This window comes from Chaetodon trifascialis, chromosome 1, assembly GCF_039877785.1.
Source record: "Chaetodon trifascialis isolate fChaTrf1 chromosome 1, fChaTrf1.hap1, whole genome shotgun sequence".
NCBI classification, from domain to species: Eukaryota; Metazoa; Chordata; class Actinopteri; order Chaetodontiformes; family Chaetodontidae; genus Chaetodon; species Chaetodon trifascialis.
Genome location: NC_092056.1, coordinates 4,431,023 through 4,502,831, shown reverse-complemented (window position 1 = coordinate 4,502,831; position 71,809 = coordinate 4,431,023). Strand labels below are relative to the sequence as shown.

General features: G+C 43.6%; 2 protein-coding genes and 1 pseudogene across 7 annotated transcripts; all 3 read left to right on the top strand.

Annotated features, from left to right (window-relative positions):
- Nucleotides 1–5,391: 5,391 nt before the first annotated feature.
- On the top strand, nucleotides 5,392–10,905 carry LOC139330298 (malignant fibrous histiocytoma-amplified sequence 1 homolog). Of its 2 annotated transcripts, XM_070961141.1 has the most exons (9): nucleotides 5,392–5,521; nucleotides 6,466–7,330; nucleotides 8,070–8,367; nucleotides 8,664–8,850; nucleotides 8,957–9,150; nucleotides 9,304–9,803; nucleotides 10,053–10,210; nucleotides 10,288–10,462; nucleotides 10,727–10,905. In XM_070961141.1, exons 1-9 carry the CDS (start codon nucleotides 5,506–5,508, stop codon nucleotides 10,800–10,802), a joined length of 2,469 nt encoding a protein of 822 aa, XP_070817242.1. In that variant the 5' UTR covers nucleotides 5,392–5,505; the 3' UTR covers nucleotides 10,803–10,905. The 2 variants fall into 2 exon arrangements, 1 of the variants encoding a protein (XP_070817242.1); XR_011602130.1 differs by lacking the exon at nucleotides 10,727–10,905 and having other exon boundaries at nucleotides 10,084–10,210; nucleotides 10,288–10,416.
- A 2,203-nt stretch (nucleotides 10,906–13,108) lies between these two features.
- mapk8ip1b (mitogen-activated protein kinase 8 interacting protein 1b) lies at nucleotides 13,109–65,388 on the top strand. Of its 5 annotated transcripts, none has more exons than XM_070985298.1 (12): nucleotides 13,109–14,256; nucleotides 30,460–30,571; nucleotides 43,746–44,003; nucleotides 50,091–50,172; nucleotides 51,975–53,117; nucleotides 56,166–56,241; nucleotides 58,504–58,676; nucleotides 60,414–60,520; nucleotides 60,608–60,724; nucleotides 61,361–61,431; nucleotides 61,729–61,827; nucleotides 62,469–65,388. In XM_070985298.1, exons 2-12 carry the CDS (start codon nucleotides 30,539–30,541, stop codon nucleotides 62,539–62,541), a joined length of 2,232 nt encoding a protein of 743 aa, XP_070841399.1. In that variant the 5' UTR covers nucleotides 13,109–14,256; nucleotides 30,460–30,538; the 3' UTR covers nucleotides 62,542–65,388. The 5 variants fall into 5 exon arrangements, with proteins under 5 accessions (XP_070841399.1, XP_070841313.1, XP_070841234.1 ...); XM_070985212.1 differs by having other exon boundaries at nucleotides 14,101–14,279; nucleotides 60,417–60,520; XM_070985133.1 differs by having other exon boundaries at nucleotides 14,101–14,279.
- A 4,423-nt stretch (nucleotides 65,389–69,811) lies between these two features.
- Nucleotides 69,812–70,292, top strand: LOC139331000 (alpha-1,3-galactosyltransferase 2-like; annotated as a pseudogene).
- Nucleotides 70,293–71,809: the final 1,517 nt, after the last annotated feature.

Here is a 71,809-nt window from a genome sequence, read left to right as displayed (position 1 = left end):
GTTTTAGGTATACAAGTTAATTAAATCAGAATCCACTGGATTAGTAACCAGACAACCATAACAGCTGCAGAACAATTTACCTGCAGAGATTTAATTTATACTGGACATACTTTATACCGACACATAGAAAAGGGCTGTGGTCATGATTCTAATTATCATGTTAGTAATAGTGTGCTCGCAACCTTTGGTCACTAAAGGTACAAGATAGGTCCAGGTAAGTACACAATAATGACCCCGGGTCACGAAAGGTTCAAGATGGGATCAAGCATGTGGATTACTGTTTTAGCTCAGCCTGCCAAAGACTTTGGCTGAAAATAAGCCTCTTCGTTAAGGTCACATGAATCAGTTATTACTTTGGACTCAGTTCAAGACGCTTGAGCTGTTGAAGAGCAGTCAGTGTCAGCCAAGAAATGGACACTGAATTACTCATCCGAGGCAGTCCTGAGAATATTACTTTTGTAAAGCACCTGTATTTATTTATTTCTCATATAAAATAAGTTCAGTTTTTGCAGGGCAGTGGTAGGATTTGGATTTTAGCATGGGGCAGAATCAGCAAATACAGACACATGAAGAAGAACTAGAGTTAGCCAGCATCCAGGACCTCTACAAGTCATTCATCATGGAGTGCCCGAGTGGATCTTTGTACCTGCACGAGTTCAAGAGGATGTTTGGAGTACAGAACGGGACACCTGAAGCACAGTACATGGATAGCATCTTCAGAGCATTTGACATGAATCATGTGAGTTACAAAGCTGCTTTGAAGTAAAATGTTTCACTCTTCATATCAAAGTCCAAGCAGTAATGTGTTCACTGATTTGTGTTCTTTTAAATATTATCGTTTTCATAATTATAGCCACGAATGTCTTGCAGCCAAGCACGCTGTCTTTGTAGGAGTTGCAATAATAATGTTTCTGTGTTTTCAGGACAACACAATGGATTTTATAGAGTACGTGGCTGCAATTAACCTTGTTCTGCGTGGAAAACTTGAAGATAAACTGCGGTGGTCTTTCAAAGTGTTTGACAGCGACAGCAACGGCCGTCTAGACAAAGATGAACTACGGAAGATTGTTACGGTAAAAAGTGTTGATTTCATAAAATCACAATGTCATAAATTGAATATGATCTTAAAATGTATACAGGTGTTTTTAATGCAAGCCGTTTGGCTAGGCGTACAGCTGTTTATGACAACCAATGGACACAAATACATATCTCATTCGACTCTTGGATATTTCTTGCGTTGAACTGAAGTTCTAGTCCAGTGTAAATGCATAAAAACTGTATTTTTTTATGGATGTCAGATGAGCACCGACACCCACCATCGTTTGTTCGGGAGGGGGACAAGCTGAGGGTTAGCCCCTCAAACCCTGATCTGGCCTCACTGAATGCAGCCAGGGACTGGCAGATGCGAGTCGACCTAGATCAGAGGCTCATTTTCCCTTCGGAGATCGCAACAACCACCCTGCGACCAGACCTCGTCCTCTGGTCAAAGTCCTGCCAGCTCGCTTATATCATAGAACTGACGGTTCCCTGGGAGGACGCCATCAAAGAAGCGTATGAGCGTAAGAAGCTGCGCTACTCCAACCTAGCAGCCGAGGCAGAGGACAGAGGCTGGAAGATTAGGGTGAACCCAGTGGAGGTGGGGTGTAGGGGCTTTGTAGCCAGCACAACAGCGAAGCTCCTTAGGGAGGTCGGAGTCAGGGGACAGATTCACAGACAAGCCATCAAAGAGCTGGCCAACATCGCCGAGAGGACAAGCCATTGGCTGTGGCTGAAGAGGAGTGACACCACCTGGGCTGCTAAGGCAAACAACTAAGCGTGGGACACACAACCAGGCTTGATCAACCTGTGGTGGGCCTGCCTCAGCAGAGGGTGTATTGTGATAAATGGCCAAAACACTCTGTGATGCTGAGGTACACAACTGACGATGTCTGGCTGGTAAAGCCTTATAGCAGCCATCTGCCAAGAACTCCCGAATTAAAAGTGGTGCAAACACTCGGGATTGGAACTTCTAGTCCTTTCAATGAACCTTGAACAATTTCAGCAATGTGGGCCAAGCAGATCTACATAACTACAAAATGTCAAGAAAGGAAATACTCTTGGACCAATTTTCCCTGTTAAACATAGAAAACTGAAAGCTAAACCTTCTGACTTCACGTTTCTCTCTTTTACCGAACTAAGACCCTCAGATCTTCAGAAGCAGGATTTTGGATTGAATCACGTTAAATTGTTCCTCCTTCAGAGGGGCTAACGTCAGCATGCTAACATGTTCACAATTAGAATGCTAAACTGCTGCTCTTTAGCAGATACAATGTTTACCATGTTCATCGTTTTAGTTTAGCATTTTAGTGCAATAACAAAGTACCTGACCATGAATGTCCATCCATCCATTGTCTATTCCCGACTATCCCTTTCGGGGTTGCAGGGGGGCTGGGGCCTATCCCAGCTGTCATTGGGCGAAAGGCGGGGTCCACCCTGAACCAGTCGCCAGCCGATTGCAGGGCAACATATACAGACAAACAACCACTCACACCTAAGGACAATTTAGAGTCACCAATTAACCTGATGAGCATGTTTTTGGTCTGTGGGAGGAAGCCGGAGTGCCTGGAGAGAGCCCACGCATGCACAGGAAGAACATACAAACTTCACACAGAGAGGCCCTGCCCGACCTGGGGATTGAACCGGCAACCTTCTTGCTGTGAGGCACGCGCACTACCTGCTGCTCCACCATGCCGCCACCATGAATATCTGAGCAAAATTTATTGGTAATCCATCCAATAGCTGTTGACAATACCATGAAAGTGGTGGACCGACACACCAACTGGCCAACTTACAGACTATCAGACCTACACTGCCATGCCTAGAATGACGTCACCAGCATGACTAAAAACCACAGTATTATCAGTCTGACATAAGATACAGTCTAATTGCTGGATTTATCTTTCAGATAATCTACAAGATAAAGAAAGGTTCCGTGTCTGCTGAAATGGGAACAGAAAACCTCACTGCTCAACAGGTGTGTGAGCGCATCTTTGAAGTGGTCGATGTGAACAGTGATGGTATGTTGACTGCACACTCAACTCCTCAAGAATATCCCTCATCCAAATATATTTCATTCATAGATAATCTCTCTGTGCTGCAGGTCATATTACACTGGATGAGTTCATCGAGGGGGCTCAGAAGAGTGAATGGCTACAGAGCTTCCTGCGACTTGATATCAATCCCAGCAGATGGGTCCATAGGTACCTGTGTGACAGGAAACTCATGAGTCCCAAAGATTCCTGAGGGGATTCAATATATTCAGACTCGCCTGCCAAATGGAAAAGAACCTGGCTGTGAACTTATGGGAAAAACAAATATTTCCACCAGCAGTGTGTGAGAAGACTCTTGCCTTCATTGTAGTGCAGTGGAAAGCCAGCACTGCAGTGACTCTTGTTTTATAAGATATGTGGTTTTAGCCGAAATTTGACATTATGTTTAGACAAAATCACATCATCTGTGGCCTCATGTTGTTTGTTTGTATGAATTATTTTATAAATAATTAAAAATCAAAAATATGTGTGAAAATATATGAGTTTTTTTATATAAGTAGTCCATGCAACTGGCTTCTTGTAGTAAATTGAAAAAAGTAAACTGATATAACAGAAGCTGAGACATCCTAAGTTTTGGACTAGATCTTCAAAATCTTAAAAAACCCTCAATCATGCTCTTCTCATAATCGCGCCCAATACAGTTCTTAGTTAGACCGTCTCTGACTGGTAAACAGTCATGTCTTTTAAACTCTTTTAAACCCATGTTTGTGATGCAAAGCTGAAGCCCAGGTCAACCTGATGACATCATCAGGGTCATTTTCTCAATTTTCTCACCATGATTTTTACTCTGGGATTTATTTTTACATTGTAGAATATCTTTTAATTAACCTCTGCTTCCATTGAATTATGGTGCAAACTGTACTTCCTGTGCAGTATCATGTTTATAATGCCACTGATTAATGTGATACAGTATTAAAGTGATCTATTTAATTATTTATCCCTTGCCTTCATTTTCATAGTAGTAATGCAGTAATGCAGTTCTACATTGATAGTGCGATTGTGCACATTACAGTAAGAGTGGACACTTGTTCTCATCCCTAGAGAAGTGATACAAGTTACCAACTTAAGTGACTCCACTATGTTATGCAGCATTTGAGGAATACACAATTCTAAGGCAGCATTCCAACTGTGGTGGGAATCTCATATAACCTCTCTGGACCAGTGTCATGCTAATGACGGCTTTCAATGCAATATGTAAGTCTGCTACTTTAAATAGTAACAAACGTGAAAGGATAATTAAACAAGGACAGAAATTGGCTCAGACAGTTATTTTTGATAAAATTTACAATCTTGTATTCACATCAAACCCTCATCTAAGGACCTCACATCATAGGTGGCCTGAATTATTGATTTCTTTTTTTTTTTTCTTCACTCAATGAAAACCAGCCTTTGCCTGTCAAACATAATAAGCCTGTGTGTGTGATTAAATTATGACTGTTATGACCAACAGCATAAAAGACAGATTAAGGAAATAAGTCACAAAGAGAATGACTATGGTGATATTAAAAGCTGTGACATGTAGGACTTAGAATTCCTTTGGCACCATCTAGTGGCCAGATCAGGAATGACACTGCAGCAGGAGGTTGGATTCCTGGGTTGGGCCTTTCTGTGTGAAGTTTGCACGTTCTTCCCGTGCATGCGTGGGTTCTCCCCGGGTACTCCGGCTTCCTCCCACAGACCAAAAACATGCTCATTAGGTTGATTGGTAACTCTAAATTGCCCCTAGGTGTGAGTGTGAGTGTGAATGGTTGTGTGCATGTGCCCTGCGATCGGCCGGCGACTGGTCCAGGGTGTACCCCGCCTCCCGCCCGTTGACAGCCAAGATAGGCTCCGGCCCCCCGCAACCCCGAAAGGGATAAGCTGCATAGAAAATGGATGGATGGATGGATGGATGAATGAGTACAGAGACTGCAGTATTTTTATTTTATGTGAGTGGAAACAAGCCCACACAGACATGAGGTGGACATTCAGGATTCATGCAGACAACTTTTTTATCAAGTTGACTGACAGCTGGACCCTAGACCTTTTTCCTGTGAAGCAACAGTGCTGACACTGGAGCCAACAGGGTGTCATGCAACGCACAATACTTAGTAGTACATTTAAAAAAAATAAAAAAGGGTTTTTTTCATTTAGTCATTTGGAAAAGTACTACTCTTATGTTGTAATAATGGAATTGAAATTCTGATTTGCTGTATTTGTCTTATTATGTACTGGAGTCATCGGTTGAATCTCTGAGATGGGAAGTATTCAGAGTTTCTTCATTTCACTTCCCTATCTCTCTGGTGTGTAGGGGGTTTGCAACACATTTTGAGCTTAACAGTTGAGTAGGCAGCCCTCGCTGCTCACACTCTCTCACTGCCTGAGAAGAGTGAGCAAGGACACTATCCACAAACATCTAGGCAAATATTTGGAGAAAATGGCCTCTGGACATGGTAAGCAACCTAATATGTACTTTAAATACTGTTAGAGATCTGTAATTATCGATGGGATGTTGACATATCTTTCTGTGGTACAGGAATATATAACATATGCAGTGTTTTTTATTGCTTGCATAACATCATACTCAAGGTAAGGAACTAGCAGTGGGGTATTGTGCCTTGAAAAAGGTTATCATATGTCCATCCATGAAATCATGGACTGATATGGACTATGTGGTTCCATAATTCCTCTTTCTAAGATAACTGATTGCATCACCAGTCATAACTCTGTGACATTACTGCACTGATTCTTCTGTTCCATTGTCAGTTCAGTGTGTTGCTCGTTCACACAGGACTTTCCAGTTCCACACAAAACCACTACAATTGGTTCTTCTGAGAGTACTTCATTGAGTTTTTAACCAAGAAGTAACAGCGCTTCTTTCCGTTGCTAGTGAGGGCTCATGTTTTGTCCGTAGCCTCAACATGTAGTTACAGTTCCATTTTACAATCCACCTTATTGTTCATTAATTGTCCAGTTAATGACCAAGAGTGCAAGTAGCCACCACATCACAAAGGTTCTAGCACTGATTTTTTACAAGAACATGCAAATGACTTTTGCATTTGAATTTTGCACTTTATGGTGTGACCGAGCAATAGCTGTGACAGTGATCAGAAAGTTGGATCAAATGTACCACAATATCATTCAGACTAATCCAACTGCCACATCCTGGTCTCTCAAAGATGGGATAAGTGCGAACAAAAGGATATTCTGGAAACACAAAGGTCTGTTCAAAGTTGGAGTTATTTAGATAACTTTACTCAGTTAAACTCAGACCCCTTGAAACTGGAGCACGGACTAAAGTGTGGTTTCGTTTTGCAAGGTTTGACAGACAGCTCTGTAAACTCTGCTTTTTGCCCAGATCTTACACATACTGTAAACCTATTCATTCATAACACAGGAAACATTTGGGAGGAGTGGGACCTGTCAGGACAGAAATTGAAGTCCCTTCCTCAGGATGTTCTGACACATGCTACAAGTGTGGATTTACAGAGGAACAAACTGAAACGGGTCACTGGTATCTCCCGATTCACCCACCTCAAGGAACTTAATCTCTCAAGGAACAAGATAATGGAGTTTTCTCAGGAAATGCACAACCTGCACACACTACAGACACTCTACATTAACCAGAACAACATCAGATCCATTCCAGAGGGAATCTTCCCACATCTTAGGAGGTTAAAATTGTTAAATATCAGTGCCAATCGCTTGGCCAAGCTTCCTTCAGATATAAACCAGTGCACCAGTATCACTCACTTGGACCTTTCCAAGAACTGCCTGCAAAACATTCAACCATTAGTTGGTCTCCCAAATTTGAAAGAGCTGTTTGTTGAGAAGAATCAGCTGACTGAGCTCCCGTCCCAGCTGTTCCAGAATGGCAGCTGTGAGCTCACAGTGTGCAAGGCGATGGGGAACCCGCTGAGGTGCCCACCAGAGGAGGTCTGTGCTGGAGGGGTCATGGACATCCTCAGCTACTTCCACCAAATGGAGGTGAACCCAAACACATGCAGTGCCTGGACAGTGAAGACCATGTTCCTGGGCTGCTCCATGGCAGGGAAGTCCACACTCTGTCGCAGCCTGAGGGAAGGGAAACCTGTGGCAGTGGCAGTGGAGGACCGGACTGAGGGAATTGAAATCAGTCAACTCTATGCACAGGAAGTCCGTTTCCTTTTTTGGGACTTTGCAGGGCAGGAGGAGTACTACCTGACACACCATGTCTTCATCACACCACGAGCCCTTGTCATCCTTACCATTGATTTATCCAGGTGAGATGATGTGACAATCCAAATGAATCATCTTTTAAAGCAGTGGTTTCCCTTAATGCTAGGATCATAGTACATGATTTTTGTGTCTTTCCAGATGGTTACTATGTCAAATTACATTACCAAGGTGTCTCAGTTCCTGCCATGACTTGGCCAAGAGACATGCCAAACAAACCTGACAATTTGTAACTGCCCTTCTTGATATGTAAAGCTCATTGGGTAGGAGATCCAGAGGAAGACTGTCAATAAACATGGCGTTGGAGCATTTCGTAACAGTTGTCAAACTAAGCAAGAGAAGATAAAAAAATTTCCGACCCTCGTAATCACTTTCCATCAGGTACCATCATCAGGCCAAACATTTTATTTGTTCAACATTTTGGTTTATGACCAAATATCTACTCAACTAACGCCATTAGCCTCATCTGTACTTTGTGTTTAGATGTTACCACACAAAAATGCTAAACTAATATGATGAAGATGGCAAACAAATGCTTAACATCAGCATGTTTGTGCTGCCTTCAGCCTTGTACCTTTCAGCACACGAGCATTCATATGTTAGGATTTAGCTCAAGGTGCCACTGTGCCTAACTACAGCGTCGCAGAGTCACTGCCATGGCTCTTAGTCTTGTTTCATACATTTGCACAAGTAATAAACACAAACACGATTGTGCACACTGGATTATCTTTTCAGGATTTTGAAATGAGTCTGTGATAACATTATTTGATTGTGCTTTTCAATCAGCTACAGCATTGTAGACCCACATTCTTTCAAAGACCAACTGTTCTTCTGGATAAACAACATACAGCTGCGTGTGCCAGACTCTGTGGTCCTGTTGGTGGGAACACACTGCGACCAGTGCAGAGACCAGGAGGAGGTGATGGAGAAGAAGAGAGACATAGAGGAAAAGGTCAAAACCATGTTGGCAAACAGGAGGATGATTTTACAACACCAGAAGAAAAATCTGGAAGAAAACAAAGACCTCTTTCTCTTTACAGACCAGCTGGATGAGCTGGACTCTCTTCTGGAATACAATTTGAAGGTACTGATTAACTGATGTCTGTAACACATAAAAGGTTAGGTATTATTTTACCTCTAAAAATTTGCTTTTTGATCATTTGTTTCTATGTGTGTATTGGGTTCTTGAACAACTTTCTCCTACAAATGCAATATTCCTGTGTAAATAAATGTTGTTAAATTCATTTGGAGTTTAATTCTTAAAATATCTTATTTCAAGAAAAGCACTATGAACCTTCCCTAGTGTAGGAACTGTACCACTGTATAAATGATCTTTTCTTACCTTGAGCTTTTCATATCTGCCCTTAACCTTCATTTCAGGTTCTGGATCTCATAACCATTGACTGCACACGGACAGAGGATATTGCAAAACTCAAGAGTCATATTTTGACATGCATTCAGTCAGACAGAGTGTTTCTTTGTTCGGAGAGCATCTTACCCAAAAGTTATGAAGAAGTTGAGCAAGCCATTTATACACTTGTTGCACTAGAAGAAGTTCCCCAACATGGTAAGCCAATTTTTAACCCCAACAATAGGATACCCTATTGAAAGGATTGTTGTTCTTAATGTTGGCTTTACGCCTTAATTGAAATGTGTTCTGTTTTCTGTATCAGGTATTATTCTACTTGATGAACTGAATGATTTAATTCTAAACCATGTTAAACTGAGCAAAGAGAGTCTCCACTCCATCTTGCGGTTCCTCTTACGATACCTGCATCGAATTGGTGTGATCATTTGGTACGAAGATATCAGTACACTCAGTGACAGAGTGTTTACCCAGCCTTCATTCCTCATCTCAATGTTCAAGGTCAGCAGCTGTTTTTTTTATTTCTATTAGAGAAAATATACCCATATACAGCAATTACAGAATCATAAAAGCATCTAAACTCTTTTTAGCCCTTAAAATGCATTTTTTTATGATTCACAAACCATATCTTCCCACCTTTTTCTGTAAATGCAGACCATTGTGAGACATGACCTGGTGCAGCAGCTGGAGGGGATCTCCAGAGACCTTCTCATGCAGGAGGGGGCTCTGGTGAAACAGAAGTTCACCTGGGTGGATGATTTGAGATGCAAAGGTATCCTACACAACGCAGCAATGCGCATTTTGGTGCGCAGAGAGTTGGAGAAAGTGGTCGAGGATGATGATGACTTGGTCAGAGAGGTGGTGGGAACCAAAAGGGAGGAAGGCATAATCCTCACCCTGTTGCAGCATTTTGAGGTCTGCCTCCCAGCTCTTGTCAGAAATCCACTGAACCCGCAAGCACCAGAGTTCATCCCTGGCGAGAAACAGTGGGAGTCAGCTGGGAAAACCAAAAGAGATCCGGATGGAGCCTGCCTCTTCCCCATCTACCTGAAGGACGACCTCATAGTGTGCCACAAGTGGGGTGAGGACAAACAAGATGACCTCAGTGTTCATGTGTACTTCCTCCCCGAGATTCCTCATGGCTTCTTCCACAGGTAGCGTAGGTTGGAACACTGACATTGTCAATATTGTCTATATTTTCATGCACAATTACAATTACAGCTGAAATTCATTATGCTTTTCATCAGGATACTACCCATCAGTCTGGTGGCTTGTGATAAAAAATGACATAACAGCATACCAATCTTTGTGCTTTGAAAAACATGATTTTAAGATGTTTTTCAATATTCTCGTCACCAACAAACTTCCATAAACTGCCTGTATCCACTGAATGTAACCAACAGAGTGATCATTGCGACATGCTCCTTATACCAGACGCACTGGGTGGGGAGACAGCAGTGTCTCCTCTGCTGTGGGAACAGACTGGCTCTGGTAAGACAGAGGAACAAAGATGGAGATCCATTCATAGAGATACGCTGCAGGAGACCTGAGAAGGACGAGGGTAAAAAATCTAGAATCGCTCTTTCGTGATGAGACCAAAAGCACTGCACGTCTACATCTACTGTTCTCGTCCCTTAGAGTTCCGCCAGTTGTGGGATCTGATCTTGGCGGTAATGTCCAAGTTGTTTGTGCTGTCCAGGCAGTGGCCCGGCCTGACTCAGCAGGTGCACACACCCTGTCCAGAGAGAGGCTGTCCACATTACTTCACCTGGAGGGACTTGCAGGAGCTCAACAACACTGACTTCTACAACCTGTAAGTGCTGCAACAGTTTGGTCATTCAAAGAACTTAAATGACACCACTGGGTTGAAGGTTTTTCCAGAATCCTATTAAACACTTCTTCCCATCTGCATCACAAAATATCACAACTGTGGAGAGAAAAACAACATATATATTTGACCCATTTCCATATAGTTGCAATCCATTCCTAATCCAAAAAAAAAGACTGCCTTGTGTATCAAACAAAGATGAGATGATCACACCCTTCATACTTTGTCTTTTTTCATCTGTTTTAACAGCGTGAAGGAAGATAAATTAGTTTGCCAGGGAGGCCATACACGACGGACAGAGCTGATTTTTCCAAAAGCCAAATGAGTGCCTGCGTCAATATGGACATGTAAGTGAAAGGGGAAAATACAAAAATGACGTGTGGTTTAAATTTATTGAATTGATGGGATTATCATTAAAATGTCTTATGAAAACAATTCACTCTCGTATCCTATTCCCTTTTCTTCTTATGTTGCCTTCAAGTGCTGTCAAAGATATCATTATTCTGAGTAGACCCCACATCAACACAACAACTGATGGAAATGCCACTTTTAAGGGTCTCATTTCCTCAGATTCTCCCACTTTGCCTCTCCTTGTACCTCAAAGGGGACCGACTAAGACATGCATGAGAAACATCTGGCACCTCTTAAGGAAGTCGTGGAACTGGATCAAATGGAACCAAGCAACCAAACATAAATTCCCCTTCCTCAGCTGGCACTAGATGAAAAGTCATTTGGAAGCACATTGATGTTCTTCACATGAAATATTATATTTGCAGCAACACTTCAGTGATGGACCTGAGGGGGGCGCTGAACATGTGAGCAGCATTGTAACTTCACAGTGTTTTCAATGAGAATAAAAGTGAGTGATCTGATCTTAGATGCCTGGACTGATCAAGGTTGACAGTTTACATGTTGCTGAATTCATGTGGAGGCAAATGTTTTTTTCAGTCATGTGATGCTTTCAGGGTTCTTTTTTAATAACTGGGGCTTTGCTCTGGTGTTTGGTGTCAGTGAATCTACTGTATCAGAAAGAAAGAGAAGACAAACAGGGTGAAATAATGGAAAAAGATGACAGGTCAATGGGATGTGGAATGGGGGCACAAAGAGACCTTTTTTCCTTTTTCTGTTTGTACACTGTGAGTGTAATCCCTGCTCACAGACAACCAGTATCTCTAAACACTGAACGCAACTTTCTGTGCACAGTGTTGCCCTCTGCTGGCGTGTCTCTGATATGTCCTCTCAAGGATCTCAGTTCATGTTAAAAAAAAATGTCTCCAGCCTGGTTGTTTCTATTTGTTTGTGTGCTTTGGAGTGAAAGAGCAAATCGAAGTGCCGCGTTCACAACGCTGTCAGGGATTTTCCTTCTGGATTAATAAACTGCTGTGATGAAGATGAGGATCTTCAGGAGACATTACACCTGTGATGTCACACATTTGTTAAATCTATTGGGTTAGATATTTGAAATTTGTCCAATCTGATACTGACTACTGACATCCATTTGCTTGGTGTTTTTTTTTTGTTGTTTTTTTTTTGGGGGGGGGGGGGGGGGGGGTTTGGTAGTGTTTTTCATCCAGCTCTCAGCCTTCTCCTCTCTATGGGAGCTCCTGCTGCCTTCAGGGTCTCCTCGTAAACTCCTCTCCTCCTCGCAGTGTGTTATGTTTTAGGAGGAAATGATTAATTATTAATTAGACACAGTACCAAAACAGTTTCCAAGGTCAAGGATGGTTTATTGCTGCCCTGTAAAAACCACATATCTCCAAAATGTGAGCTTGCCATCAAGTATGAAAAACAGCTTTGTTGTTTGTTTGTTTTTTTGAGGTCATATTATGGGTTTTATTAAGGATTAAATGCTTCTTAACAGAACTTCAGTTTGACTTAAACTTAAAAATCACCATATTGGGAGATGCAGTACATGTCTGTGGTTTTCACTGGACATGAAATGAAGAGAGGTGGTGTGAGAGTTAAAACTAAGGACTATTCCTTTGTGCTCCAACAAGGACAATGTGAGTGTCTCGTTCGAAAGATATTTAGAATATTTTCCAGGCATCGGAAACTTTGGTGGCAGTATCACCATGTGCTCAGCAGCACACTTCCTGAATGAAACTGTCCACATGGATGGCCTGTCTCTCTGAATCGCGCTTTATTAAATTAAATTGATTAAAAGCATCAATAAAAATACAGCATATTGAACATTAACATTAAATTTAGGTGCTGTGCTCTGCAAATCTAATCAAAACTGTTAGTTAGGCTGAGAAACAGGTCAGCTATGGTAATTTACACCTGGATGCCCCATTCAGGCACTTACAAAGACAGCATGGTCTGGTGGGCGGGTCCTTTTGGCAGACCAGGAAGTGCTACAATGGTAAGAAGCATGGACGTATTACAATCCTGATTCAATAAAAAAGTCGAGTTTCTGTGTGTAATGTAAATAAAAACAGATTCAATCACGTGCAGACAAGCTGTTTACCAAGAGCAGTTTTAGATTTAGAAGTGTTCCTGAGCCCATGTAGTAATTTCCTTTATACAATCATGTGTTCACAAAGGGGTGAACCTCGCTCCATCCTCGCTTGTGAACATCTGAGCCTTTCCATGATGCCCCTTTCAAACCCAATCATGATACTATCACCTGTTACCAATGAACCTTTTTTACCTGTGGAATGATCCAAACAGGTGTTTTTGGAGCGTTCCACATCTTTCCCAGTCTTTAGTTGCTCCTGTCCTAACTTGATTGAAACATGTTGGTATCAAATTCAGAATAAGCAAATATTTACACATTTTTCCAGAAGTAACCCGGAAGGTAGAAACTTTTTTGACGTAGACTTTCTCGGCAGATTCCTAATAGGCCCACTAGCTACATGGTTAGCTAAGCTAACTAGCTAACAGCAGCTAGTAGCTACAGCCAAAGCTAGCTAGCAGTGAACTGCTGTTAGCATTCACTTCATTGAAGTGCTGCCCCCTATTTGTTTGAAATAAACTTCTACAGGGGGCCAATTTTTACACATTGTTCCTTTAATGCAGCCTTTTGAAACATTGCATTTGGGTAATATTTCACTCAGTTTAGCATCATAGTTAAAATCATGCTTTGCAGCTGAACTTTGTTCAAACACTCAAAACTTTTTTTTTTTTCTTTTATTGGAGATTGGAGAGTCATTATTACATCTTAGGTTTGAATATTTTATTTGGGGTAAACATGACAACTTTAATTATGATCTGGAATAAGCTTTCACAGGACATATAATGTCCTGTAAAAGCTTGTCCCTCTTCAACCCTAAATTTCACATTTTTGATCCTGCCAGAAACAACATACACATAACATCTTATTCCGGTGTGTTATGAATTAAACCATGTCATACAGTAGGATTACAAAAAAGAAAAAGTGAATATAACTTGTGGTCTTGTCAGCCCAATCCTGATGGCGACAGAGGCTGTCCCTGCTACATTACAGTTAGTTGAAATATTGGCAATTGAAAGATGTATGTGATTAACTTTTTCTTTTTTTGTAAACGATTGTGCTATTAGGCAACAAATTTAATGCATGGGGACATATTTTCCAAATGCTGCAAAGTTAAAACATCACGAAATCGTTCTTGAACGCTTCTGTTTGTAGTTTTCACTTTCCCCACAGTCCGTGAAGGCAACACCGTATCGCAGCATCGCCGGACCTCAGGTGTCTGCTTGTTGGGCGGCCGCGCGGCGGAGCCGATGGAGGAAATATAAGCGGCGGCATGGCGGACAGAGAGAAGAGGAAAGCCAGCCCACCGTCTGGCCGCAGCATTCAGGTGAAATCCCCGACCAGCCTCAGGTAGGAGCCCCGGCGGAGGGAGCCTAAAGAGGGGGGCCGAGCCGCCCCCCCTGGAGGCTGAGCCAGCGCGGCTCCCTGAAGGTGCTGATGCTGGCTCCTGAAGCCGCCGCAGCTGCGCTCAGCTCTGCGGATTGAAGTCGCGATGTGTTGTTGAGTCGCATGTTTTGTGTTTGGGCGTGTCTGCTCCCGGAGGACCGAGACGGGCTGTGTGTTCATGCAGCGACCATAACCATGCATTTTTTAATATGTCGCATAGTTTGGGGGAATCTGCTCCAACCAACCCCTCTGAAATAACTGCACGAGTTCCAGCTTCGAATAATGACTTTAATTTTTTTATGTATGGCCTTATTGGCAGCTTTATTGTATTTTTCAGTACATCAGTATTACTGACCGATAGTTCTCCTCTACTGTAGCTTCATTATCAGCTTGATTTGCCACGAAAATATTGTTTACTGCTGTGATCACTGATGTTACTCCAATCAGTGACTTAATGTGTCTGTGTTGCATATTAATCTCCTATCACTGTAGCAGACAATTAGAGAAAGTTATTGTGTGTGCAGGACTTATCAGAGCTATAGCAGTGCCTCATCACTATTTCATTTTTTCTGATAAAGGCTGTTTTTGGTCTTTTTTGGCTGAACTTTAAAGTTTAAAACAAGCATTGTAAATAATATTTTTATGCTCGACCCAACACAAGCCTGTGGGTTTGGAAAGAAACAAACATCTCTGCTCCTGCCTCATAGCTTCATGTTTATTTGCATGTGTATTTGCATAAGAAATGAATGTGCATGTTAGTGGTGATTCAGCTCATAGTCAGTGTCTGCCACTGAATGAGTTCATGGCAATTTTCACATACAGCTGCTTTGAGGTCATTTATGCTGGTGCTGCTTATAAATGAGTATTTTCTGCTTTTTCCTGTTTCATATCGGGCTTGGACTGTTGTCCACACTGAAGAATCTTTTTGAGCAGTGGGAATTTGCAATGGACTTTTTATTGTATAGAATGAATCAATAATCAGCAGCATAAAAACATAATTGATAGGCTAGTCAATAATGAAGATAGTATTGCAGAGTTGAAGTGTAGATGACCCAGAGTTCAACACGTCGGTGATCAGTCAGAGCTAATTCAACCTACAGAGCAGCTCAACCTGTTAGAGAGCTGAGCAGGGTGAGGGATTAGCTGCAAGCATTAACACGTATGCACACGCACACGCGCATGCACACACACACGTGCATGCACACACACAGAGGTTCTTACAGCGTTGCATGAGGAGAAGCTGTGATTTTTCAGTGGTATTAATGGGTGGATGGAGGCTTGTGATCAATATTCCCCAGTGAGACTGCAATACACACACACACACACACACACACACACACACACACACACACACACACACACACACACACACACACACACACGCAGAAGCACACACCCTCAGGCTCAGTCTGTCCCTGTCTCATTAGCTGAGCTGCAAACAGGCAGATCCACAACCGTCTTTCTTCAGATTTTCATCACAGCGACTTCTGAGCCGTCCCAGCAGTGTTTGATTTGTCTGACCTAAAAACATGGAAAATAAAATAACTCAAATTTACACCGAACAAAAATCAAACCATGAGGGGAAAACAAGCAAAATAGCAGCAGTGCGGCGAATTTAAGAAGCGTCTCTGGTCCAAGTGTAAACTAAAGCGTTGTATAATCACCAAAATTCAAACACTAAGACCCAAAACAGTACAGCTGGGCTACTGAAGCAGAGCCATTAATGCTGTTAAAGATTAGCTGTAAGTCATATTTATTTATGGATGTACTTTTAGCAGACACACGGTAAAAATAAAATACAGTTTATCATAAAACTTAATAAGAAATTCTGTCAGCTGTTTAAAAAAAGTTGAAAAGACAATTAAGGAAATATAAACTCCTCACTTTAATTCATTATGGCTTAAAACTTCAACATGTTTTTTGTTTCCCGTCGCGTTATCGGAGGCTGAACTACATTGATTGATATTTCAGAGTTGTAGTTGACTCGAGAGGGAAGCCAGATAATCCACAAGCTGAGGTTTGGCTCGGTCCCAGAGCAGCCATATGTTGCCGTGTTTTCCTCCATCACCCTCCCTGCCTCCGCACACTGTGGTCGAATCCTCCGTCTCTCCCCGACCTGCTGCTGCGACGGATCAGACCGGCGATCTGCCGCCGTCTGTGCAGCTCTTTATGTGGAGCTATTCAGCGAGCGAGATACAGGAGCAGCTCGCCTTCACATCCGGAGTCAGTGCATGGTTTCCTCAGCTTTTCAGACCCCATTCTGAGGGCCTTAAAATGACACAGTGGCACTAACAGTTAGACAGCAGCAAGCGCTTGCAGGTAACGATATTCACACTGATGACAGAGAAGTAAAAAAAATATACTGTTTTAATGACATTTCTCGCGTTCATCGCACCTGCAAAGTGCTGCTGTTGGCTGAAAACTGCATTTGAAGTAGACTCACACATTCAGTATCAAAGGACTGAGATCAGAATTTGGCTCCAAAACTAAATCAGGACGTCTCTGCTGTCTGCTTTTCTGCGTGAGTGTTATAGTTCAGTACTTTCTAAGACCTAGGCTATGTTTTTGGTGTTTCTGCTGCTGTCACTGGAGCTGGGCTTGACCAATGAGTGACTTCATATTTCATATCAACTATTTAGGCGAACTGTGCCTTTAAATTCTCCCACGCTGCATTGATCATCTGTAGCACAAGAGGGCATCACAGGAGATTCTTTCACACTATTAGCACAGTGTTTATATCCGTGTGTGTGTGTGTGTGTGTGTGTGTGTGTGTGTGTGTGTGTGCGTGTACGCGTACATGTGTGTGCAATGCAGCATGTAAGGAGCAGCAGGAGCGTGTCGGATTGCAGTCCATTTTGTGGTGGATTAAGGGCATAGTCGGAACTGGGAACTCATGTTGGTATCTGTGACAGATCAGACCAGACCTAACCCGCCAGAGATGAAACTAATCCTTCTCACGTGCAGTTCAATATTCACCTCATCTTAAATGACAACATGCTCGTCTCCCTAAACAGTCAGAAACGTGAGCAGCAGTGAATGACTTCATGGAAACTTAGATTTTGTTGTCTCTGTTTCTGTGGGTTGGATGAGTGATTTCATTGCTGTGTGTTGAGACATCTTGTTGACATCAGCTGGCTGTTGGGAGCGATTGTTGGTGGTATGAAATCGCTTTAAACTGGATTCCAGATGCTTGGACCGTCTTGTTCAGTCTTTTCAATTTTTCTAGCTGTCTGTGATCTGACGTCTTCTTCGTCGTAACGCACTCTGGCACCTACAGATTTCATTTATGTCCAACTATCTCGCAGCAGCAGATACATTTTGGAGGAAGGAACAATGACCAACGAATGAGAACGTGTTGGAAGGAACATAATGAAGAGATTTTGTTAATTTCCATATCTGGAAAATTGCAAAAAAGTTCCCAATCTTGCTCTTCAATATTCACTGTTAGTGATTACAGCATTGTTAAACCCTGCACGTTGTCACAGCGCTTGGTTAAGGTTAGGACAGATCACAGTTTGATGTACTTGGATTTAACTGTCTTTGAATAGTGTCTAAATAGCCCGCTGGCAAAAACTGATGACTACCTTTTGAATTATTCAGTTTTCCTGCATTGTCATGTAGGAGAGGAGTGTACTCAGATGTATTTCGAAGATAATCTGCATTTAGCTTGAATTTTACAATTGCAGGATATTCAGGAAATCATGAAAATGCTTGTAATGCGTTTTAAAATGCGCAGATCACTGAATGATCAAACTGAATGCGCGGACGTGTCCATGATTTCCTCCCTCGCTCATTCATTTGCATACGCTCTTTCCTTTCTTTCATCTTTTCACTGCAGCCTCCACACTTGACATGACTGTGCTGACGAGATCTGCTCAGGCAGATGGATTCACGGGGTGTGGGATGTGAGAGGGAAGGGAGATGAGGGAGGTTAGGCGGGTTTTGAAGAGTCGCTTTCGCTGATTCGCTGCATCCGTATTTCACTTTGATGTTTTCTTCTAAAAAAAAAAACAAAACCAAACAAAACAACATCTGATTTCAGGGTTTTTCACAGGGATTAGCTTGTAGTTTTCCTTGCTGTCTTTTCTCCACACAGAGAATTTAAATTGAGTTGATCTGAATTTCACCCACAGCAGAAGCTGACAGAGTGGACAGTTATTGCTCTGTTTGCAGTTCCCCCCACGCTGATTATTTACTGCTGTCGCTCAATTCTGCTGACACGGCACGTTCCATCTAATGGCACTTCCCCTCTGCTTATACAGTGCTTCTCTCTCTCTCTCTCTCTCTCTCTCTCTCTCTCCTCTCCTCCTCCTCCTTAACCCAAAACCGGAGCAATCATAAATTCCCTAGCCTTTACAGAATTTACATTCATTCTCTAATATTGGTGTCTTTTATTAGAGCCAGGCTTATATTAGATACTCTTATTCCTATTTTTATTGCTTTTCAAAGTATTTTTAATACTAAATATTGCATTTTAGTAAGACACTCTGCTTTCATTTTAATTTGCCGAGCATGCTCTCCTCAGATTTTGTTTAAGCACCGATCGGCCACAACATTAAAACCACTGACTAGTGAAGTGAAAGACATTGGTCATCATTGGGTCCCGGCATTCACCAATCACTTAACATCGTTGCAGACCAAAAACACCCCCAAGGCAACGGCTCTCCCCGACAGCAGCGGCCACCCCCAGCAGGACAGTGTGCCCCGCCACACTGCAAAAACTGCTCAGTGTGGCTTAAAGAACACGACAAAGAGCCCGAGGCACTGACCCGGCCTCGGCCTGCCAGCGTCCTGGTGCCAGACACCACAGGACCCTCCCAGAGGTCCTGTCAGGGCCCTGACAGGTCAAAGCTGTTTTGGCAGCACCAGGGGGACCTACACTAAGCTAGGCAGGTGGTTTTAATGCTGCGGCTGAGCGGTGTATGAATCATCGTATGAATCACATAAGCATATTTTTCTATTTTTCAAAACAGAGTGAAAAACCTTTTTTTTTCCACCTATCTGTCACATGATGTCGCCTGTGTGGGTGTTTGAAGCTCTTCTGGAGCGTGCATGTGTGCGTGCATGCGTGCGTGCGTGCGTGCGAGCTCCATAGGCTCTGGCCGTTTGCCGAGGACGTGCTGTATAGCCGTATGTCTGAGCGTTGGTAGCTCACAGTGTTGTAAATCAAGGATTTAGTGTCTTTGACCTTTCTGAGGGAATGTTTAAAGGGATGTTAAAAGCATCTGGTTTTCCAAAGCTTTTACTTTTGCCTGTGCAGCTTCATGTGTTAAGCTGCCAAATCAATGTTTCAAATATGAACATGTGGACAAATGAAATGAGTGTTTTTGTCAGCTGGAGCCACATTTTTCGATTTCTTCACAACAGCGCAAAGACACACGTTGACAAACAGCTGATACATTAGTGCGTCATAAAGTTCTTCTAGCTTTGGTAGTGTCGTTAATTACCTGTTATATGTCCAGCAGGCACAGAGCAGCGTAATTAAGACGTGAATAATATTCGGCCCTTTAGCTGCATAGCGTTCCCCTTTTTTCACCAGCTTGTCGCTCAACTCAGTTGCCATGTTGACATTATATGTTTCTGCATATCGCAGATATGTTGAAACATTTCTTTATGTTTCAGTTTTATGTTGTGACAGTGCTGTGGTTAAGGTCTGGCTTTAGGTACAAAAACTACTTTGTTAGGGTGAGGATGCCCAGCTTTGTCACTGCAAACATGGCTGAGAAATCTCATTAAAAAAGCACAAACTATTGTGGAAATGTGGATATAATACATCTAAAATGTGCTGATTTGACGTACCTGTGGCTTGCAGACAAGTTCCATGCCAGTATTTTATTCTGGCGACTGAGCCGATTCACTAACTTTTCACAGTAGACATTGTTATTGTATTAGTATTATAGAAAAATATTGGTCAGTGTCGCTTCAACAGTCTGTATTTGTGTAATAAGCATATTCTCCTTAGCCACATTAGCAAACTGAGACGCACGTCCTTGCATAATGTATTTATTGATGCCTTCAGTGGCTAAAATTAGCACGATGCTCCCGTGTACAGTGTTATTGCTAACATACAGTACATTTGCTTTGGCCTGTGCTTTGCTGGCAGGAGCTTCTAAGGTCTGCAGGGTTGACCGGGTTAATGGACTGAACAGTTCACTTCATGTGGGCGTGCACAACACTCCACACACAGACATTGATTTTCAGAGGAAGCTTAACCACCTGCCTAAACTAACAAAGACCAGCACAGGTTAAAGGATGATTCTGCTTTGTTGTAAGTTTACCTTATTTTCATAGGTTTGGATTTTATCTCTGTCAGCAAGAATCGTGTATTCATCAAGCTGATGGCTGAAATCTGTGGTTTTACAAAGAGTGCCCAGATGATGAAGCAGGTTTTACTCTGAACCATATGAGCAAAAGCAAACAGGGAAATTATTACCAGTTCGCTACATCCATCACAGTTTATAGACTGACTTCTTGGTTCGATACACTACAGTTATCTTAGCTGTGCAACTTCAATTTTCCTGCATAATGAGGCATTATTACATTTTAGGTTGTTTTCAGTTCTACCGTAAAATAAATGGAGATGCAATAAAGATAAAAAGAACATAAATTTAAATCTGGATAAACTGCTGGCTTGTTTACAACCTCTCTGGTCTTGTGTTTTATCCCCAGTCAGTCATCTTTTTTCAGTTTCGCTGTGTTGTACCTCTGGAGTGTGTAATGCTATCATAACTCCTCAAGATGAACAGAAGTACAAGAATAAACCCATGTTGTAACAACCTGGTATTTTCCTTTAAGAGGATGAATGGAGAGAAAGACAGAAGGGAAAATTAGTGGTGAGTCTTACGATCAATGAGCCTCGTGAATAATTGAGCACCACGGCGTTTTGCAGAGAGACAGGCAGGCAGAGAGGAGGAGAGAGGAGTGTCCTCGTGTGCTGATGTTTCTTCTGTTTGGGCTCGCCGTGGCGTTGGATGTTCTGCTAACAGCAGCACTTTCCTGCAGTGGCGTAGTAAATCTGATGCACACAGGACAGAGTAAACATCAGATACAGAGAGAGAGAGAGAGAGAGAGAGAGGGAGGAGGAGATTATATAACACTACTCCTCTGTGGCATATTCAGCTCCTTTGCTTTAAATAATTCCCCCCTCTATCTCGCTCTCCTTCGGATGAGCGGCAGCAGCAGCGGGGCTCTGAATCGGACGCCTCTCCCATCGACCCGGACAAGCTGCACCCCTCCTCCCTCTCCTCCGGCTCTCTTCCTGCTTGCCCCTCCCTCTCTCCCACCCTCCCTCCTTCACTTTCTAACCCTCTTGCTCCTTCTCCTCCTCCTCCTCCTCCTCTCCTCTCAGCTGTGGATGCCCTCCTCACTTACAGTATGGACTCGGGAGGGGAAGGAGAAGAGGGTTGGATGGAGGACCAGTGGGAGAAATGGTAGGGCATCTCTCTCGTTTCTTCTGTGGTGTTGTTTTACTGGCATGCAGCAACATGGCTGTGTGTGACCTTGTGAGTGTGTAAATGCTAACATGCCTGTTTCTTGCTGTATGTCGTCTCCTTGCATCTTACAGCTCAGTGCAGGCATGCCCTTGAAGGGGAGTGGATGCATATGGCTGTGTGTATGTTTGTGTCTAAAGAGGAGACGTAGAGCATGCAGCAGAGGTGGCTGGTTCATGCTGACCAAAAATAGGACCAGGGAAGCCACAGAGGAGAACACAAATCCCTCTTTATGTTGGTGTGTGTGCATTATGGCAGCACGCTGATGGAGGTGAATGTGTGTTTCAAATTCATTCGCGCAATGTGAGATTTGTATCTGCAGAGTTTGTTTTCATACAGCGGATGATGGAGGTGGAGGTTGTTTTATCTGGATGTGGTGAATTTGACAGGACGGTCCTGATCCTGATCCTGATCCTCGTCCTGGTCCCGTCCTTGCAGGAGGACGATGCTGATGAATGACAGACAGCATGCAGCCTTGTAATCTCTCAGTGGGAGCGTGAACGTGTGACTTATTGGGGCGAGATGGTGGGAAAAAAAAGACATGGCGAGGGTTTACATGCATCTGCTGTGACGACTCAATGCTGGTCTTAATGTGTATGAGAGTGACTGATAGCAGGTGCTGGTCCTGTGAGGCTGGAACATGACAAGTGTAAACTACCTCTAGTTGTGTGGGTAACATGACTGTCCTGCTTCCACTGATGCGTTAGCAAATATTGCAATAAATAAAGTAGAATGATATAATTATTTAGGAGGAGACTGGATTCAGCTTTTCACATATTGGTGGGTATTGGTCCATTATTTGAGGCTCATTTGCATTTTATCTACGCTATACAGTCCATACTATAAACTGCATAAACGTGTCATTTTGGGAATATAACTTGTGTGCCTGTGGGAACAGAAAATCCTGTCATCAAATCAGGGTAAACTTAAAAAAAACCTGTTAAAACAAAAACTGATGACCCTTATTGATATCTGACCACTCATGCTACACTTACACAAAAACTGCAGTCAGCATTTACCACCAAGCAGTAAGTAAATACAGTGCTGTTTGTATCAGGGTCATAGCTGGATTCAGATAAAGACTAATGAGCTGGCCGGGCCCATCATGGCCTGAGCGCGAGGTCATGCTGTCCTTCATTAGCACAGGCAGAGAGGCAAGCCGAGGAGGCTCAAACATGGCAGTAGGCTGCCCTGTCACCCCCCGCCGTCAGAATAATGCAGGAGTTTTTCCCAAATCCTTAGCAAAACAAACTGGAACATCCGTCCTGCAGTGTTATTGCCCCCGATGTCATTTTACAACACAAACTGTAGACATAGTGTCTGTGATTTCACGACTCTGAGGGGACAGCTTGGAACCTGGACTTTATCCACCAGCTGTTATTTTGTCAGTTATGTGGGATCCAGAATATCTGAATTTTGGAAGCAGATTGTTGCTGAGGAATGACCACAGAGCAACAGCTGAGTCAGTCAAGGCAAACAATCAGCAATTTAAGCCTTTAAACCAGTAAACACAGTGCAGGTCAGTGATGCACCTTAAAACACAGGGTGTCATCATCAGGGGATCACAGAAGCCAATTAAAAATCAAAGTTACTGTTCTTAACACTGCGGCAGTGGGAGAAAGATCATGCATGCTGAGAATGGGTCATCATTGAATAGCGCATAAAATATTAAAATCACCCCTGGAGACATGAACTCAAGGCTTAAGACACATTAGAAGTAAAATTAGCCGAGTCTCCGACACCTTGTGGGAAAGAACTTATATTTTCAGAGATGTTTGGCATCGTCTGAGTTAGATTTGGTACCGCACCTGCAATCGCTTCAAGCTTGTAGACTTTTATACACATACATGCTGCTCTGAACGTCACTGAGGATGTTCTCTGCCAAAACAATTCTACAGCTATAAGCTGTATTTGCAGGTTGTTTATTTTCTGTATGTGTGCTTTTAACACTTTCAGAAGTAGAAAGTGAAGCGTTGGAGCCACGCACGAGACAACAAGCATGTAGCGTCACAAGTGCTGCCCTCATAAGATGAAGCATGATTCATACTTTTATGGCCCAAGCGTCCTCTGCAGTGAATACAAGGTAGACAACAACTGGATTTCCAACAGATTTCGCAATTGACTCCACTTGTCCAGCAGAGGCGCATACTGCTGTATATCAGGATGCTGATATGACACCTAGTGAGGGTCCTGTGAGGTAACAGTGTCACGGTGATGATGTTGGGGTTGTTACTACGGTCCGACTGATTTGCTGCGTCTCAGTTTCGGAGACGATGTGTCACAGGGACGTCTGACCTGGAGAGCTCAGCTGCTGAGTCAGCCTGCATTGATCACGGAGGCTGTTGTGAGGTGATGGGTTTGCACTGTACAACAATACAATCCCAGAGGAGACTAATGAGGAAAGTTAGGGTTCTGTGTTTTCTAGGGTGCTGTTGGGTCCATTTAATGATCGTTCAGGAAAAAAGTTCCTAAGCATCCTCTGTGGGTGAGTTTCATATAGGTGCAATGACCTGAGTGTTAGGGGGACACAGTGGTAAAATCTCAACTGCATCTATTGGCTCTTAGAGGCCAACCCAGCTCTCTTCCTGGACTCATCACATTGCTCGCCGTGGTGTTCAGTCCAGATGGTCTGATGGGTGGTCAAACCCACGGGAAGTGATCATCTCGAGGTCCGCTGCACTTGATGAAGTCGCTGCTTCTCTTCCAACACTGAGGACTGGATTTCTGTTCTAGGCTGCCAGGGCTGTCCAGGCTCCCTGGCCCAATTAAACCCCTGATCCTGCCCCAGTATCATCCATAGCCACCAACTAAAATACAAAAATTAAAATTCTTTGGAGAAAAATCTCATACTTCTTCCATTTCACTGGCTAACGGGCTATTCACTGCAAAACTTTGACTGGGAAAACATAAATATAGGCTCTTCCAATCTTCGCGTTTCAAAGTGTTTCTTGTGTTTCGTGGGGAATCGAACCCACTGACAGGAATAAAATTTGTAAACGGGTAAGATACAGACAGAATTTTAGTTTAAAATGCTCAACAAATGAACTTAGATTATCAACAACAAGTGAAGACACTAACAGTGTTGACTGATGTGTTGCAGAGATATCCACTGTGGCTAGCATGCTAACCAGCTAGCTGTCCTGTCCCATCATATCACTTTATACCTCAAGACACCACAGTATGCTCCCCCAGCTGGGAGATGTGTGCGAGTTTGTAACACTTTGCATGCTCTCATAGCTTTTTTAGTCTAATAAGTAAATCCAAAAAATCTAAAGAAAGAAAGTGTTCTTACACCTGTTGTCCTTATTAAACTGAAAAATAGAGCCGTGCGCCTTCTGAATTTAAGTTGACCTCTTTTACCAAATTAAGACGAGCTTAATTGCCAAGGTAATTCATCGCAAAACACACTTCATTCAAACTCGACACGGCTCTCTGACCCAGCCTGCTGTGTCTTCATCATCCCAGGAGTCAGAGTCCTGTTTGGAGCCGCTGTAAATCATCGTTTTCCCCGTCGTCTAACTGGCCTCCCTCGGTCCTGGAGGCTGCGTTCGGTCCTGATGTGGCTTGTGTTCACATTATACGTTTAAGGATATCTGTATAGAAACAGCCAGTCCTCTCGCTGATGATCTCATTTGCTTATATAGCTCATATAGAAGCCCTAGCATTAAATTCAGTCTTTCATAACCAGTCACTGTCAGCAATTCCATTTTCCAATGTTGTGAGATCTGAAGAAAAACAAAAAACGTATTTTTTTTTGCTGCAATAAACCAACCAGATCCGACCAACAAAAGGAACCTTGTAATTGTTCATATAAATGAAGAAAACTTGTCATTGGAGGTTTTCACGCTGCAGCCGTGACGCGCTCTGTTTGACGTGATCGTGCTTGACATTGTCCGCCCTGCATGCTACCCTGTAATGTCTGATCCTTGATGTGTGACAACGTAATTTGCTCTGTATTATACACTCTGTTGGTTTTCCTCTGGTGTCTGCGTCCCTCCTTACCCACAATTCACTGCAGCAAAGGGGTCACCCTGTCCTGTCCAGGTGGTTTATCTCCCGGCACTTAATTTTCGTCCCCCCCCCCCCCCCCGCATTCATTTTTGTCCCGGTGACTCTCTCCGTCGTCTCGCTGTCCGCTGCCTCTGTTTGCTCTTTCCTCTGGGTTTGATCTCAGCGCTTGTTGACCACTCTTTAGACTCCTCTCCTCTTTTGTCTTTGTAAAGCCCCAATTATACAGTTCAGAGTGACATCGGACATGCGGCTGATCGGCTCTGATTGGCATTTACGCATCATGTTTGCAGTCTTTCATTTCATCCTTTCATTTCCTTTACTCTCCTGCCCTCCACCGAACTCCTCCTTCCTGTAAGTGATGCTGATAACAGAGGGACACTCAGGAGTATATTGATTTTGTTCCTTTCCCAGGCCTCTGTCTGTATTGTAATAGATTGCATTTGTAGTGAACTGATAAGCTTACAGTTTTTGTTTTTCAAAAGCAAAGCAGTGTGTCTCTGCTAAAGCCTGTCAAATGTGATTAGGACAAGAAAAGGTTCAGGTGGCGCCTCAAGTCACATGCTGTTGCTCAGTGCTGGTCGTGTCCAGTGGGGAAAGACAAGAAGAGCTGGAGACATGTTGGCAGAACTGATTTACTTGAATGATAACCTTGCTTTCAGTCAATGTGAGGCATTTGGGTGCTGCTGGAAAAATGGGACACGACTGTTTTCAGTAATATTTTCACTTAATCTTTTAAAGAAAGAGTCCCAGTGACTCTGTCTGTGAATGCTTCATCCATCCATCCATCCATTATCTATACCGCCTATCCCTTTCGGGGTTGCGGGGGGCTGGAGCCTATCCCAGCTACAATGGGCGAGAGGCGGGGTACACCCTGAACCGGTCGCCAGCCGATTGCAGGGCCACATGAAAGGACAAACAAACATGTGAATGCTTCACTTAATTATATTTATATTGAGGTAACAGCATTTGTGTGCAGTTATTTCAAGTAATCTACAGTTTTTAAAGTACTTAAATATACATCAAGTGATAATTTGAGACGAAATCAGAGAATTAACACCACCAACCCTGCCGCTCCACACAGCTTTAAGCCTCTTGTGGCTAACTGTCTTGGTTCTGCAGTCGCAAAAAAAAAATCTCATTGCAGCTTAAAATGAAAGCAAATTTAAAGAATTAAGTGTAATGCTTTTGTCACTCCATATTTTCACTGTCCACAAATCCTGTAAAAGGGCTGAAACCAACAATGCATTAGTCCATCAAGTACTGCTGGAGTTTTGACCCCAACAAACTTTATCCAAAACATACAATTTTCTAAAACTCCACTCTGGTTTTCAGGAGTAGAGAGTCATTTGTTGGGAACGATTTTCAATCGTGAAAGAATACACATCAGCAGCAGCATGGTGTACCGTATGCAGGATTCTCCCAAATACACGGTAGTTGTATTCATGGAAATGAAGTGCAAAAGTGTCGCTCACTGATGTGCTTTAGTGGATTTTTTGGTCAACAAAAGTGGTTTAATGTCCAAGAGAATTAAGCTGTAACAGGCTTTGGTGACACACATAATACTTGTTAGTAGGATCACTTTATTGGTTTTGGTTTTTCCACTTTTTAATTCTAGTAGCAGTAATAATTGATCTGATTGCTGCTGCTACACAACTTTACATTAAGGTGGCATTTTAGAAAATCAACCCTGGGTGACAAATACAAAGACACCAAAAATTTTATTGTTGCTTCCAGTTGGACGATTGTTCAGTGAAGGTACCTGGTGATTTCTTAATCTCTCTTTCTTTGTCTCAGTCAGGTGTCCATATATTCCCATCTGAGGCCCTTTACTCCCTAACAATAGATCCACATCCTCTCTGGTCTTCTTCTCTGTCTTTCTCGTGCTCCCCTTCCATCCTTCAGCCCTTCTGTCCTGCCTCCTTCGGGGCCTCATTATAGAGGTAAACAGATGCTTCTACCCACGCTGTTTAACTCCCACACCCATCATCTGACACGTGATGGCTAAAGACGGCCGCAGCTGTGCGTACTTTTTCAAGAGCAGACAGCTGCAGTATCGATGGAGCCAGAAATGACATTAGCATCATGCAGCAACAGGGGGATCGTAGCTCTCCGAACTCACCAGGTCTGTCTGACAGCTTGCTGTTATGCTCCTTGTGATCGCTGTCATCTTCTCTTTCCTCCCTCTAATAACATTTTCCTGCTGTATGTTACGCCCAGGAGGCTGCTGGGTAAAGAGATAAAAGGCGGACATAATTACAGATGGGGAAAACTGAGGCATTGTTTACTGAAAGCTAATTGAATCCTGCCGCAGACAGCAGGACAGTTCATTTCCCTGCCTGACACAGGAGTGATGTCCAGGGTTGCTGCAAGAGCAATCAAGACCTTATGTTCCTCCCTGCAAAATATCAATAGTTTCTTCCTTGGACAGCCAGAAGCACACTGTGTCGTCGGACACTGATTCAGAGAATCTTGTTGTTTGTAGTGAAAGCATTGTTCAGCTTTTATAGAGCAGTGTTTCCTCTACATTCATTTAGGAGTGACGGGCCACCATTCCTAAATCCTAGCCGCTGCTCCTTCAAATTTCTTTTTGTTTTTCCTTTTCTTGGAAAATAGGGCAGCGACTTACCGGAGAAAAGGTAGACTTATTAGCTTAGGATAACTCATAATAGAATTTACAAGTTAAATAGACATTTGCAAAATATTGAGGGCCAGCTAACGTTACGTAACATATCGGCAGCTTAAGTTAATTGGGCCCGGTGCCAACTCAGTGTCGCTAACGTGAGTAAACTAATTGATAGCATTATGCTAATATCTACACGCCATGATGTAACTGCTGACTGCATTTTCAGATGAGCTTCTTCAAATATTTCTCTAAGAAGAGAAAGACAGCTGATGAAGATGACGCCAGTCAGTAGTGATGTGTCGGTCGCGAACGAAATGGCCCTTAGAGCCGCTCTTTGAGGTGATCGATCGGAGCCGGAGCGCAGACGTTTTGTTTTTTTGTTGGGTTTTTTTTTTCCAACTTTTTTCTCGTTCAAGCCGCACGTGATTGGTCAACTACATGATGTGCGGTGGCTTCAGGCTGTACACACTGAGCAGGAGGGGGAGGAGCGGGGGTTACAGACACAGCGCACACACACGCTCATGCACGCACACACAGACACATTCGGCCTTTAAAAAGCAATTTTCAACTGGCCATTCAATAAATAAGTTGTAAAAGTAAAATCTGCAGTCAAGTGTCATTTGTTTATGCCGCCTCGGCTCCCTGGAGAGCCTGCCCCCCGCTGCTGAAAAAAATCCTAGAGGAAACACTGTAGAGGTTGGCACACTACTGAGTACCTTGTAGTTATGAGATCAGCTGTTCTGTTGACTTGGAAGTTGTTCCAGCCTGGTCAGATGCATCAACAGCAGTAGGCCAGACTGCCACTCCTGGCCCCCAGATGATAAATCCTAATATGTTTGGTCACCTTGGCTGATTGGCCAGCACCCCTTGCCATGTCAACATATTTCCACTTGCTCCCCAGAGGATTGACCTCTTTGATTGTGGACGCAATTTCTTATTACCCACAAGATACTGTACTTCTTGGCATGTTGCTACAAAGACTGACTGATACACTGAAGCTCCATTATATTTTTGGTCCCATCATGCCGTGCTCCAACAGCTGCAAGAGAAACTGTATTTTCACTGATTCATTCCATGCCTTGTATTCTGAATGGCCTCTACGGCTTCTAGTCTTGTTTTTCTGTTGTGTATTTGTAACAACATAGAAATTGTATCTCTGGGAAAGTAACTTAGTCCAGCCTTCTCTCAAGTCTCAAGTGTTGATTTTAGTTACAGCGTGCCCATAGACTGAGCCGCCATCTGTGATGATGCATTTCCCTTCCACTCCGCTACCGCTATGATTCAGTCTTCTCATCACTGGGTGGCTTTATCCAGGCTGCTAATGCTTAATCAGCAGCCAGATAAACACTCAGCTTCCCACTACATTACCCCCACCAGTCATATACTGTGTCTGTTGTTGTCATTGACTGGGAATATAAGACCGCTTCCTGCTTGTGCTGGCAAGCCTCTGCAGACGTAGTAGATGGAGAAATGTCCAAAAAGTTTCTTGACTGTATTTCCAGTATAAGAGCACATTATTCTTTAAAGGAGTAAGCTTTAGTGGAGTAGTAATCTTATCACTTTACTTTAACCACGGCCCACTAGTCGGCATGTATAATACTATATAAACATGCAGTTAATGGCGTTTAACAGACCATAATGGAGTTTGTATTCATTATTAAACAGTTCAGCTTACAACTACATTATCAGTGTAGTAAACCGTTGATTAACTGTGCATGTACTGGTAATTCCATCCCATTTATTTTCATGAATATTAACCTTATAAAACAAGCTATATACCGGTATGTTCTTTACAGTTTTATGTTGAGCAGTTATGACCAGAGCTTGTGGCCCATGTTCACGTGTGTCATGTGTCACTGGGTTTGGATTTTGGCCCAGTCAGAGAGATAATTCGGTCAAAAAGAGATTTTGAGATGTACTGCAGCTACAGATGAGTACTGAAGGATTACTTTTTTCCCCCCTCTCATCTTTCCCTCTTCCCCTTTTCTTCCTACTTTCCCTAATCTTCCCCTTCAACCAGGTTGACCCATGACATCAGTCTGGATGAGTTTGAAGATGACGACCTGTCGGAGATTACAGAGATCACAGACGAGTGCGGGATGAGCCTCAACTGCAATGGCCCGGATATAAAGGTAAGCTCCTTCCACAAAGAGCAGATTTCATGAAATAAGCTTTCAGTCGACTTGAAAAGTCTTCCACTTTTCAAGAAGTTTTGTGTTACAGTAGCTAATGACCCGGTGTGCATCAGTGAGGGTTCTTTCAATCAGCAGTTCTGCAGACGTAGATTCAGTGGTGGACTTCTTTCCCAGCGACGAGTAGAGAAAAATCATTTCAAATCAGCAGCTTCTCAAAATTACCTGCTGCTCTGATTGGGAGCCATACTAGAGAGGTCGCTTAGAGCTGACAGCATAAACTGAGAGCAGATACTTTCCCTTATCGGGAAAGGGCTGTGTCCTTAGAGCTGTGGAGGTATCTGAACACGGTGGCTCCATACACACAGGTGTAGTGACGGCTGCATCATCGAAACGTGCCATTGTTAGCAGTCTGTTCTGCTGACTTCCAAACATGCTGCAGTCTTTCTGTCAGGATTGTGGCATGATTGTGAGGTGGTGCTGTGCAGTTTTGTGAGTTGCATTCAGGTAATCTGTGCACCTGGGCAATAGCCTGTGCAATATTTTCGGTACATTTTCTTAGGATGATGTTGTTTCTCTTTGTCTTTCTATTATGCCCTTTGTATATACGGTGTTAATTGCACGCACTTGTTGTCTTTTTGAATATTCTATTCACTTATTGATGCTGCTGTGAAATTTGGAATTTCCCCTCGAGGGATGAATAAAGGAATATTGAATTGAATTGAATTGAATTGAATTGAATTGAATTGAATTGAATTGAATTGAATTGAATTGAATTGAATTGAATTGAATTGAATTGAATTGAATTGAATCACCGACGAGTGCAGCAGTGAGGTGCAAAACCCAAGAGATGCAGAGCAACCCAGTTTGTGCTGCAGCTCCATAGGAAAACAAAGTTTCACGGCATAGCTGCCGCTGGTCTTGACTGTCACTCACACATTCATTTTTTAGGATTATTTTGGGGGGATTTCTGCCTATATTGTAGTATAGTTGAGGGAGCAAGAGAGATAAGAAGGAGAGGGAATGAGGTGCAGCAAAGGGCTCCAGTTTGGTCTCAGCCTTAGTGCAGCTGTATGTGCTCTACCAGGTGAACTAGCAGGGCAGCCCAGTGAAGCACAATTTAAGTCCATCGTGTTTTCACGTATTTTCTCAGTAGGATATTACTACGTTAGTTGTATAGTAGTTGTTTTTCAGCTGCAAGTGGTTCCTGTTCACTGCAGAAAATGCTTTCAGTGACAGAAAGTAAGAGGACAGAAAAAACAAAGAGCTGCTGATTATGTGTCGCCATAAGTATTTAAAAGCTGCTGCAGAAGGTATTTCTACAGCCATCACTGATATTTGATTTTCTAATCCTGTGTCATCCCATTTGTTAATAGTTAAAATACACAACTAATTCCCAGATTTAAAAACTAAGCATATATATAACAAGGTGTATGCATATCTGCGTTCTTAATGCTCATGCGCAGTTGATCAAGTTGGACTGCGTGGCTGGCGCTCAGTTTCACTCTGCAGTTTGAGCTCGGCGAGGGTTGGACTCTCCTTTCGGTGGCATTTTGTCTTGAACAGCTGCTACATTCAGCTTCCTGCCAGCAGAGGAAACAGGCCAGAGGCAGAGAGGCCTGACAGAGAGCGACAGCGACGCTCTGTAAAAACCTTGAGCCTGATCACGTATGATTGCCCCGCTGTTTCCTGCTTACCTAAATAATTCACTCTGAGCTGTTTACTGTTTGTTCAAGTCCTCGGAAACTTCGCTGAAGTGGAGACTTGTTTTTGTGGACCCACCGGTCCCCTGATGTCTGTCCATCCATCAGTCAGTCAGTCCAATTCTCATGAACGCGATATCTCAAGAACACCTTGAGGGAATTTCTTCAAAGGACGAACTGATTAGACTTTGGCCGTTAAAGGACAAGGTCACTGCTACCTCACAACAAATACACTTACATTTACATACATACATTTCATTAAATTCCTTGAAAGTCTTGCATCATGTGAGTCTGGACAGACATGGATGTAAACTGGGAACTGACCGGTTGGCAGACGTACACAACCGTGAGGTGGTGAGTCTAGCTGGCTTTGAAATGAGTGCATCACATGAAAACTGGAGCGATGAAGTGCTGCTACTAGAGAGAGAGTGAGAGCGATGTGGAGGGGTAACCAGAGGTAAATTTATTATTCTGTCAGATCTCTCCGGCTACAATCCCAGTGAAACCACCATCGCCTCCTCCTCCATTCAGCTCCTGTAACCAAGGCAACAGGAGGGTCGAGGGGCGTCTTTCAGCGTAGTTCATACGAGCAGATGAGATATTCGTTTCTTCTGTGACTCGTATTTGATTATTTTAGTGAGCCGCTGACCTGACGGATGAAAAAATCGCTCCGATATTGTGGAGTGCCTGGAATATTTTTAGGCTGAAAAGCCCTCTCCCTCTGCTTTTTCTTGTCTTCCTATCCGGGGAGCTAATTATAGCCCAGATTATTGAATGTGAGTGCTCTCTGCAGGAGGTGTGCGTGCGTGCGTGCGTGCGTGCGTGCGTGCGTGCGTGCGTGCGTGTGTGTGTTTGGACACTGATGACTCATCCCCTTGCAGAGGCCTCACGGAGATCAGAATCCAAAATGGCTGCTTGACTGGCAAACATGAAACGGTTCTGACAGCGGCAACAACAACAAACCGCACGTGTCATTGAGTGCTGTCACTCTCAGGACATGAAACGAACTGAGTATGAGAACATTTCAGTCAAGAGTTTTTCGGAGCATCGCTTGTAGAGGAAGAGCAGACTCTGCTGGTTGGTCTCAATAATGTGTTTTCTCTCCGTCTCTCAGTCTCATGTCATTTTGCTGTTTGTTGATTGGGGATTGTCTCCCTCTAGATAAAGAGGATAAGAAAGAAAGAAAGAAAGAAAGAAAGAAAGAAAGAAAGAAAGAAAGAAAGAAAGAAAGAAAGAAAGAAAGAAAGAAAGAAAGATATTTTGTATAAACATACTTTTTATTATCACACATAGTTAATCACACTACATGCACACACGCCATGCTTCCGTGAAATTATTTTCTTCGCCTTTAACCCATCCTTGGTCCGTCCTCTGCGGCAGACCAGGAGCGGTGGGCTGCCAGCCGACTGCACCCAGGGACCCAGTTCCTTTTGTCACCATTGGTCAGGTGGTGATCTTCTTGCATGTTTTTAGTGGGGGTATATTTTATGGAGGAACATGGGGAGAACATGCAAACTCCACACAGACAGGCCTCTTTCCTCAAGCAGCAGGCACCAAAGGCATGGTGGAGGACACGCCCCCGGTGCCCACAGCGAGAATCGAACCTGGGACCTTCTGGCTGTGAGGCGACAATGTTACCATCTGTTCCATCATGCCACCAAAAAGCAGCCTGCCATGAACAAGAGCTGGACCAAAGGTATCATCAACTATTACCGTAACAAAAACGCAGGATTCACAAAAGTGGATAACTGTTTAAAGCAGTTTCATCTTGTTTAAATTGGATTGCATTGCCCCACAAATATCAAGTCCCCACAGGTAGTGTAACCCCTGCAATTCACCCACAACGCATATGACGGAGCTGATCATTGCCATTCTGGTCAATAGCTGCACTTCCACTGGGTGCGTAGCATCTCCTTGTGAGAAGCGTCCCAGAAGTGTATCTACACTCTGATCCGCGGAGAATACAACCCAAATCCATTTTTGACGGAGAGCACGTCTCCTGCAGGGTATTATTCATCAGTAATGAAGATACCAGGGTCTCCCTGGGGCTGACGACTGATTATTCTGACAGGGACAGATAATAAAGCAGGACCACCGTGTAAATAAAACTGCCAACTCAAGCTCCCTCCTGCAAATGGGCGTGCTAGCTTGCTTCATCGTCACATTTAAGTTAAGTTAAGTTAAGTTAAGGGACACTTTTCTGGCACCCTGCCCTGGACCGTCCCACCTCGCTTACAACTTTCCATATACCCCTTACATTTAAACAAAGCTACACACAGTGAATCCAGTGAACGCCATCATACAACCACTTTAAAATATCAGACAAGGATTGGAGTTAACTTGTTCCTACATTAAGTAAAAAATCTCCAGGAAGATCCTGAAGGTCACAGTGATGAGGAGGGAGGTGATGGGTGCCTCAGTGGACAGAAAGATAAAACGAAGGACTGAAATTTAAAGGGCAGCATCCAGAAACCCATTGGCTCAAGGAGAGACGCAGGCAGAGAGATGATTGGCCAGATAAAGGGCTTGGGGATTCTGACGGTTTGGGAAAGCTGAAGTGACAGAGGAGATAAGAGTGGGGAGAAGTGACGGACATTGACCAACAGAAGAATGAAGGAGGAAGGAGGGAGAAAGGACCTTGCTGAACTTCCATCAGTGCTGCATTTAGACTCTGTAAACAGGGTCTGTAGGTGGAAACCGGTGGGTTTTGAAAAGATTTTCTTTGGAGGGCGTGTAGAAAGCCTTTGTGTTTTTGTACTTGTACTGCAGTGATGAGGTTCTTTAATAGTGTCTGGACTGAGAGCTTCTCCTGCACCGCCACAAAGTGTTGCCGCCCTGTTAATGTAATATGTAAATTTGTAATTACATCCATAATTGCATAAACGTGCATTAAGTCCTCTGACGCTGTTGAACATTATGCTGAAAGCAAATCCCAGAATACTTACAGTGACTGTTTCATTAGCGTTTAATCCACACCAGATGGAGGAGCTAGTGCTAAAAAGTCAAAAGGCACAACAAATTACATCACAGTGTTTATTCTTTAACTGCTGTTTTCATGCAGGTTTTTTAACATCCACTAAGTGAAGAAATATTTTAAATATTAAGACAACCCAAGTTATCGATTAGCTATTGAATAAAGTGGAACATCTGCAGCTAAAGAGTACAATATTCATTCAGGAAATTGTTGAGGCCAAAGCAGAGCTGAAAGGAGAGTGAACGCTGCATTGTGAGTGCACTCCTTTTTTTCTTTTCTTAGTGATTTTGATTTTGCAGACTCAAGCTGTGCATGAATACAGTTACTCTCAAACAGAGGTGAGGACCAGCAAATGTCAAACAGATGGGACATGCTTTTGTCTTCTGTCATATCTCAGTTCTCATCACAGACTTTAGAGACAGGTTTATCGTTTCTTTCTATTTAGTGCACAGTGCTTGATGGAGGCCTGGGCTGATTAAAAATGTATGAGGAGGTGGTGCAGTTGGAGAACATCAAGGGGATGGGGGGGTGTAGTTGGACTCACTGTGTATACACAGAGTGGTGACCTCATCAGTGAGCTCATCATCCCAGGGGAGTTTTAGGATGTTTCTTGTCTCATCAATAATGGACAGTCACAAAGAAGGAGCATCACTCACCTCAGACAGGCGTGGTGTCTGCCTCAGCAGGGAGGGGGTTCAGGGGTTTATAGGGAGGGGTCAGAGGGCACGTGTACAGGTCAGCCTGTGCAGCATAAAATGCTTTTAAAGTTCTTCTTCTTCATTTATTTTCAACCCCAAAAAATGTTTCCAAGAAATTGTTTTTAGGAGCTCAAGAAGTTTTCCCCCATTGGAACCACAGGAACCTGGTTCCGGGTTTTTGTTCTTGTCCTGCGTAGGACAGAGCAAAACACTCATAAACAGGCAGCATTTAGATCTGAAAAGATCTTCCATATTATGCTTTTTTTCATCATTATTTTTCCTATCATGGCTCACTAATACGCCTTTTTAACTGCAGGACCATTTTAGGAGAAATGGAACTTAACCTGCATCTCTAATGGAGTAACCAGGTTCTAAATTTTGTTTCTACCCCCCCCCCACAAATCTGTGCTGTGGGTTTATTACTTCCCTATAGCCAAGGAACTATTGAAGCAGAGTTACAGCAGCAGAGCTGAACTTCACTGCTTATACAGACAGGTGTCTTCAGGTGTTTTCTATTTTCCAAGGACTAGATGGAGAGATTATATCTCCACACTGGCCTGGGAACACCTCAGGATCCCTCAGTCAGAGCTGGTTAATGTGGCCCGGGAAAGGGAAGTTTGGGGTCCCCTGCTGGAGCTGTTGCCCGCGTGACCCGACTCCGAATAAGTGGTGGGAGGGGAGATGAGATGAGATGAGATGAGATGAGATGAGATGAGATGAGATGAGATAAGATGACGTCAATCAATGTAAATCTCATGTCAGTAGGAGACCCCTGTGGCTCACCTGGTAGAGTGTGCACCATGCATGAAGGCTGAGTCCTTACCTCAGCAGCCTGGGTTTGATAAATGCTTTGATTTTGTATTACTGTCTTAAACCTTCTCAAACAAAGCTTTTTGATCTGCTACGAATTTAATTTATAGAGATTTTGCAGCTCCTCAGATGCAGTGGAAGCACAAACATGAGTTCACTACAGTGACTTTTATTTCCAGAGTTTAGTTTCTGGTTGAACAGACTCATTTATCGAGGACAGAAGATGATGTCTTTCCAAAAGGATCAGAATCAGTGAGCACATGGCCGTCGTTATGAAGGGTTAATGTGGAGCAGTCCAGAATGAAACATAAAGAGATTTGACGTTCCTCAGAGACATGAAATGACAACATGCATTACCACAACCACTCTGTGTGTGCGTGTGTGTGTGTGTGTGTGTGTGTGTGTGTGTGAGAGAGAGAGAGAGAGAGAGAGAGAGAGAGAGAGAGAGAGAGAGAGAGAGAGAGAGAGAGAGAGAGAGAGAGAGAGAGGTGAGTGCTTCTGTGTACATTTGCAGGGGTGAATGGATTTGATTAGCAGTCATTTTGTCGTGTACAGATGGTTGAAAAAGTCATGTCGGCGGGGGCGGGGGGGGGTCAGATAGAGTGGGCAATAACATTAAGTGACTGTAGAAACACACACATGACCCCAATGCTGTGCAGTTTCTACACACACACACACACACACACATAAACTAATCTGAAAGGTTCAAGCCTCGTTATCTTGTCTCGACTGCCCTCTATTGTCACACTGTGTTAAGTGGACAGATGTGGAGGAGGCAACATAACATCACAAAACAGAAGTCAAGTCAACATGCAGAGGGATCGAAATGTCATTTCTCACAGTCCCACCGTGTGTGCAAAACTAAAAAGATAAAAACAAGACAAAAATATAAAACAAGAGAGCAAGTATTTAAAAACACACACATGACATGTTTCTCTCACCTTCTGCACGTCAGAGCTGAAAATACATGTAACACAGTGTCAATCTGTGCACGCGCACACACACACACTGCCCCCATGGATACTGCTCACGACATCTCATCCACACATGATAACAGCTGAGCTGAGAAAATAAGACAGCAAGTATTTCAAAAACACATACAGGGGTTCAAAAGTACTAGAAATCTAAAGTTTCAGGATAAATAGCAACCAGATACATGTAGTGCAAATACAGCGGGTCCATACTGCAAGAGCAGAGAGCAGCACACGTCACACGTGCTTCAACACACAGACCTGCATTGCTGCCTGAGTATTTCTGGTTGTTTTGCCTTCATAAGGGTGCTAACGGAGGCTGCTTCCCCTTTATTTTATATGCAGTCCATCATTAAGTCCTGTGAGTTATAAATCACCATGAATACAAGTTATTCAAAACAACTCTCCTATGTAGTCTGAACATTGTCTAAGATTATACATTTTTTAGAATTAAGATACAGTATACATCCTGTTTATGAAACATTGTTTCTCTTAATTTTATGATTCTGAAAAAAGTTTAGATACATTCTATATGAAATACACTCTGTGCGTGCGTGCGTGCGTGCGTGCGTGCGTGCGTGCGTGTGTGCCCATGTATTGTTGTGGGAACATAAATCTGTTTACACAGTCACATTGTGGGGTATTGGCTTTGGGTATATTGCCAATAGAAATCACTGATTGTATTTAAATTTTACACAGAGAGGAAGAGAGAGGGAGAGACAGTGAGAGAGTGAGTGAGTTAGAGAGAAAGAGGAAACTATACAACTGAGAGCTGAGGCACATGGGGGGGGTCCGGCAAAACGCATACAAGAGACCTATTGCCATGGCAACAGTGTTTCTCTCACCTTCTGCATATGTCAGAGCTGAAAATAAATCTAACACAGTGTCGATCTGTGCGCGTGCGCACACACACACACACACACACACACACACACACACACACACACACACACACACACACACTGCCCCCATGGATACGGCTCACGTCATCTCATCCACACATAGTAACAGCTGAGCGGAGGCTGCTTCATCGACAAGCGAGAGAAGCCCTTTGTATCTGTTTCGAGCGTCATCCATCACATGTGTTGTTGTTTACGGATGTTACTAAACAATCAGCAACATTAGCATTAGCGCTAACATCCACCTGGTGAATTTGAGTCCAGTGTTAGTTCTTATTTCAGAGAAACTCTTTAGCAGTCTGACGTTCCCTTTCTTTACAAGCTAGCTGTGTCAGTCTGCTGCTTGATGCTAGGCGGACACACTTATCAATGCTACCTGCTGCAGCTAGTTTTTGAGCCAGGAAATCAAAACAATGAACTGAATGAACTGAACTACCATCCCTGTAGTAATCATTTGTGAGTGTGAGGAGTCCATTTCATGTTATTCGACACATTTATCTCCTGATTAGTGTATCTTACGGAGTCTTTCTGGAAGCACCGTGTTGTTTGCTTCCTAAAAAGGATAACTGGCCACCGATTTTCAACATACAAGCCCACCTTGTGTATCCAAAAATGTGTTACTATTCATATTATGTCACCTTGCTCTGAGCTAATTTTGACGCTGATGGAATTGGAGGTAGTCAAAAGTCCAGTGCGTCCCTGATACAGAGCACCTTGTGCACTGGTATGAGACACCGAGGGGCTGACGAAATGTCGGTATTTGATAACCTGGGAATGAGACAGATTTACAAGACATCGTCTAGATTTTTTTATAATTAAAAAGCAATGTATGTATATTGTTAACTGTATTAATTGTTTTGGTTCTTAATTTTTTACCAGCAGGTAGATCTAGGCACAGGTGTTGAGTCATTTATCAGTTTCAGTCTTGTGTTCTTGTATCTGACCTGTTGGCTGCATGATTTCTCTACTCGAGCTGCTCTGATTGGACGAGAGCCGAGCATCACGGCTTCTTCGGGGCAGCTGCATCTCCTCTGCCTCCTCATCGTCACTGAGCCACTTGTCTCCTAGCAACAGGGGCTGGGGCTCTCTTAAAGGGGCCAGTCATAATTGAGGTCATAAAGCATGAGAGGAAAAGCAGAAGCCTGCAGCATTAGCAGGTATCGCTCTTCAGCAGGTGCAAAGGTGAACAGGAGGAGAGAGAGGAGAGAAAAGGGGAGAAAAATGACGTCGGGAGAGTCGCTGTGCTGTAATTACAGATGCAGAGACACACCGTGGTGTCACGTGACAGAGCTGAAAACACAGGAGGAGGAGGATGGGAGACAAAAGCATCTTCTGATAGCTCATCAGATAGGGGTGTCATTATGGATACTTGCAGGGTGGATGGCATAGATGGGCAGAAGTGGCAGGTGGATGGATGAATGTACGGATAGATGCATGACTGATGGATGGAAGCACGGCTACATAGACATGGATGGATAGACGGTTGGACAGAGGGATGGGTGTATGGATGGATAGAGAGGAGATGGATGGATGGATGGATGGATGGATGGATGGATGGATGGTGGAAGCAATCAGAAAAAATTCAATAGAAAAATGTAAGATTTAAATGGAAAGTTTGAATGCAAACAATGTTACAGAAACGTAAAGTTTCAACATATATGTGGTTTGCATAAAGGTACAATACCAACATTTAGTCCAATGGGCTTATTACGGTCAATGACATCAATATCCGTGCATGACAGCTACTGTGTAGTTAAATTTGGGCAACTCATGACAAGATCCTTGTCGTGACGGAGACCTAAGAAAGCTGACTGATTGTTTTCCAGAGGAAACAAAGTCAAACATTGTACCTTCATAAACAGCGCATTATTTATTGTTTTGATCCTGAATGTTGGCACTGGTGTAAATCCTTTCCTGTCCTGCAGAATCATCCAGTTTGAAAGTAATCTCTGGACTGTCATACTGGTCCTTCAGTGCAACATTAAAGGCTTTAAAACTAGGGCAGTAAACAAGAAAAGCAAAAGCCTGAAGGGGCAGGAGACCAGCCAAACAGCAGAACTCTGCATACAAATCATTTCTGTGTCCTGACAATTATTGACTTTTTCTTATGTCTGAGCATCCACTTTTTTCTTTTTAAATGTTTTTTTGTATTGAGTTTAAGTGCAGTTCTTGAACAGGAATGCAGCCACACAAATGCTTCTCATTGTTGTCCCTGTTCACAGGTTTCTAGGCTTTTAGTAAATCATTAGAGCAGCCCCCTCTCAAATACACACAAGCCTCTTTCTTGAGAGAGAGAGAGACAGAGACCCCTGGATATCTGTGATCGGTGTTTCGCTGCATACAAATGTGCTTGAAGGCAACACTTAGCCGATGGAATTGGATTAACCTCCATTCCATTCATCTGTGAGTTGGCTTACTGTCTGTAGCTGTGCGCACACATGTTAATACCCACTCTGCTTCTTATACAAAGGAAAACACATACAGCATAATAATCTGAAAAATACACCAACATGCAGCAGGAATGGAGGTATTTGCATGATTAAATAAACACATGCTCTCTATTGTAATCAAGGTTTAAATACCCTATACATGACAACTTTGGCTTCACTCCTGGAAACAGATCTTGAAGATATGAGTGCTGTTCAGTAAATGGATGGAAAATGTGGGTTAATTTTAAAGGAGTGTAGTTTACCTCACAGCTCTGCTATCACAGATCTCTCCTGAAATAGACTCCAGACTGTGTTGAATGTGTTATCGTGGCAGCTGAGTGTTAACACAAGCGTTACGTTGTTGATCGCCTGTCTCTGGATCAGCTCTGGCGCAGATGTTAAAGATGGTTTTCTTTCCCACGTTAGTTTGATCCCTGATCACCACTGAATTGGAGCTCTTACGCACTTGCTGGCTAACTCATTTTCCAATCAGGATTTTACTGATAAGGCTGCACGGTGGCACAGCAGGTAGTGCGCGTGCCTCACAGCAGGAAGGTCACCGGTTCGATTCCCGTGTCGGGCCTGTGAAGTTTGCATGTTCTTCCCGTGCATGCGTGGGTTCTCTCCGGGCACTCCGGCTTCCTCCCACAGACCAAAAACATGCTCATTATGTTAATTGGTGACTCTAAATTGTCCCTAGGTGTGAGTGTGAGTGTGAATGGTTGTCTGTCTTGTGTGTCGCCCTGCGATCGACTGGCGACCGGCCCAGGGTGTACCCCTTTAGATACTGGGTTATGGGTCCTGGGATGTTGATATATTCTGATTATACTTGCAAGTTTATTTTTCAACCAAAATCACATCAAGGGGAAAAGCCTAGCAGTAATAAGCTTTCGTTTGACACTAAAATCAGACTGATGAAGATTTTTCAGCTTTAGAAGCTTGTTAAGTCAAAGTGACTCTAACTTGATGCATAATTCTGTCAGATTTCTTTCATTTCGCTCGTGTTGTGGTCCTTAGGAGGAGAGCTTAAGACTTTGGTGTTGTGCATATGTGTGTGAACATTACTGTATCCTATCCTTGTGTGTTTGCGACCGGTCTGTTTACACTTGTAGAGCAAAGAGGAAGCTAAGGACTGTAATAGGCTTAGCAGTGTCTCTGGTGTCCATGTCAAAGCGTCTACATCAGCCGTCAGGAGTTACCGTGTGCTCTGTGTGTGTAGCTGCAGGGATAGTGATGCGAAGTGAAGCAGACTGTACTGTCCCAGTGACCTTTGACTTACTGTCTCTCACTTGCTTTGACTTCAGTGGTGATTTTAAAGGCAGCCAAAGTGAATCTCATCGCAAAATGAAACAACTGCTCTGAGTTTTTAAGCAGCTAGTCGCCTCGTGAAATATGTGGAGAAGGGATTGTTGTCTAAATCTCCTCTTTGAATCTTAGCCCTGACTGGTTTACATGCTAACAACTGTAGCACCTTGTCGCATTTTGTTAAAGCTGAGGAAATAAGAGGTTGTATTGTGGTACATGGACGCCAAACTTGTCAAGAAAAGACTTCCAAGTTAAGGCATATACTGAAGTATAGCACAGTACTATGGTTGTTTACTTAAAATAATAAATCATAGTAATGATTCTTGGTCATAATTAGATTATTGTCCCACATTTTCTCATAATTCAGGATTCATCAGTTCCCCTTGCACTGTGATCATTGACTCCACATTTGTCGAGTGGAAGCCGCAGACAGAATTGTAGTCATGTGTCAATAGTTGCTTTTTTTCCACCTTGCAGCGATGATGGTGCTTTATCTCCCCCTGTTGTTTGTTGTTTGTTGACAGTATTGCTGCTGGGTATCAAACAAGTTGACAGCATCCTCAAGGGACCATGACTGTAAGAAGCAAGTTTTATGGTATCCAATAATTATCCAGATATTTCCCACTGAAACGTGAAGGTCAACTCCACAGTGGCATTGGATGAAAAGTCAAGGAACCACCAAATTCAGTAGGGTTTATCCTCTGGGTACCATGAATGTCTGTACAAGAGGTTCAGGGTTAGGGTCTATTCAGAGTTGCTGAGATATTTCAGTCTGGTGTGGCTAGCATTGCTAACAACTAGCCCCCAAAAAGCAATAAGCATGGATAAGACTGACATAGCTGTACAGCTCCCAACATCTCGCGAATATTTCTTTATCAACATCATGCATATTTGGTAAGCTCTGCTAGCAACAAACCACTACCACAGCTCATCTGTCAAGTGATGTCAAATGGGCTGGACACAGTATGTCAGTCACTACTGATTGGTTAAGGCAAAATCACAACCTCTGCAAGAGAAACTGATATGAACACAGTGTCAGACTGAAGGAAATGAAAGTGGATGAAAATGAAATGGCAGTTCAGCGTGATTATCAGACCAGGTGAGACCTTTAAGAAACTGAAAGTGAAGAGCCTTCATTCACACCTCATTATGAAGGTAAATGCTGCCATGCAGGGAAGCAGATGCCAGAGATAGTCTCCATCTCTCTGCTCTGTGCTTTAAGCAGCTCAGCGTTGGCACTCAGAGCTCCACAGGCTGTCGACAGAGCAGCTTCTAATTGGTCGGCTCAGTCTCCTCATCCCATCCACACACACACACACACACTCTCTGTCTCTCTCTGTCTTTCTCTGCCTTGACTGACGGTGTGTTTCCTCCAATCCCTGCAGGGCCATGTGAGGCGAGGAACCAATAGCATGTCGGGGAGGGCAGAGCTGGGCGCCGTCGGCCAGCTCCAGGCAGAGATGCTGCATTTGGAACTCATCGACGGCGCTGACAGTTACCGCGGTGATAAAGAGTCCTCGAAGGCATCCGCCATCGCACCCCCGCCGGTCATCAAGGACCCTGCAGCACCTGTTACCATGGATACCTACCGGCCCAAGAGACCCACGACCCTTAACCTCTTCCCGATTGTGCCGCGCACACAGGTAGAGCCTGAATAACCTTATTCAAAACACACACGCACACACACACACAGTTTGTGGCAGATGACAGTATGCTGATCAGATTGATCTGCAGAGAGGAGTTTCACTGAAGAAGATTTCATCATCCGTCTGTCTGTGTGTCCCTGTCTGGTTTCCTCCTCACACACAAATATGACTCTAAAAAATGTAATCCGAGCTGACAACCTGCGTGACATCACCACTGGATTCACTACAGTTGCTTCTGTGACAGGATGTGTTTACTGGACCGAACAATAGCCTCAATTGTCAAGACACAGAGACACTGACATTTTTTCTCCTTGGTGCCCGTCTCTGTTTGAGTTTGAGTGCTGCTCGAGCTCGTGACTGTGTGTGTGTTGTGGTGCTTCAGTCTTTGTGAGGACCAGCATCAGATTTAAACCTCAAGAGGGATGAAATTTTGTCTTCAGATGGCTGTTTGAGGGTTTATTTTTATGCTTAAGTTCTGAATTGAGTTTATGTTAGTATTAGATAATCAGCAGGATCAATAAGGGTCCTCAGAAGCATAGACAGAAAAACATGAGTGTGTGTGTTTGGATGAGGATGTGAGTATTCATCACTGCCTCATGTGTGTCCGTCCACCTCATCATACAGCAGAGCTCTGGTCCATGTTTTCCTCCACTAAATGCACAATATTACTGGTGTGTGTCGTTTGTAACCGCTCTCGACACATGGAAGCGTTTTCTGGCCTGACGTCCACACCTGCAGGACAACATGGTGTCCATGCCTTCTGAAGACATTACAAATCACTGCAGAAAAGAAATCAGTTTCAAGTGGACAACGCTACAGTCAGGGTTTGGTCAAGTTTAGGCACATCGTGGTTAAAACGTCTACTTTGTCAGTGTCAGGGGAGCTTTGTCACCTGACGCTCCAGATGGTTTGTTCCACAGAACCATCTGGGAAGTCGTCCATTAAAGCTGCTCGGAAAAAAGGCTTTCAGAAAAATACTTGGCAGGTGATTGGATGAACCATCTGTCTATTAAGGCCTAATGTCAACCAATCAGACCAAAGAAGCAACTCTTCTTTACCGAAGCCAGTCGAGAAAAGAGCAAGAACATCTTTTCCGTGGAGAAAAGCCTTCAGTGCTGTTCTAAAATAACTGATGCTACAGCAGCATCAACGCTAACCTCTTTTTGAGCAGCCATTTTTGATTTCAAAAGAACAGTCGCGCTTTTGTCACACCTAAACCTGTAGCTACCAGTAGTTCCACACTGGAGGCTGATTGGTCTGAACAGCTGTGCCTCGGCCACAAGCTTATAACTTGAAGCCTGGTGTCATGTGATCTTGTGGGATCACATGATCTTGCGAGTCCAGCTGCCTTGCAATGTAAGGAGCTTTCTTGTCAGGGTTAGGGGACAATTGTGGTCATGAAAAACAATGTTGATGCTGATTTGAAGTGGGAAATGAACAGCGGTCCCCACCTGGTCCTCCTCCCTAGACTGGCTTTGTCGCTCCATAGCACCACCTGCTTTCCTGCTTTCCACTCATCATAATTACTGCAGCCAGTCATCGTTCTTTGGGGTGACAGTTCCCAATGTCTTACCCAGCAAAATACACCACATGTGCACACAGTGACAAAAAGGAGTCATTGTACTGTCCTGTAAAATAGGTCAAAGAATAATTCAAGTTTATCATAATAATATTTTGTCCAACAAAGTAATTTCTGAGCTCTCCAAAACAGAGTCAAGCATAGCAGAGAATCTGAACTGTCAGCTGTGATCGCTGATAAGTCAGCAAACATTTGCCGACACATTCAGCAGAGCAGTATTTTGGAGTCAAGTGTCCACCTGATGAATGCAGGACTAATGCTCACTCTCAGGCCTGGCTTGGCCTCCACCAACTCCTGGGACGAATATCTGGCTCTTAAGCCGCGAGATGTTCCAGCACCATCTTGGTGGTTCATCTTTTTACGCCAAAACAGCTGCCTGCTGCTGCCAGAAAGGAGTTTAATGAGAGAAATTGGAGTAAATCATACCATAAATATGCTTTAAAACCAAAACTATATGCTAAAGGAGGCCTAAAAGCTCTGTGGAGCAGCACAGCTGGTGATAATTTCATACCCATTTATGCACTTAAATTTCCACAAAGGATGCTCTTTGATGCCTGCCAGGTTCAGAAGTGTGGATGCCTGTATGCTGATACTCTTGTTATGTAACATATAAAGTAATGTGTATGTTAGTGACTTTTCCTGTGGCTCTAACACACACACACACACACACACACACACACACACACACACACACACACACACACACACACACACACACAGACTCCACCGTGCAGGCTGTCAACATGATCAACCAAGCAGCTCTATATTGGTCTGCGCTTTGTTCTTTGCCCAGTTTCTGTGAGGTGGAAACAAGCCTAATGTTCTCTCTGCTGTGCCTTTGTTCTCTCAGTGTGTGTGTGTGTGTGTGTGTGTGTGTGTGTGTGTGTGTGTGTGTGTGTGTGTGTGTGTGTGTGTGTGTGTGTGTGTGTGTGTGTGTGAGAGACCTTGTTTTTCCACCGAAGGTGCAGAGTCTGAAAACTTTGTGGGGACCAAAATGCTAAACCCTCTAATGTAAATCATTCAATTTAAAGGTTACAGCCTGGGTCAAGGTTAGGGTTAGGTTCAGGTAATTTAGGGTTGGGCTAGTAGTGGTTATGGTGAGGGCAAGTCTACAGGAAATGAGCTGAAGTCTTTGTAACGTCCCCACAAGTGATGGAAAGAAATGTGCGTGTGTGGGTGGGTGGGTGCGTGTTTGAGCTGTCAGGACTGTAAAGTATAAAGGAAATAATTGCTCTGAAACATTTTGCTTCCTGAGAAGTCTTCCTGTCTCCTGGGTCTTTGCCCACCAGCTTCATACGTGAGGTAGAAGAGAGAAAACATGGATCAAAACCTGACTTGAAATATTTCAGCTTCAATAGGCGACGGTTTCCTGTACGTGGCCTTTGCATAAACTGTGAAGACGTGAAGCGACACACCGCATCTCGTTAACACAACACCCATCAGCAGCAGATCTTGGAGTCGTTCTCTGGACTTTAATGCATTTGTGTTGCTCGGTCATATTCATGGATGTGTATGGATTTAATGTGAGGATTGAGCTTTATGCTTCGTGCTGCGGCCTTCAGCTATAAATCATTACCTTTAATTTTCCACTCAGGCCCAAAAGCTCAAAAGGTCAGAGAAGTAATCAGCGCAGTGAACTGTTGAGAAACGTTCATGGACATTTGGTACATATGAAATGAGGACAGCGTCGAGATTAGAGATCTGCTTTTTAGGAGTTTAATGAGTAAAACATGTCTTTATTCTGCTGCCGTACAGTGGAGCAAAATTCCCACAAATCTTACTTTAGTAACACCTTCAGTGTCCTTGAAGTAGTCGTAGTATAGTATACTCTTTTCATATCGTGAGGAGGAGTGTGGTGGAATGTTGTAGTTTGCTATTTATTGAACTCGACTCGACCACTTCGTCAAGTGATCCAGCAAATGGTGTCCTACATTTCCCAGAATGCCTTTTGACGACCCCAGTGTCTGTGGCCCTGCTGCGGAATGTGCACAAAACATAAAAAGTCTTTCAAGTCAAGATAAGAGAATAATCTCACAACAAAGCCAAAGACATTTTTTCCTCTGCTCTCAGATCAAATGCAGAGGTTTGCAAGACCTTACAGCAACATAAACTAACCAGCACACCTATAACTGAGACACTGAGACACTTCAACAGCTCCACCAGCTCCACCAGCTCCACCAGCTCCACCAGCTCCAGCTGACAGCAGAAACTGAGGTTTAGTCAGGCGGTGCAGACAAAGCTCAGATGAGATGAGATAGATGTGTGCTGATGATCTCCAGGCAGTTTTTCTGTGTACAATAAGAAGAGAGAGAGAGAGAGAGAGAGGCAGCGGACTGTGCGACTGTTTCCAGGTCAGTGCATCTGTGAAAATGAAAAATATACATTTAGCTCTGCATCATTTGGCAGTGAGCGACAGAGTTCTGTGGGTGAACAGACGCAGCTCTGAACACTGATCGTGGCTCGAGCAGTGAAGCTTTAAAAGGGAATATTTTTAGATCAATAATCTGCTGAGCGCCGCCGTTTTGTGCTAGAGATTTACAAGATGAGAAACCCCGTGAAGCCTCAAACTGTGACACTGAAACAGTTTACAAGGCCACTGGGAATCGTATCCCAGTAGTCTTGTATTTGTATTTGTATAAATATGCACAGTCTGACTTCCTGGTTCAACATAAACGAGCCTGAACGACAGCAGAGGAAAGTGCATGTAGTGTGTGTTTGTGTTTGTGTGTGTGTTTGTGTGTGTGTGTGTGTGTGTGTGTGTGTGTGTGTGTGTGTGTGTGTGTTGCCCTCAGCCAAACAGCTGACAAAGTCATGTGTTATCAGTGCCACTTCCATGTGGTTATTAATACACACACACACACGCGCGCACACACTCGTGGTGTGTGAGTCACTTCCCTGAGCAGTGATCTTTTTGTCCCTGAGATAAAACGAGCCTCTGCTCCTCAGATCGATGCTGCTGTCTCCCACCTGCTGGTTCACTCGTTACCACGGTAACAGCTCAGTCTTCTCCCCATACACGTAGATGGGAGGTGAGTCATGGTGCGTGGCGGCGGGTGGACGGAGGAGGAGGAGGACGCGGTCTTATTTTGGACAACACGTCGCCGTCACAGGAGTTTCCAGTCGTCTGTTGAAACCTCCCTTTTCCATCGCTGAGTCTGTCGTCTCTTTTCCACCACTCAGCCTCAAACCTCAGTCCTCTGCTGACTGAAAACTGCCTTCAAATGTTGGCCAGATTTGTGTTTGTGTCCACCTGGGGAATCTAAGCTCAATATTTACTCTCTTTTAGCTTGTTTTTGTCACCACCACTGAGAGAGGTGGCTCTTCAGCTGCTAAGTGCCTCTACTTTCAGCTCTTTGTTACGGTGTTACTTACAGAGGGTTTTTAGAGATATTTGCTGAAAAGAGTCACCTGCTGCAGCTGAGAAAGCTGTGAGTGGACTACAACTGTGAAGTTGTTGGTCAGACTGCTAAAAAATGTATAGCTCTGCAAGGCAGCTGCACATTTGGGTGATGAGATCAGCCCTTTTTCGTGTTGATACAGACATTGTTGTGCTAATGCCAAAACTCATGTACCAAAGCTTGAATCATTTCAAATGATACCCAGCCTTTGTCTTATCTGTCTCTCTCGTGGCCTGAGATGTGACTTTTTAGAGCATTTTGAAGAATAAATGAAAATAAAATGTGTCTTCAGTGGTTAAGTCTAAAAATCAAAGAGTAGCCACGCCCAGCAGTGATGTCACTGTGTACTGACCACGCCCTGCGGTGCTCCCCTACATCACTGCAGCGAGGTGAGACCATTTCCAGCTGCTGCTGAGCTGCTCTTTGAATGGCATTATTCACTGATTGCACTCTGTTGATTCATACGATACTCATCTGTCATCTTTTCCTTGAAAACAGTCGCACTTTTTGGGGGGTTTCTCATTTTCATTTCTACAGAAGAATAAGAGCAATTCAGTCCTGTAGTTTTTTGTGTTAACTGACCTTTTAAGTGAATTTGAAAGAAGGTAAAAGGCTCTTGAGAAGTATCATCAAACCTTCTATCAAGAACTCCCCAAAAACAGCCTAAATACTCCCCCTATGTGTGTGAGTGTGTGTCTGTGTGTGTGTTCCCACTAGGTTCTGTAAAAGGCCTGGTTCCCTTTAAATGCACACCACGGAGCACAGACAAAAGAATCCCTGCTCATTCAACAGAATAAAAGCTTTGTGTGTGTGTGTGTGTGTGTGTGTGTGTGTGTGTGTGTGTGTGTGTGTGTGTGTGTGTGTGTGTGTGTGTGTGTGTGTGTGTGTGTGTGTGTGAACTAAGAGAGAGAGAGAGAGAGAGAGAGAGAGATAGACAAAAAGTTGTGTACATTGAGGTTGAGGATCCAGAACTCGGTGACCAAACCTCTCCCTCTCTCTCCCTCTCTCTCCCTCTCTGCCCCTCTCTCGCTTTTTTCTCTCTCTCCATCTCTTTTTCTTCCTCGCCACTTCTTCCTCTTCTCCTCCTCTTCTGCATCATTTCCACAGGACACACTGAACAACAACTCCTTTGGAAAGAAGTACAGTTGGCAGGAGAAGGTTTCGGGCTCGTCCTCGCCTCTTAAAACAGGTGAGCTGTCCTTTCCCGCAGATGAAAAGCTGATATTTTATCGGAAGCGTGTGATTTGCCCGTTGTGTCTAATCTTCCTCATCCTGGTGCTACAAACGCAGCAGCTGAACGTCTGTGTGATTTGCATGGAGTCTGGCAGGCTCTGATCCTCAGGGCACAGTGTTATGGCTTGAATTAACTATGCCGAGCTAAGTGTAGCTACAGTAGCTGAGGCAATGCTACTGTGTGTGTGAGTGTGTGTGGGGGGGGGGGGGGTGTCATAGCTCATTGCTACAGCTCTGTTCAGAGCACCATGTGAGGCGAGTAACCAAACTGACTGGCAGCAGCTGTTGGGAAAGGTGATACAGCGTATTGATTTTTATGTCGACTGAAAGAGAAAAACCTTCAAAAATCAGGATAAATCAACTTCCCTTCGATGCATCACTCGAGCCACGCTGGCAGAATGAGAGTTTTTACTCTTATTCTTAGCTGTTTTTACTGGGTTGTAATATGTGGCTCTAACTTAGATCCGCTGAAATGATCATAGACTTAACTGTTGATTGTATGTAGATGTTGGTCCTGACTGCCAGCGATGGTGGCTTTGCAGAACCAGAATTACAGCTGCGAGCCTGGTTTGTCCATTTGACCCATCACAATTACAGTCTGGTCTACACTGGAATGATCTGGGAAAGCGACTAGCATCGATGACCAGTGTTGCTGGTACAGCCGAAGCTTTTACATCAAGAAATCTTTGAACTTTTTTACTTTTCCTCAGCATTTAACTGAAACATGAAGAAGAACTGAGATGAAAAGCTGTGTTTCTTCATGTAAAAGTTCAAGGAAAATGCTGTTTTATTTATACATTTAAACATTTGATCTTCATAAGATTAAACTTTGCTGATATGCTCAACCTCCATATGTAAACGTGTGATCCTCCCTTACACAAGTGGTGTGAATCAGGCTCAGTATTGGCTGAACAAACATTTAACTTCGAATGGTGAGACGGATAATGTGCAGTATTGAGATTCTTATGAATACAGCATCGTTTTTACGCGCAGTTCTCAGCCAGCGTGTGGGTAAAACCTGCAGATGTATTCAATTCATTCAAGCTAGTAAATGGCCTCACAAGCACCAGAGACTCATTTTGAGTTATGAGAAGTTTGTTTGAAGGACTCGTTTTTAGAAAATTCTGCTAAATTTTAATTGCAAATCGAAGTGACTCAATGCAGAACAAGTGTGTGCAGCCCCACGAGGAATTTCTGCTTTCCCTTTTCAAATATGACAACAGGGTTCATTTTTGTAAATTTCCATTAAATACCAACAGTGATAAAGTAACAATTTCATAAAATACAATATCTTTCCAGCAGAGAAGTTTGTCTCAGTATTGTCCTGAATTGATTCCCTGCTCGGTAGAAGTCTGTTTGAATACACATGTGGTTTGCCGTACTGTGTTTCCACATATCATGCTGCATCATCCACAGTGCAAACATCAGGCCTGGATTTCCTGGCAGTGGATTATGACATAACGCATCAATCACCTTTTTGTGGCTGCGCTCTGATTTTGATGAGTAATGGGGATTTAGCTGTGTAATCCTCACATCCGTTACCTAACCATTTCTACTTTTCTCTCTTCCTGTTTGTGCTTTGCTTGATCTGTCCGTGCATTCATTGCCATGTCTGCCTCTGTGCCTGTTTGCCGATCATGTCTGAATTTCTGCGTCATGCATATTTACTCTGCGCGTCCGGCCTTTGTGCGTGCTTGTGTGTGTGCGTGTGTGTTTGCGCGACGGTGTGCGTGCTGTTTGTGTCTGCTTTTCCTCCAGGTGAGCTCACCCCTCCGCGTGAGCACAGCTGTCTGAGCGACGAGGACAAGGTGCAGGGTGGGGGAGCGCAGACCAAAGATCGCGGGACCTCCACCGACGCCCCCTGCAGACACGGCCACGCCTCCGGACACTCGCACGGCTCATCTACGGCGGCTGCGGCACGCTCCAAGCTTCAGGAGAAGCCGCCCGCTCCGCCGCCACCGCAGAACTACACACCAGCTCCTCTGTACCCGGCGGGGAAAGCGGATGGAGGTGGGCACCGGGAGAGGATCCGCTACCACACAGATGTTCACCTAGAGCCCACAGAGGAGATCTACCTGACTCCCGTGCAGCGCTCTGCAGACCCCCTGGAACCGCCTAACGTGCAGGACCGGCCTTTCCTCTCGCAGCAGACTGAGCAGGGCCGCATGTCCATCAGCTCGGACACAGAGGGCCCACCTCCTTACCAGCCCCTCCCAGACCGGACAAACCCCTCCATCTATGAGGAGGACGAGGTCTATATCCCCCCGCCTTCATATGCTTCCTGTGTAGAGTCCCTCATCACGCCGCCCAGCATGGCCCTCTCATCTCGCTCCTCTCTGACACTAGACCTCAGCCTGAAGGGGGCGGGAACGGGGGCCGGGGTCATGCTGAGAGCTGGGTCATCGGTGGAGTATGTGGATGCCACAGATGAAAGCTACTGTGGGGAGGACGAGGATGTGGACAGAATAATAATGGATGGAAAGATGAGGAAGGGGGGAGGAAGGGGGGATGGCGGTGGCGGCAGAGTCCCACTAAGGACTTCCATGAGCTCGGAGGCCAGCGGGCTTTCGTATGACTCGGTCAAATACACGCTGGTGGTGGACGAGCACGCTCAGCTGGAGCTGGTCAGTCTCCGGCAGTGTTACCAGGGCTACAGCGATGACAGCGACTCGGCCACCGTCTACGACAACTGCGTCTCCTCTCCCTACGAGTCAGCCATCGGGGAGGAGTACGAGGAGGAAGACGAGGAGGAGGAGGAGGAGGAGGAGGACGGCGCTCGGATAGGAGGAGTGAGGAGAGAGGCCACGGCTTGTCTGTCTGAAGACTCCACTCCAGAGGTCGACCTGCACTTCTCCAAGAAGTTCCTCAATGTCTTCATGAATGGACGCTCTCGCTCCTCCAGTAAGTCACTGATGATGCGATGAGTTTTTACCAAAATACATCACATTCAGTTCATGTAGGGATTGTTTTTCTACTCTATTTAAATGTGCTTAGGCTTTTCTATTCCCAGTTTGTGTCTCAGCTGGAAGTCTCTGCACTGTCTAAAAGGATCCAAGCAAATTTCCTGCTTCTAGGTTTTTCATTTGAATATGCACATTAAACATTATCACACAATAGAAGGTGAGCATATGTGAAAGCAAAAAATAATTTCATGTGTGCAGACTGTCGTGTTTAGACCTGGACAGTAATTAAATATCAAATCAAACCTCCAGCCTAATGGTGTGCAGATCCCCCTCATGCTGCCGAAACAGCTCTGGCTCATGGAGGCATGGGGGCTCTGGGGGTGTCTGGCAGCGGATCCTCTGGGTCCTGTGGGTTGAGGGGTTGGGCCTCTGTGGATCAGGCTAGTTCTGGCCTCTTGAGACATTTCTCAGCTGTTTTTGCAGTGTGGCAGGGACACACTGTCCTGCTGGAGGAGGCTGCTGTTGTATGGGAGTGCTGTGTTCATTGTATCAGCAATGGTGTTACTCACTGCACCAGTCAGTGGTTTTAATGCTGTGGCTGATTGATGTGTAATCAGAAATATGGACAACTGTGGTCACATTTAAAACGAATAGTGTAAGTATTTGATAAATATATGCAAGTTATTGGCAATAACCTCAGTGGTGATTGTATAAGAGGCACAGAGGTGATGATGGAGAGGTATACAGTGCCAGCAGTAGATTATGTGCATGAACTGTACAATGTGCATGACAGTAACCAGTGTCTCGGTGGTAAATGTCCATAGTGAAAACTTCAGACCCAAACTGAAATTTTTAGTTATTCATTTATTTTTAGGGCATTTTTAATTGCATACATTTTAATTTAAAAACTTACAAAATGCATAATTGAAGTTTTTCTTTTATTTTTATGTATCAAGTTTTGTCTGACATTATGCGAAAAAAAAGGCGTTTGCAAAGCGTCTTTGCATTGGACATTACTCTGAGTGCTGCATCAAACAACATGAGTAAAAGAGTCAAATTTGTGTGTGTGGGGGAGACAGTTCATTTGATTTATGAAACTAAAAAGATGAGTGTAAATTCAAATGGTTTTTTGTTTTATTTCCAGGGTCAAAAGAATAATCAAAGGTGCAAATGATGAATGGAAAGTGTTTGGGTTTGGTTTTTGTTCCAAAGACATACTTTATGAAATAAGACGCTCCTTCTTGTTTGAATAGGATCTGATCCATCTTACTTTGAGACAACATCAGTGTTTAATTCTTCATCCACTTGTCTCAGAGACTCGATAGATTTTGAGGCTGTAGAGCTGATCAGCACATCACGCCGTTGTACACTGTGGTTCCCTTTAAACACAGAGGAGCGCAGCAGTGAATGCTGTCTAGCCGAATTGGCAGCGTGGTGAAAAAGGCTTAAAGCGATGTGGCTGATGAAGCAAAGCCACAGAGATATTCAGGAGCTGGAATATTCCCGTGCAGCACAGATCATGAATCCACATGACACGTAACTCTGGGTGTCGGGACTGTCTGTCCGCACTGAGCTGGATAAAAGTTTGTGATGGTGACGTAACTTTCATCCAAACACATGAAGGAAATCTCTCTTATTGAGACATCAGGTAGAATCACATCTGAAACTGGTTTGTTTTGTTACTCCGGTGGCTTGAAGATTAAACAGTTTGAACATGTGATTTACATGAAAGTTCTTCTAATTTAGGCCACATTACCCAGCTCAGCTTGTAAGTCTTGAATATGAAAGCTGCAGTTTTTGCTGCTTTGTTGATATCGTTATCAGTACTGTGACAGCAGCACGTTCAGGGCAGACACCCAGCTGGACATTCACACGGCCTGCTGGGCGGAGGGACGCTCAGCCAAAAGCAGCTTGCGCTTTCCTGGATTTTCCTCCAGACCAGTCACACTTTGAAAAACAAATTTTTGGCACCTTGGCATTAAAACAATGGAGAGCATGTTTGGAAAGACTGAGGAGGAAAATAAGCAAGGCAGCGATTGTCCTTATGAAGCAGATTTTTCTGTATTTGTATTCAGCTGAATCGGCTAAACGTTTGTCACCACTGTGTGTATTTTGGCTGCTTCGTTGTGAAAGTCTTCAGGATTGGACCGCATTGTTGACATCTTCAACCTTCAGCTTCCCATCAGAAAGGGCGAACTGACAGCAAGATGTGAAATATTGTACATACACTTAAACTGATGCTGGTTTTAGGTGGTTAAAATATGTTTTGCTGCCGCCCCGTTCACAGCAGTACATTGCTTAGCTTCCTCCACCGGCATCCTGCTGCAACAGGCGGCGTGCTGATCGCCATCTACTGCCATCTACCAAATCAACCAGGAGGGAAATCTTGAGGATTGGATGTAAGATTTTAAGACTAAAGAGGCGTTCACATGGAAAGTAATTGTTAAAATATTCAAATGGTTTGTCGCTGTGTGCGTGTTTAAGGTGTAGATAAGAGGATAAGATTCGATGCAAGAATTCCGGTTTGAGTAATGAGTTTGAAGGCTTGTCAGATCTCTAAAGGCTGCACGGCAGTTTGTAATACCTGATTGGAAAAGGAAGAAGAAGACCTAGGAGGAAGAGGACGGTCCTGTGATGGCCTGCGGCACGGTGTGCATGTGTGTGAAGCAGTAACGGGCGGCAGGGAGGATTCACGTGACAGAGAATGAGAGGTCTGTCTGTAATGCAAGTGCGGTCATCTCCTCTAATTGTCCTCGCCGTCCTCTTGGATGCCGCCCATGTGTTTTACAGACTCATTAGAAACACAGCAGCAGTTTATCTGAGGAGTGCAGGAGGGGGTGACAGATGTCTCAGGGGATTGTGGGTAGAAATACACAATGCTCATCTGTTCCACGCCTAATTAAAGTGTGATTCATAGATGCTAAAGAATGCGCGTGTGCTTAAAGTAAACCCTGCACAGCACATTGTGAATGCAGCTTCTGACACTCTACACTCCAATATTGCCTTATTTCATTTGTTCCCCTTTTCTTCTTCTCTGGTTTTAAAGGTGCGGAGTCCTTTGGCTTATACTCCTGTATCATAAATGGAGAGGAGAAAGATCAGAGCCACAGAGCCGTCTACAGGTGAGGAAGACCTACTCGTCATCACCCCTACATACACGCTAAGTGTTGTACCATGACTGAAACTCTGCTATTGACTCTGGAGTACAATCATAACAGAACCCAGCAGGCAACTTAAAATACCTGCACAGAGGTGGAGTCAGAAAGGCAACTTTGGGCGTATGTGGCTGCAGCAGATGGACGGTGTCAATAATACTCCTCAGGTCTACATTTTCACATTCAAATATAATGTGATAGGCATCCAGGCGGTTGTCATTACAAACCCTCCAGGACTTGTATCTTCCATTAGACAGGTTGTAAACAAAGACACAGTTCAGCCATATTGTATTAAAATAACTATTTAGAGGTGAAAATGAGGGTCAGTGCACCTGAAGTGTCCATTATAATGTGCGTGTATAATAATGGATTTTCAAATATGTCTCCAGATCTCTGCAATCAACTCGACCACCAGTACATGTGGCCAAGCAGTCATAACACATTTTTTCTTCATCATTTCAGCATGAACTCAGCGTGCCTCTTTCTTTGCTCATACTCACGGCTCTGCTTCTTTTTGTTGGTTTCATATTGCAGAACTGCTGAAATCAGCTGGAACCACCCAAACAGCAATCAAATGATGCTAAAATTATAGCCTTCGAAAAGGTTATTTTTCTCAGCAGTACTGACTTTTAACTGCCAAACTACCAGATATAATGCCTCTGCTTTCAAGCCATTTAATGGGAAATTGTGGCTGAGAATAGTTTTATTTCAATGCGTTATTTCCGGCAAGAAAGCAGTTTAATGGGGTAACTGTTTGCATGTCTGATCGTTCGACAGCAGAAACTTCTCAGATCTCACCAATGAACTCAGTCAGCAAACCTTCCCATAACTGACAGGAATCAGCAGAAGAAATGCAATAATTCCAAAAAGTGGAATGTTCCTTTAAAGAGACACTTTACCGGGTTTTTTCTCAGATTCTTGCTGGCGTAATAAAATGCTTTTTCTACTCAAAATCACTCACCTCTCACCTCTACTCAGCTGTGATGAATAGGCAGCACCCTGAGGTCTGTTATATACACCTAGACCCTCTCTACCTGCCGCTCCAAGCAAACCTGGATAACCGCAGCTGCAGTTTGCACCTCTCACACATTGGTGCTGGTTGAATTAGCATTAGTGGAAAAACCAAATGCGTGAGTGAGATTTATTCTTGCAGTGGCATAAAATAAGACACATGAGCACACTGCTAATCCAGTAACGACAGTGACGTTAGCCACGATAAACTGTTTGGATACAGACATGTACAGGTGTGATGCTCCCCCACAGAAACACACACTGGAGAGCTTCTCCTGGTGGAGCCGCCAGTCCGTCTACATCACTGGTGCCCACACAGTGACGCCCTCAAAGGGCCATAAGTGTGCTTCTAGTGGCTATCAAAGCTTGACTCCCTGTCTGCCCAGCGACTAAGCCGGCGGTTTGACAGTTAGCTCTGAGCTCGTTGGCCATGCCGCACTTCACAGTGATCAGTCGGTCCCCAGAGCCCTCCCCCTCATACATTAACAGAATTTGAGGGTGTAGTTACTCATCGCCATCAGTCTTTTTTTTTTTTTTTGAATTGTTGGAGCAGAAAACGCTCCATTTCTTCGTGTTTCCCCAGTAACAGTCACACTCCAGTTGGCAGCATGGAGTTACATCTGCTGCTTGACGACCTCAGGCTGATAAATGCAAAGGGGAGGGGGGCAAAAACAACAGCGATGCAGTCATTTGAATAGCAGCATCTCTGTGCACTGACACATCATTATACATGCATAGCTGAAAGCAAAGGGGCTTGTTGCTGTGCTCCTTTTATTTAAAGGCTTTCTGGATTGTATGTGTATTGCCTCTGTAGCCATTAGCATCGCATCTGACTAATTTGAGTATTAACATACAGCTTAGGTCTTGAGAGAGAGAGCAGCTCCAGTCAGCTGGGATCCACAAATGTCATTCATCATTTATGACCAGCAACTCTCACAGTTGCACGCCATGAGTGAGGCGAAGTAGTTTGATATTCTGGTGAAAATATATGTATTTGGGACACATTTGAGAAGCTTCTTGTGTGTGGCTGTGATGATACTGAAACCGGTTTGCCGTTGTAATCTGCTGTAAGTCTGTGAATGAAGGCTAACTGCCGTTAAACAGGCAGACAATCTGAAAGGTGTAGACGGTGTAAATACTGTGTAAGGTGGTCATCCGGCTCATAAAAAGCCTGCGAGGTCTCTCAGATCCTCTGCATAACTGCATCTGTCTGGACAGGTTTGTCCCTCGACATGACGATGAGTTGGAGCTGGAGGTGGATGATCCGCTGCTGGTGGAGATCCAGTCAGAGGATTACTGGTACGAGGGCTACAACATGCGAACTGGTGCCCATGGGATCTTCCCAGCTTACTACGCCATAGAGGTGACCAAGGACCCCGACAGCTACAAAGGTACAGACACTGCCAAGGTTACTTACAGAAGAACTGACCGGGAAGGTGTTCGTAGAGATGCTGAAATGGTATATTTTACTTCTACAGACGAACATCAGAAAGTCATTATTAGTGATTAGCATTATAGCAAGCTAAAGTCCAGCTCCTTTAAAGTTAGCATTTAGCTTCAGCTATACACTAGTCGCATGTGTTGTCCCCTTATTCTAAAATAAATGAGTATCTACGACTTTATGATGGTTTACATTGTGTTACAGTGTTAAAATTCAATTCCCCTCCTATAATGCCAGCGCAAATGAGGGTTTAGTCAGTGGCCAAAGGTGAAAAGCAAACTTTATGGAAGACGAGACCACGCAGCTCTGGAGCGAGAACGACAGATCTGTGAGAACTATTAAAAACAAATGGTTTGACCTTAAATTACAAGACAAAAAAAGATTAGTCATGCATAACTGCAGCATTAAGACAACCCGAGGGGGGCTTTGCATGCCTGGGCTCTCCCACATGTACCAAAGCATCACAGCAATCAGTGAAGAAAGTGCATACTGTTCATAAAACTCGGGCAAGGTTCACCACAGACTCGGTCCCAAACTGCAACACGCATACATAACAAGCAGGAAGACGAAGTCTAGACTTTCCTGAGGCATAAGATCATGTCTACATCAATGTAAGATTTCATAAACAACAACATATACCTTGTTTTCTACTGAAATCATATCAACCATAAGTCAGTTTTATATAGTATGTAAGGACAGTGGACAAAAAAATAAAGAATGAACACAAGTTAATGATCTCAGTGAAACAGATCCAAGTGGTGAAGGCTAAATAGTGACATAATAAACACAGTATGCCATTTCTTTCATGTTTTAGTTTCATAATGACTTTCTTTCAGCCTTAGTACAGCGATGCCTCTTTGAGTCACGTCGTGCCGCTGCTGCCAACAGCGACTTCTAAATTTAGACGTTTAGATTTATATTCAGAACAGTTTTTAAGAGGGAGAAGAATGAGACGCAGGAAAGAGGACACAGAGCGAGTTAGGTCTGTTTGCTCTTCCCATCGTATTCAGAGATGCAGCTGCTGAGCCGAGCGAACGAGGAACAGTGGAGGGAAAAAAGGAAGAATGGAAATGCTTGTAAGCCGCCTCCATCTGGAAGAACTGAAGCTGATTGTCTAACAGGTTGACATGATGCAGAGCTTATTCCCCTGTCAAAGGTCTTATTGAGCGACGGCTGAGACTTGATTTTAGGGTTAAAGTTGGAAACAGATTTAGTTGAGGATTCAGAGCTAAGGGTGTGCAGAACCCACCACCGCAGTGACCCAGACAGGTTCAGTTCCCAGCAGCCATACCTCCAAACTTTACTGTGCTGTCCCACAAACTAATGTTTTTGGGTGGGATTTATGTGATCTGTGGGGTTAACGTGAAGCCCAGGGGAAGTATGCAGTGGTAAATAAGAGTGAAAATACAAAACAAAGACAGGCTTATAACAGATCGTGATGTGCATGTGGAGTCGTAGTGGAGCAGAAACAACTGGTCAACAACCTCCAACAGGTGTATTACTGCCCCTCTGTGTAAAACAGGAGAAAACTACTGATTTTGAATCTGTAAAGGAGCTACTACAGTCTCACCTGGATTTAGTGCTTGAATAAGTTGCTGCCACCTCTTCTATACTATGTTATTTGTCGCATTGGATCCTTATTTTCACAGTAGTTGCTCTTATTCCATGTTTGGCTGTCTTTCTCCAGCAGTGAAGAGCAGCGAGTGGATGGACAGATACCGGCTGAAGTTCCTGGGCTCAGTTCAGGTGCCCTTCCACAAAGGAAATGACGTTCTGTGTGCAGCTATGCAGAAGGTACAAGGCTAATGTTGTGCACTCTGTCACCTTTCCGAAGTCACAGTGGAGAGTTTCCGACTTTCATCTCTTACATTTGTTCTCCAGATTGCCACCAACAGGAGGATGACAGTCAAGTACAACCCGCCTTCCTCCTGCATCCTGGAGATCAGTGTGAAAGGCATCAAGCTCTCAGTCCAAGAGGATTATTATGCCTGTGACAGAGTAAGACTCTCACTGTCCCCATGTAAAATAAATTAAGTGCAGCCTCATGAGGTTTTGTCAAGAACAAGCTCATCTTCACGCCAGGATCCCATTAAACAGTTGCAGCATGTCGCCCCCATGTGGCTGCCAACGGAGCCTGCAGGCATATGTTTTAGCTGTTTAGCTTTTCTTGAAGGAGATTTTACTCAAGTATTTCTATTTTGAGCATCTTTAAACATTGTATTCCACTACATTTGACAGCTGTAGTCACTCGTTACCTCTCTGATGAACATTTGACATGCTGACTGTTGGTCAGGTTTCACATTCATATCTATCAACAGAGCATTTTCCCCTATTAAGTTACAATTTATAGAAATATCGCACTCCTGAAAACTGTCCTAAAAAACACATTATCCTAAACCAGTTTCACCTCAAAATGTCAGTGAGTCACTGCTGAGATAATGTGAGGTGTCAAGTATGTCATCGGTGTACTCATCATTGTACTTTGATGTATAGCACAGCACAATGAGTATTGTAATAACACGATAGTACAATAATATAATTGTTGCGATATATTTGTAATTTGGGCCGTCAATAATTTCATACCTTGTTAATCGACAACATTTATTCTTCCTCTTTTCTGTGTCCCGTTCACAGAGTAACCAGTGCAATCACTTCTTCCAGTTAAAGAACGTCTCCTTCTGCGGCTATCACCCCAAAAACAGCAAGTGAGTAAAGGCAGAAGCTGACCTGAAGCTGGACTCAGTCGGGGGTGTGGGGGGGGGGGCAGCAAGTCACATGCAGGCAGAAATAACAGCTTAAATTTTACACCTAGTAGGTGTAAAGTGCTCCGTAATATAGCAGTTAGCATGACTTGGCCCGACCCACTCAGGCTCCTGCAAGAACATCAGAGCAGCACAGGAAGTCAGGCGGGTCCGCTGTCGCATATTCAACAAATGAAATGTGAAATAAACCTGAATGCCCCCTCCTGAGTGCCTCATCTGCTCTCTCTGTCTTATCCATAGGTATTTTGGTTTCATTACCAAACACCCGGCAGACCAGAGATTTGCCTGCCACGTTTTTGTGTCTGAAAACTCCACCAAGCCTCTCGCAGAGTCAGTGGGGTGAGTTTCTTTTGAGTTCATGCTTAGACATTCACGCTTTGCATGGAGGAAGGTCGTGCATTCACGTCCTCTCTGCTGACACGTGCAGATGAGTACGCTGGTTCTGAGATGCTCTGACGGATGGATCACTGATTGGTTAAATTTAAAGATCTCATGATTGCCAGCAGTTTTATGCAGATTTAGATCCATATGAAGCTTAAGAACACTCAAATGTGTTTCCGTAGGATTGTGCCGTCTTGGCAGAGATACTAAATGTATTACATTTTATTAGATCCTCCAGAATAAACAAGGTCTGGGGCCAATCCAGAGTCAGTCTCTCCCTGACAGACCAGCACGATAGATCAGATTACGTTACTGACGTTTCAACATCTCCAGACAATAACTGCCAACAAGGAAATGACATTGTAGTCGCTGTTGTCAGTTATTGATCTGGCAGTATGAGCGAAACGCAGATCAATGCTGTCTGCGTATCGACTCCAGCTGTGTTTGTGGCCACAAAAGTGGGCAAGATACTATGTGATTTTTGAGAAACAGTGAAAGAAACTGTAAGAACTTAGATTGAGAATTATAACAGAAGCTAACCTCGAGATGATTTTAAGTGAGATCTGGAAACAACTCAAGTGCATGTCTTTGTCTTCCAGGAAAGCTTTCCAGTTGTACTATAAAGAGTTCGTGGAGGTCTCATGCCCTACAGAGGACATCTACCTGGAATAACCCTGCCCAGCCTTCAGCCACAGCCCTGTACAGTACAATGTATCATAACATAATGTTGCATGAAGGACAGACCTATCTAAAATAATTAAAAAAAAAGGCAAAAACTAAAAAATTAACACATCTGACAGAAGCGTGAAAAGAAGGATCAAGTACTGGAACTGTGGTGAAACCTCTGTGCAGCACGAAGAGATGAAAATGAGCCAAAGGAGGAGAGTCTTGAGGAAAGCAAATATGCAAAATGGAGTCAGTGATGAGGAGGTGGGCACAGGCTGTCCATGGAAAGCACAAACATTGTATCACCGCAGCCTTGGCAGCGCTACTTTAACCCCTAGCGTCGCCTCAGCAGGTGCGTCACTGAAAGCCCAGGAGCCGTTCTGGACCGCGCCAGCTTGTACTTGCACTTGACGAAAGAGAAGCAGCAGCTGAGATTTGGAAAAATCAACACACGCTGAGTTTGCTCTGACTTTAAATATCACAGGTCTGAGCATGAGGGACGTGTATATTTACTCAGTAACATCCTCACATTGAAAATGTACACTAAGTGAACAAAATCCATGTAGAAACAGTGAATTTACCCTTTTAGCACACCTGATAGGAAGGTGATGTCCACGTTGTTCAGTGGCTACAAAAAAATCCACTCTCACTGTTAGAAAACCAGCTACAGCTGATGCTCTTTGCATTTCAGGTGCCTCTTAGATGTTTGGCATTGGGGCCCAAACCCTGTCGTTAGACACCGGCTCTCTACACATGATCTGCGGTATGAGTTGTGCACACTGCAAACTGGGGTTCACAGTACGGCACAGTGGGGGAGGCAAGTGTAGCAGTTTTATGCTGATGTGTGCCAAGTAACTGGAAAGTGCCAAGAAACTTTCACCGGCCACGTACGTCCACGCTTCATCCGTGACGCGTGTGACCGAGCTGATCGCTGCCATTCTGCTCAGCGAGTGGGTCCCAGAAGCGTCTGCGCTCTGTTCCTCGCAGGATACGCGTCTATTTTGACGCACGCCGCGTCAATCTACGAGAAGGTCGAGCCAGACAGGAAGTCAGACGCAGGAACACTGTAGAGAGTGAAGTTTTCAAAATAAAGCACCTTGTGCAGACTCACATAAACAGGATATGAGAAAGTCAGCAAAGCTCTGCAGGCAAAAGGCTTCTGAAATGCGACCTGTGACGACTGGAGACGCAAGGAGGATGGAGCAAATACCCACTGCATACACAACGTCACAGATACGCGCCCGGTACCCCATTAGAGCTCAAACATCAGTCGATTAATCGATTAGATGATCCACAAAAACTATTCTGATAATTATGTGATGACTAACTCATTTTTATGCCAAACGTTCACTCATGCCTGCTTCTCAAATGTGAATATTCATTAATATTTGTTGAATATGTTTGAGGCATTTTTTTACTTTTTTCCTGCCATTTCATGGGACAAATGAATGATAATGAAAGTGCTTCTGAGTAGCAGCCTTGGAGCCAGTGATAAGATGAGTTTTGGTGCTTTGGCCAAAGTTGAAACCGGTGCACAGCTGCATCGGCAAATGACAGTACACACAGATGGAAAACAGTTCTGATGGCGATCATGTGAGGAGGGCCTTGCAGGATCATGGAGCCTGTCCACCAATGCCAGACAGGGAAAAGATATATATATATATCTGCTTTAAAAGAGCAAAGAGAAACTCCTGGAATGCTCTCAGCATCACTTGTCCATGATGACAAAAAAAAAAAAACTGTGAGGGTGTACGAGTGTGGATTTTTCTTCTCAAGCTTTTCAGCAGCTTATCGGTACCCCGTCGTGCTCAGCTAAACAGCCCCCACCACTTGTCAGGTCAAGCCTTAGTCTGTAGTCTAATGCAAAACGCACTGCGCTTCTTCCTCTCTGTGTGTTCTAGCTAGGTATGAAACCAGTGACTAAGGTGTAGATGAAAAAAAGCAAAGCTTCGGCTCTTTGGTGGCACAAGACGAGGTCGGACATGCCAAGTCTTCTTCGTGTGGTCTTCTAGAAGCGACTCCTCGCGGTTTCCGCGTCAGAAATGTGAAACGCTCTCAGTGTGGCGGTGGTCAGGTAAGAAGGCTGATCCTGGGTGCAGCAGGTACAGGTGCTGACAGGGGAGCTAAAGCAACACTCTGCTGTCTTCATATCTTCACTAGTAGTGCCTCTTTTTCATCAGATCTTTGTGACCTTCCTCAGTGGACATTATCACAACATTTTAAGGGATTGCCATCGAGTGTGTGTTGTTTCAGAGTTTGAATGCAAGTAGAGGTGTAGTAGGAGTATTTTTGATGGGATTTGCGCTTTTTTCCCACTGCACTGTACGAGCTGTACTGTACCTGCACTGTCACAGGTTGAGCCTGCAGGGTGCAGTGAAATTGTGCTATTACAGACACTTTCATTTTAAACATGGGAAACTATAGGTTTGGGGGTTCTCTTCATTGAACAGAACAAGCCATTTTATGACTTCACTTTGGACTTTGCAGTAAGCATTTTCCACTATTTTTGGACAGTGATCAAGTGATCAATTGAGACAGTAATTGGCAGCTTGAGGGAGAATGAAAGATTTGCTTGTTTGCAGGCACGAGACTTTAAGATGTTCTGAACAAAGACAACAGAAAACCAGAGGATTGCCATATGTTTTTCAAACCATCCTGGGCGCAGCTCGGGTACAGCACAGCAGTTCTGCGGTGAAAAATAAAGTGTGCTTCCTTCATCATTTATCACTAACACTGATTTGTAACAGATTATTTTATGCCGTCTATGTTGAGCAAAAGATAAATTGACGGTAAAGGAAAGATTCATCCATTCAGCCATCTCACCAGTCCCCACAGTTTGTTCCTTTTGAAGAAGTAAGAAAACGAACGAGTCGTCTGCTCTTGCTGATCAAAGCCATCGTGTTTGCATCAACGGATCAACACTGATTTTTATACGAGTTCCCTTCCCCAGAGCCAATCAGGCAGACAGGTGAAATGTAAAGTACTGGAGGCTATACAAAGGGTGTATAGATATGCCATATATAAATAAATACTTTAATATCTGTAATTATAAATATGACATTGTATTGATTCAACATGTAGTATGTGAAATTTCTCTTTATTTTGGAATTTTTTAGGTGTGAATTATTCTTTATTTAAAAATTTTAATGCAGATCCTCTGGTGTCCTGTCATTATTCAGTTTGGCATTACTTGCACATGGACAGAAACACATTAATATCACTGTACTTGTGAGGTCCTGCTGTTGATTCTCATCTCATCCAGCTCCAACTGTAGTGATGTCACAGCATCTCAGCAAATAAACTGGTGAGTAAATTGTACTAAAGAAATGAAGGTCGGGGCAGAAGCCTTTTTCTCAAACGCTCGTGTTTGCCGTCAGGAAAACTTCCAGTGTCACAAAATCTGACTCTGAATGCAGACCCTTTAATTGCATCCATGTTTCTCTCACTTGCATCTTAAGGCTTTGTTCCTCCCACTGAGGATGCATGCGTGCTCAGTGTTTCTGCACAGGTGCACTGTGCAAACACTTGGAAAGGCACAGTGACAGAGCAGCAGTGTTTCTCTCTCTAGCCTGTTACCTGTTTAACAAACACAGCACAGGAACTATTCATACTGGCAGAAGGCATTTATTATTCATTCATTATTTGCATCTGTATTTATTGATATTCTGATGGGAAATCATTATTTAATAACCTATGACTATGGTGTCTTTTCAGCACTAAAAATCACTTATTATGCATTGAAATGTTTCAGGGAAACTGAAATTGTGACTTACAAAATGGGCCAATTGTTCCAAAACTAGACACTCCCTAGAGGGTTTTTTTTTTTATTGTTTTTGGGTTTTTTTTGTCCTTAATTTCTACTGTATTCGGACAGGAAGGCAGGAAAGGACAGAGTCAGGTGACTGTCATCATATAAACGTGGTTAGCCTGACACTGGAGTAATGGGTAGAACACCTTATTGCAGGCATGCACAGACTCTGGTTCACTGCATTTCCTGTTTTCATTTGTTATACTTACCTTCATGCATTTCATTATATTTTACTTCCTGTCATTGTTCAGTTTTCCCGCCAGTTTTACTCTTCACCTGTTTTCTATTATCCAATCAGTCCTCCCAGTACTTAAAGTCCCACCTGTTCACAGCCTGTTTGTCAGACTGTCTTGCTCTTGCTGCAGACCAATGTTTAGTAATTATTTGTTCATTTAAATATTTAATGGGAAACAGAAACAAACACAAAGCTAGTTTGGGAATAATGTCACATTAAATCCATGATGCAGCAGCAGTTGGACCTCTTTGAAAAGATGAAACCCACACTGCGTGATCTGTGTAGGACAAAGCTGTGTCATTACCCAAAACCATCATCTGAATCTCAAAATTTGATATAATAAAAACTATGAATAAAACTACTTTTTCTCAACAAGAAAACAAGATGATTTATTTGAACGTGCTGCTGTTTTCCCCCATGGAGGACAGATGAGCTTGAATGTTTTGCATCGGGATCTGTTGTGGTTCTCTCAGTAATACTCATCCTTCAGGTTAGGGCGATAAGGATTTTCAGCGTCAGGCGGCAGAGGAGGAGGGAGGGGCCTCTCACCGTAATCTGCAGCAACACATGAGCACAATCAGACGGATGGAAAGATTTCTGCTGCTCACCACTGAAGGAGGGTTTTCAGCAGGGCTGAGTTTGGTCTTGGATAAAAAGCACTTTGTACGGGAAAGCACCAGAGACAATAAACCGATATGTGTCTGTCTTACCATCAGTACGGCTAATATGCTGGAGGCCAGGGTCAAAGAGAAGCTCTAACTCTGCTGTACCTTCATCAGTTCTGCTGGAAGACGCAACACTAAATGAAAAGAGAGTAACAATAATAATAATAAACTTTATTTGTTTAGCATCTTTCATACAGGAATTGCGGCTCAAAGTGTTTTACAAGAAAGAAATCACATGCATCAAGTGAGTGCTTTACATAAAATGACAGAATGGCCATAAAAACATCTAAAAAATGATTAGAAAATAAGATGGGGAATAAAACTTACTTGATAATGATAATAAGGATCAAAGTAAAAAGAAAAACGATGCACAAAAGCTGATATCAGACACTCAAACTAATGCTTATGTTTAATTTTGGACGACATTCTGATAAAGGAATGTTGTTTTGACTTTTTAAAAAAAAACACATTTTATAAACATTAACAGACGATATAAGAGTTAAAGGCTGAGGAAATGCTGAGAAAGCTTTTCAGAGTGAACATGATCTCAAACACGTTTATAGCAGCTTTTAATGGAGGCTGCACTTAACATCGAGCTCCCTTTTAAATTTGAATGCCCTTCATTTCACAAAAGGTTTCTTTAGCTTTTGTGAAAAATTTAACTGCCCTGAGCAACCGCTACTGCAGCTTCCCTGTCCACCACCAATGATGCCAGCAGGACAGATTTGTCTCTTTCTACTGATTGGTTAGCCCCCATCCCAAACACGATGTCAAGCTGAATGAATGAAGTAAAAAGAAAAGGCAGTTCAGTCCAAGCTAGCCACAATCAGCAGATTCAGAGCTGGAGTGACGAGTATTTTCCATCATCCATTCACAGAACTGTTCCACCTGTTGTCCTCCCAGCACACCTGAATTAACTTCTAACCCACTGTGATGGAGAGTGTGTGTGAGAGTTTGTAACACGTTCAGTCTTTTCCTGGGAAATGATCATCCGTTCTCGAGTAGCTCCTGACAAATGAATCTTCACGTAAAGGCCACACAACAGGTGGGATGTGTCCGAAGCAAACTGACTGGAGGTAAGCAAGTAAAGGAACCTACCTGCTGAGCACAGGTGCAGAAAGGCCTCCATCAACCACAAGAGAGACAATGAGGAGGGTCGACATGCTTAACGATCCTGTCTGACCGAGCATCTCGAGCACACTGCTGAATGAATTCACAACAAGTCAACTGATTCTAGAATGAATTATCACATTTGTTAGTTTTCAAAAACATGTCTCGTCTGTAAACTCCTTTTTTAAGAGGAGCGACAAACACACACACACACACACACACACACACACAGAGGTTAACTTCTGGGGAAATGTTAATAATTAATGATGTCTGAAAGATGCAAAGTATTTGAAGGAGCAGGAGTAGGACAACAAAAACTCATGGATGAACAATATGGACGACTCCTAGCTCAGTTCATTTCATAGAGGCTCGTCACTCGCAATCCTGCTTCTAGCACCAAGACTGTAACTTCTATTGTTTTAGTTTGGAAACTGTGAAAGAGAAGAGACCCTGCTGAAGGAGCTGAGTGAGATTTGTGCGTGTAGTCTCACAAATGTGGGTTAGAAATGTCCTTGTGTCTGCCTCAGCACTCTTTGAGCCGCTATAAGGCTCACAGTTTCAAATGCTGAAGCCTGTTTCAGTCCATGCTTACATGTGTACAACCAATGCAAATTTATCTCCATTTTCATGTAGAATAATGTATGAAGAGTGAAATTTGTGGGAATAAGAGCGAGTTTAAACCAGGTCCTCTCCACTGGAACAATAATGTGACTCATTCCAGCTCTGAACATTCATGTGAAAATCTGAGAAGGGATGAAAAAAGCATGACTGATCAGAAACAAGTAGCATCCTATGTGAGAAAGGCTCATGTGCTGTGAATGTTTTGAATTTCAGAAAGTATGAAAGGTATGAATGAATAGCTGGAACGTCCTAATTCAGCTGAATCCTCTGATGTTTGGCCATTTCTACAACAAACTGATTTCAAGGGGCATCCTGGAAAGGCTCAGTCATTCACAAGCGAGAATGGAGCGAGGTTCACCTCTTTGTGAACACATGACTGGATGAAGGAGATTATTTCATGTGCTTGGGAAAGCCCTAAAACTGCTGTCACATTTAATGGCTTGAATCAGTTTCAACATATCCATGGTTTTCAGAAACATTCAATGCCAGCGTTTGTCCTGCCGATTGTGTTGGTTTGCCATCATCTTTCATTTCAGCATCAGACCAGGGGTTCAAACATACACTTTCTGGAAAGCTCCGATCATCTGGGAGGGGGTGTTTGACCCCAATCCTTACGATCAAAAGCACATCGAAGGCCAGTCATCTGTGGCCCTCACTGCATTTGCTGAGGGCAGGTTTGCTTCTCCATAAACACTGTTTGTTATTCTGAATGATTTTTCCAAAGCTGGATGCAGACCGAGACACGTTCCCTGCAGGCTGAATAACAAACTGCAGAGTTTTATGGGAGGAGAATAACATTGAAGCCCAGCCTGATGCCCCTCGTCATCCGACTGAGTTATGAGCAACAACGACTGTCTTTCTCTCCGTCTCCACCTCACATACCTTAAGACCTTCCTTACCTCTGCAGATCAACACTTTATGCTGGGATTACCAGTGACATATTACATGTTCACGGATCGACCAGAGAAGGTACCAGACATCGCGTTTGCTCAGCGAAGCCTGAAGGTCATGCAGGTGGAGAAGCACTCGAAGTGGCAGGACGGAGATTTCTACTACCATGCTGCTCTCATTGGAGGCTTATGGGAAAACGTTAAGAGTTTGACAAATGCCTGCTATGCGAACATCATGGAGGACCAACTAAATGATGTGGAGGCCCTGTGGCATGATGAGAGTCATCTGAACAAGTACTTCTGGCTACACAGACCAAGCAGACTGCTGTCCCCAGAGTACTGCTGGTACCCAAGTACTGTGGACAAGAGGGACATAAACTCGCCTTATATGGGCACCCAGACATTACAACACACTGCGGCCTCCATAGAGTGGCTGGAAGAAATGGAATTACGAGAAAAGCGAAAGATTGTTTACCTTTTGATTCAGCTGAATAACCTTCTTTCTTTTCTGATTTCCGCTAATCTCCAACCCAAGTAAATCTAAATGGTGTCTGTCCTTGTGTTCAAGCATGTTTTAGAAGGATCATGTTGACAAAAAAACATTATATCCAGTGTGAGTAATTTATTATTTATATGAATAAATGCTGTCTTGGTGTCATTTATTGTAAATCAACAATCCCTTGTGGACAAGTGTGGAAAATGAATAAATTCTTTTGAGCAGCTGCAATATTCAACATATTTGCTTCGGTAAAGTGTACTTTTTATAAGTACACTTTATTACTATTAAATGTTTTTGTAATTTAGTGCAACTTATAATAAACTTACAATAAAGTACAATAAAATTTGTAAGTACTTAAAATAAATACCACTGTAAGTTTTGCAGAATTAGTGTATTCATTTTTAATACATACAAGTAGAACTTAAGACATCTATGTAGAAGTACACCTTTTTAAAAACATATGTCAAACATACTTTAAGCACAAAAAGTAAAAGTGTACTTGTAATGATTTTTGAATACTTAAATTATACATAAAATGCACTAAAGTATACTACGTTTTGACCCGGGTTGGTTTGTGGCATTCCCTCACTGTGTGTGTTAATGCACAGGGAGGGAAGACGATGTGTTTACTGTACGTCTGTACGTCTCTTTTCTGTGCCTAAGACTCTAAAAGTCTTCAAACTCTTCATCTGGATCTGCAGTACCCGAATGAGGCACACATAAATACTGCATGTCCAGCTCACCCCAGGGCGGCCCACCCCACCACTCAGCATGAACCACACAGCAGCCACCTGTGTCATTCAGCTGACCTCAGATCAGCTTGGACCTGTCTGACTGAAGGCAATGATGCATTATTCATAGACTGCCACCATCTGGCACATCAGTGCACCCTGCCACCTTCGCGCTCACCCTGTCAAAGACATGCAGCACAAGAAAAGGGTGGCGTATCATCAGAGCAGTTTTTGCTTTAGTGCCTGTAATTTACTGGACAAATGAAGAAGTAGCTCAGTTTAATGGTCTGCTAGTAGATGCCAACAATGCCTTTTATGTCTTTATCCGATCGACAGCTTGTGTGGGGATTATATGAACACAGGCCAGTCACAGGCAGTGTACACCTTAATAAAACAAGCCTTTCTTGGTGAAGACAGGAAGAGGCTATGAGTGGTGTGAATACAGTTTGAAGAGCAAACAGTGAGTGCCAGAAAATAAGAAAAACAATAACACGATGAAGTGCACTTCAGCCATGAACCACTTGAGGGTGCTAGTGTCAAATCTACCTTAGATACACAACTCCACCTTCACGCCAGACCTTCCACCAATGCTCAAGTTGTTATGTGTGTCAGTATGTAAAGTATTGTTGTGATAAAGGTCACACAGGATGGTGTCAAATACAATTGTTATAAATATAGGATTAACCTTTTTCCTGTGCGTCCACACTAAGACGAC

Excerpts from the sequence above, each read along its gene's own strand:
- LOC139330298 (XM_070961141.1), top strand. Across the intron at positions 9,151-9,303 it reads TCCTCATCTCAATGTTCAAG|ACCATTGTGAGACATGACCT; the intron begins GTCAGCAGCTGT and ends CTGTAAATGCAG. Across the intron at positions 10,463-10,726 it reads AACACTGACTTCTACAACCT|CGTGAAGGAAGATAAATTAG; the intron begins GTAAGTGCTGCA and ends CTGTTTTAACAG.
- mapk8ip1b (XM_070985133.1), top strand. The coding sequence starts at position 14,203 with ATGGCGGACAGAGAGAAGAGGAAAGCCAGCCCACCGTCTGGCCGCAGC. Across the intron at positions 50,173-51,974 it reads GTCCTCGCCTCTTAAAACAG|GTGAGCTCACCCCTCCGCGT; the intron begins GTGAGCTGTCCT and ends CTTTTCCTCCAG. Across the intron at positions 56,242-58,503 it reads AGCCACAGAGCCGTCTACAG|GTTTGTCCCTCGACATGACG; the intron begins GTGAGGAAGACC and ends CTGTCTGGACAG.